This window comes from Podarcis cretensis (genome assembly GCF_951804945.1).
Source record: "Podarcis cretensis genome assembly, chromosome: 1".
In the NCBI taxonomy this organism is placed as follows: Eukaryota; Metazoa; Chordata; class Lepidosauria; order Squamata; family Lacertidae; genus Podarcis; species Podarcis cretensis.
Window position 1 is genome coordinate 4,910,950 of NC_137170.1, and position 72,089 is coordinate 4,983,038.

General features: G+C 47.7%; 1 protein-coding gene across 1 annotated transcript; it reads right to left on the reverse strand.

The window, feature by feature from the left end:
* Positions 1-10,929: 10,929 nt before the first annotated feature.
* LOC307221983 (prostaglandin D2 receptor-like) lies at positions 10,930-44,184 on the reverse strand (the record flags this gene model as incomplete). Its single annotated transcript, XM_079986951.1, has 3 exons — positions 10,930-13,983; positions 37,094-38,236; positions 44,167-44,184. The coding sequence occupies 3 exons, from the start codon at positions 44,182-44,184 to the stop codon at positions 13,750-13,752; spliced, it is 1,395 nt and encodes a 464-aa protein (XP_079843077.1). The 3' UTR covers positions 10,930-13,749.
* Positions 44,185-72,089: the final 27,905 nt, after the last annotated feature.

Genomic DNA, 72,089 nt, shown 5'->3' on the forward strand with positions numbered 1-72,089 from the left:
GCAGCAATGTTCAGCCACCTCTCTGGCTTAAGATTTTATTTGTCATTGTTCCCACAGCTTCTAGAATCTTGCTTGCTTCTTTGTGAAAGCAGAGATCCCGAGGGAGCTGAAATCCATGTAAAAAAAACCAAATACTGCATTCTGCAACATTTCCGTGCTCCTGCCAAATAACAGCAAGCAAAAATTTCATGCCATCAGGCTTTGAAATCTTTCGAGGTGTTGAATGCACAGTTGATTACATTTTTTTCCAAAAACCAGGCAGAAAAACTCCATGCAGGTTAAAATAATTTATTTCACAAACATAATGCATCATGCAGAATGGAGTCACTTGCAACCAGTGCTTTTTTTGCGGGGGGGGGGGGGGGGTGGGATACGCAGGGATACGCACACCCATAAACATTCTGTGAATTTAAGTTTGGCCTCAGTGAAGGGCAGTATTTCAATACGAGTAGGAAAATGAGAGTACCCCTAAACATTTTTTTAAAAGGTAAAAAGCACTGCTTGCAACAAATATTTGAAGTGCCGGCCCATTGGATGCTGAAGCAGATTTCATTACACTGCCTGGCCTTTTAGGTCCTAATCTGCCGTCCATTGCAAAGGGGAGACTGAGAAGGTGACAAAGGGAGCCAATTGGTGCACCTTTTGGGTACGAGATTGAAGGGGACAGAAAGGAGATTTGACAGGCACACACTGTCTTGCAGGAGTCCTGAGAAAACCTAACATACCCTCCAACATCCCGCTCCTCAAGGCAAATAGGGACAACCTAAGGGTGGTGCTGTGGTCTAAACCACTGAGCCTAGGGCTTGCCGATCAGAAGGTCGGCGGTTCAAATCCCCACGATGGGGTGAGCTCCCATTGTTTGGTCCCAGCTAGCAGTTTGAAAGCAGATCAAGTGCAAGTAGATAAATAGGTACCACTCTGGTGGGAAGGTAAACGGCGTTTCCGTGCGCTGCTCTGGTTCGCCAGAAGCGGCTTAGTCATGATGGCCACATGACCCAGAAGCTGTCTGCGGACAAACGCCGGCTTCCTCGGCCTATAGAGATGAGCGCCGCAACCCCAGAGTCGTCTGCGACTGGACCTAACGGTCAGGGGTACCATTACAGTGGTGTCCCGCAAGACGAACGCCTCGCAAGACGGAAAACCCGCTAGACGAAAGGGTTTTCCGTTTTGGAGGCACTTCGCAAAACGAATTTCCCTATGGGCTTGCTTCGCAAGACGAAAATGTCTTGCGAGTTCCTGCGGGTTTTTCTCCCCTTTTCCTAAGCCGCTAAGCCGCTTATCAGTTGATCCGCTGATAAGCCGCTTAACAGCTGATCGCTAAAAGCCGCTAAGCCGCTAATAGCGCTAATCCGCTAAGCCGTCAATGGGCTTGCTTCGCAAGACGAAAAAAACTGCTAGACGAAGAGAATCGCGGAACGGATTCTTTTCGTCTTGCGAGGCACCACTGTACCTTTAAGGAAAAGTGGGACATTCCTGGATCAAATCAGAAACCAGGATGGCTTCTGTAAATCTGGGACTGTCCCTGGAAAATAGGGACACTTGGAGGGGTGGTGCTGTGGTCTAAACCACTGAGCCTCTTGGGCTTGCTGCTCGGAAGGTTGGCGGTTCGAATCCCCGCGACGGAGTGAGCTCCTATTGCTCTGTCCCAGTTCCTTCCCACTTAGCACTTCGAAAGCACACCAGTGCAAGTAGATAAATAGGTACGCTGTGGCGGGAAGGTAAATGGCGTTTCCGTGGGCTCCAGTTTCCGTCACGATGTCCCATTGCACCAGAAGTGGTTTAGTCCTGCTGACCACATGACCAGGAAAGCTGTCTGTGGACAAACACTGGCTCCCTTGGTCTGAAAGCGAGATGAGCGCCGCAACCCTATAGTCGCCTTTGACTGGACTTAACCGTCCAGGGATCCTGTACCTTTTTACTTTATATCTACAGTGGCACCTCGGGTTAAGTACTTAATTCGTTCTGGAGGTCCGTTCTTAACCTGAAACTGTTCTTAACCTGAAGCACCACTTTAGCTAATGGAGCCTCCTGCTGCCACCGCGCCGCCGGAGCCTGATTTCTGTTCTTATCCTGAAGCAAAGTTCTTAACCTGAAGCACTACAGTATTTTTCGCCCTATAGGACAGACTTTCCCCCCTCCAAAAATGAAGGGGAAATGTGTGTGTGTCCTATGGGGCGAATGCAGGCTTTCGCTGAAGCCTGGAGAGCGGGAGGTATCGGTGCGCACCGACCCCTCTCACTCTCCAGGCTTCAGGAAGCTATCTGCAAGCCTTGCGAGCCCGGGGGAGTTCCCGCCAGGCGCGCGAGGCTTGGGGTGGCAGCCTGCATCCCGAAGCACAGGGTCCCCTCCGGAGGACGCCCCTTGCTTCGGGAAGGTGTCCGCAAGCCTCCTGCGCCCGGCGGGAGGTCCCGCCGGGCGCGCGAGGCTTGGGTCGGCAGCCTGTTCTGGTGGCTGGGGTCTCCGCCCCCAGCCCCGCAAGCTCCCAGAGCGATGCCAAAGCTGCACGCAGCTTCGGCATGGCTCTGGGTCCCATTCTGGGGGCTGGGGTCGGGGGAAGCTCGGGCTTGTGGAGAGCTTCCTGTTCTGGGGGCTGGGGTCGGGGGAAGCTCGGGCTTTCCCTGCCCCAGCCCCGTGCCTGGGAAAAATAAATAAATTCCTCCCCCCCCTTTATTCCCCCCCAATTCTAGGTGTGTCCTATGGGCCAGTGCGTCCTATAGGGCGAAAAATACAGTATTTCTGTAACCTGAAGTATATGTAACCTGAAGCATATGTAACCAGAGGTACCATTGTATATCTAACTATGGTTCAAAGGCCTCTAAAGCAATGAACAGCATATTAATACCAAAAAAGCTACAATAAAAATGTAACGAACCTTTCGAAACAATATAAAAGCGCAAGATCAGAAAATACCCACCAATCACACTGGATAGGTGTTTGTAAGCTGCATCCGTGTGCTCCTCATGGACAGAGCATTCCACCTATAACTTGGGAAGTCTGGTTAACTCGCCCCCCCCCTTCAGCTCCAGCCTTTCACCTAGGAACAAGCTGAGCCATGGAGCAAGCCAATCCACACTCAGTTTGAGCCAGTGTGGTGTAGTGGTTAAGAGCGGTAGTCTCGTAATCTGGGGAACCGGGTTCGAGTCTCCGCTCCTCCACCTGCAGCTGCTGGGTGACCTTGGGCCAGTCACACTTCTCTGAAGTCTCTCAGCCCCACTCACCTCACAGAGTGTTTGTTGTGGGGGAGGAAGGGGAAGGAGAATGTTAGCCGCTTTGAGACTCCTTCAGGTAGTGATAAAGCGGGATATCAAATCCAAACTCTTCTTCTTCAGTTCCCCATGGAGAAACCTCAAAGTGTAACTCTTCCTTTGGTGCCACTCGCTGTGGGAATTCCCTCTTCTATGCACCTTTGGACAGTATGGGAATCTTGTAGTGTTGCACTGCTTCATGATGTGCTGGTAGGAGGAAGACTGCAACAGACCCTCTAGTTGTTTAGGATGAGCCCCACTCAACCTGCCCCCAAACCCCCCAGATTGAGGTAGGAATGAGATGGCAGAATGGACCGTTCCACTTTGCCGCAGCAGAGGAATCATTTTTAAATGGGCCCCTTTATTTAAAAGAAAGTAAAATAAAATCAGGGAGGCGGGTGGCGCTGTGGGTTAAACCACAGAGCCTAGGACTTGCCAATCAGAAGGTCGGCAGTTCGAATCCCCGTGATGGGGTGAGCTCCCGTTGCTCAGTCCCTGCTCCTGCCAACCTAGCAGTTTGAAAGCACGTCAAAGTGCAAGTAGATAAATAGGTACCACTCCAGCAGGAAGGTAAACGGCGTTTCTGTGCGCTGCTCTGGTTCGCCAGAAGCGGCTTAGTCCTGCTGGCTACATGACCCGGAAGCTGTACGCTGGCTCTCTCAACCAGTAAAGTGAGATGAACGCCACAACCCCAGAGTCATCCGCGACTGGACCAAATGGTCAGGGGTCCCTTTACCTAAAATGAAATACCCCATCAGGGAGAAGGACTAGCCAATTGATTTATTCTTTGAAGGTCTTTATATACAGAACTGTGAACTTTTTAAAATGAGGGTGCGTAAAATTTGAAGAAAAAAGTATAAAAGCATGCAAAGATACGAACAACGAAAATTCCTCATAAAATGCCTGCAGAAACTAGCAAGTCTTTGTGCCTGAAGCTGACAGAGGTCTTTTCCTTAGCCTGCGGAAACTCTTCACAAATGGCATCCTTTTTACGCTGTCCAAAATGGTCCATTCCACTCTGCCGCCGCCTCCTTCTGCGGTCCCTAGAGGAGGTGGAAGGGAAGCAAAGAGCCACAACCCCCCTTCGTCTGTTGGATGGCATAGTGGCAAATCCAGCTGCCGCCCCTTCCACATCTGAGCCCAGATGTGTCTCCATTGAAGAACATGCCTATAAGGCAGTGGTGGCCAAACTTGGCCCTCCAGCTGTTTTGGGACTACAACTCCCATCATCCCTAGCTAACAGGACCAGTGGTCAGGGATGATGGGAACTGTAGTCCCTAAACAGATGGTGGGCCGAGTTTGGCCACCACTGCTCTAAGGGGACGTCTTCCATGCTACCTTACAAAGACATGAGAGTTTCCCCCCCAGATTCGTGTAAACTTAGGACTTGGCCTTATCCTGAATCAGGCTACTGGTTCATCCAAGTCAGTATTGTCAACACTGACTGGCAGCATCTCTCATGGATTTCAGACGGGGGTCTCTACCTCCAGCCCTGCTTGGAGATGTATCTGGGGATTCAGCCTGCGCCTTCCTCAACATAATAAAGAGATGGGTGCATTATTTCTTGAATAGGACAGGAATGCACCCAAAAGGCTGGATGCTTTTCATGGTATACAAAAGAGCCTAAATGTCAGCTGTTGCCAGATTCTTTGCAAGCACCCCAGTCATTGGCAATCAGACAATCAGAGGCTATTTATTATTATTGTTTATTTCACATAACTTATACACTGCTTGTTTGTAAAATAAAAAAGTGCTTTACAAAAGACATACAATTATCACGAAGGAAAACTGACAATAAGTTAAGACTTTCGAAAAGTTGCAATAACGATAGACTAAAAACATTCAAAGCTCGCATGGACTTTCTAAACATCTGGATAGGTTTGTCTAACAAGGATGTTTTTAGCAGGCACCCAAAAGAGTACGGTGAAGGTGCTCGCCTGATAATCAAGAGGCAGGGAGTTCCAAAGTGTGGACTCTGCCACACTAAAAGACTGAGTTCCTACAAGGGAGGAATGGGTATTACGAGGCACCTGGAACAGGACTAATTCCATCAATCAAAGCACTCACGGGACATGGGTGGCGCTGTGGGTTAAACCACAGAGCCTAGGACTTGCCGATCAGAAAGTCGGAGGTTTGAATCCCCGTGATGGGGTGAACTCCTGTTGCTTGGTCCCTGCTCCTGCCAACCTAGCAGTTCGAAAGCACATCAAAGTGCAAGTAGATAAATAGGTACCGCTCCGGCGGGAAGGTAAACGGCGTTTCTGTGCGCTGCTCTGGTTCGCCAGAAGCGGCTTAGTCCTGCTGGCCACATGACTCGGAAGCTGTACGCCCGCTCCCTCGGCCAGTAAAGTGAGATGAGTGCCGCAACCCCAGAGTCAGTCTTGACTGGACCTAATGGTCAGGGGTCCCTTTACCTTTACCAAAGCACTCAAGTGAGCTCATTAAGGGGTAAGGTTATGAACCTCCTGACTGCTCAGTGGCAATATGTCAGCAAAAGAACATTGTACACCTGCCTCTTCAGATACTTGTACATTATGAAAAGAGATGCACACACACACACACACACACACACACAGATTTCCTGGAGGAGACAGAGACACTTGGCAGAGCTCTCAATGCCACTTGGGTCCTGATTTACAAACAAGCTAGAATTTGGTCCCCAAACCAGCTATCATCAGCGTTCTCTGCCTACTTTTCCCATGGGAGTTTTGGAAAAATCAGAGCTTGGTAAAGAACAGTCCTAACTGCTCCACGGCAAAGTGTCAGCAACAGAATATTGACAGCGGAGGAATGATGGACAGCCTTGCTGGAACAGATTCCTGGTGATCACCCCAGAGCTCACCCAAATACTCAGGTATATGTCCCTAGGAAATCCAGAGGTATACAGTACAGAGTTCCTGCTCATAGCTATTGCAACTAGCAGCCTTTGACAGACACATTTCCCCTGAACTTCTCGTGTGTTTTTTTTTAAAAGCAGTGATTAGTCATTGCAGAAAGAAATCTATCCTTTTGTCTGCAGCAGACGAACAGCCAGGGGGCGCCCCTGACATGTTGAGAGACAGCAAGAAGAAAACCGTGATCTGTGCGGGATGCACGTTCGCAACCCACAACGTCTTTTTTAAATGTGATGCCGTCCATGTTTTTCTTTTTTGTGCATCCATTCCCCCCAGTCCACCAGTCTCACTTTTAAAAATAGAAATAAAAAAATCATGGCGATTGAGCCCATTCTTCAGAAGATGATTTCTGCAATGGACTCGATGATGACCTTTGGGGTCCCTTACAAATCTATGTCAGGGACTGGACCAGGGGTCAGCAAGCTTTTTCAGCAGGGGGCTGGTCCACTGTCCCTCAGACCTTCTGGGGGCCCGGACTATATTTTTTTTTTTGGGGGGGGGGGTAATGAACGAATTCCTATGCCCCACAAATAACCCAGAGATGCATTTGAAATAAAAGCACACATTCTACTCATGTAAAAACACCAGGCAAGCCCCCACAAATAGCCCAGAGATGCACTTTAAATAAAAGGACACATTCTACTCATGTAAAAACACGCTGATTCCTGGATCGTTCGCAGGCCGGATTAAGAAGGCGATTGGGCCGGATCCTGCCCCCGGGCCTTAGTTTGCTTACCCATGGACTGGACTGAGGAGGGATGGTGGGGACCGCCCCCCCTCTTCCTGAACCTTCTTGAGGAGGACAGTGTAGATTTTAGAACACTGGGTTGCAGAAGGTACCGTATTTTTCGCTCTATAGGACGCACCCGACCATAGAACGCACCTTGTTTTAGAGGGGGAGAACAAGAAAAAAAATTCTCCCCCTCTCTGCTCAGCGCGCCTTCAGCGAAGCGGCAGGAGAAATGGAGCCAGTGTGGTGTAGTGGTTAAGAGCGGTAGTCATGTAATCTGGGGAACCGGGTTCGCGTCTCCGCTCCTCCACCTGCAGCTGCTGGGTGACCTTGGGCCAGTCACACTTCTTTGAAGTCTCTCAGCCCCACTCAGCTCACAGAGTGTTTGTTGTGGGGGAGGAAGGGAAAGGAGAATGTTAGCCGCTTTGAGACTCCTTAAAGGGAGTGAAAGGCGGGATATCAAATCCAAACTCTTCTTCTTCTTCTTCTTCATTTCTCCTCCCGCTTCACTGAAGGGGCGCTGCACAGCTCTCCCTCTCTGCTGAAGCCAGGAGAGTCTTGCTCTCCTAGCTTCAGCGAAAGGAAACCGAAGCCTTTGGAGCACAGCGCGAGGTACCACTGCACTCCAAAGGCTTCAGGTGGCTATCCCTGAAGCCTGGAGAGTGAGAGGGGTTGGTGCACACCGACCCCTCTCGCTCTCCAGGCTTCAGCGAAAGCAACGCGAAGCCTCCGGAGTGTGGGGGGAGCTCTCCCTCTGCGCTTCGGAGGCTTCGCATTGCTATCGCTGAAGCCAAGGAGCCTGCATTCGCTCCATAGGACACACACACATTTCCCCTTACTTTTGGGAGGGGAAGAAATGCGTCCTATAGAGCGAAAAATATGGTAATCATTCGGAGGCTGCCGAGGGGAGAAGCTGGGAATTATTGGGAGAGCAGCAGGAAGCAGCAGCAGCTGGGAGAGACAGCTGACAGACGCAGTGTCTTAACAAAGCATTCCTACGCCGCCCTTTCCAGGATCCGGCGTGCATTGAGAGTAGAACAGAAGTGGAGGAATGGCAGATGAAGATGATGGGCTTTATGGAGCTGGCCGACCTGACTGGAAGAATCCGCGAACAGAAAGAGGAGGAGTACCAAGAAGAACGGAAGAAATTTAAGGACTATTTACTTAAATATTCTAAAATAACGTAAGTAGGAAGACAGAAGTGCCTGGCATGCTCTGGTTCATGGGGTCACGAAGAGTCGGACATGACTAAACGACTAAACAACAACAACATAAGTAGAATTACTAGTAAGTACCAAATTGGCCTAGGAGTTGAATATGTTAAATTGTATAACATTATGGAAAGAAGATAATTTGAAAAGAAAGAAAGATGTTAATTGATCAGGTTAATGTTATCTGAAAGTAGTATTGGAAAACTGCTACAATGAGCTATATCGAAACTCAGCTGGGGGATTCAAGGAAGTCATTTAACAATGATAACAAAATTGGGGTTTTAATAGTTAGGATAAATGTCTGTTTGTTTTTTATATTGTAATGTTTTTCTGTTATGTTTGTTATAAATTTGGAAAATTGATAAAAAAATTGAAAAGAAAAGAGAGAGTAGGAGAACAGAAAGTTCAGAAACAGAAAGCTCAGATCAGCCAGAGTAGGGATGACATATAGTAGGCATAGCTGTCAACGTTTCCCTTTTTTTAAGGGAAATTCCCTTATTCCGAATAGGATTCCTCACAAGAAAAGGGAAAAGTTGACAGCTATGATAGCAGGAGCAGGGCTGGATTTAGGTCTGATGAGGCCCTGAGCTACTGACGGTAAGGGGGCCCTTTATATGTCCAGCTGTCCTTTGTCAACAACAAATTGTCCCCGTTTTTTGTGTTGAATATATGCTCTATGGTAATTTATGGACCTCATAGGTATCTCAAGCCATTTGCACATGTTGCCATGTGACCAGGCCATGCAGAATGCAGGCACCCTATATATAGAAAGGAACAAACCAGTGATATTTGAGGGAGCAGGCTAGCAGGCGGGGCCCACGACTTCCATCATAGGAGCCGACACAACACAAAACACTCTTGCTGGATGTAGGTTTTATTTTATTTGTTTTTTATTTTATATTTTGGAAATGTACATCCAGTTTCCCCCCCTTTGATTTTTCTGGGGGGGCCCCTCAAGAAAATGGGGCCCTAAGCTATACAGTGGTACCTCTGGTTACTTACTTAATTCATTACGGAGGTCCGTTCTTAACCTGAAACTGTTTTTAACCTGAAGCACCACTTTAGCTAATGGGGCCTCCTCCTGCTGCTGCGCCGCTGGAGAACAATTTCTGTTCTCATCCTGAAGCAAAGTTCTTAACCTGAAGCACTATTTCTGGGTTAGCGGAGTCTGTAACCTGAAGTGTATGTAACCTGAAGCGTCTGTAACCCGAGGTACCACTGTAGCTTGTTTAGCTTATACATAAATCCGGCACTGAATAGGAGAGACAGAGGGCGTGGGACTTTTCTTGGAGCAACGCCATTACCTGAGAGGTGCCACCATTCCCCACCCCCGAATACTGAATAAAATACCACGGGAAGAACGTCTTGTTTTCCCATTTCTGGCTGACAGCCGTGAGGGAGAGGGATCGGGTTCCCTACAGTTCTGTGAATAAGATGTTTCTCTCGAGTAGCCCTTTTCAAACTCTGCTCCATCTGTTCTCATAGCTTCACTCTCGGATTGTGTCCACAACTCCTGTTAACTCTGCATCGAGGGCATTCCCACGGCTGCTTTGGGAAATGGTGTTCCCGCGGCATTGGCCATGATCCGCATCTATCCTTTCCTTCCTTACAAAATGCTGCACTTTGATGCGTCGTCGTCCCCAAGCCAGCTTTGATCTAAATTGAGAAACTGAACAAGCTAGCTGCGTTTTAAGCTGGTGGAGCAAACGCAGCCCTACTCCAGAGGTGCCTACAGGCATACCTGCAAAGAGGGAATCCGTGCCTTTCCCTCCTGCTCCTGGGTAAACATGGACTTCTCCTGATTTTGCTTTTCAGGTGGCACCTACACACTTTCCCCTTCAAAGCTTGCCCTGACTCAACTCTGAACCTTCCAGCCTTTATGCGTCTGGATGAAAAATCCGGTGCTTGCCTTTCCAACAGTCGTTGGTTCTTGTCTTGTATATTTTAGCCAATTTAGCTGGTGATAAGTACCATCTCGGGATGCAGGTGGCGCTGTGGGTTAAACCACAGAGCCTAGCGCTTGCCGATCAGAAGGTCGGAGGTTCGAATCCCCACGACAGGGTGAGCTCCCGTTGCTCGGTCCCTGCTCCTGTCAACCTAGCAGTTCGAAAGCACCTCAAAGTGCAAGTAGGCGGGAAGGTAAACGGCGTTTCCATGCACTGCTCTGGTTCACCACAAACGGCTTAGTCATGCTGGCCACGTGACCCAGAAGCTGTACGCCGGGTCCCTCGGCCAATAAAGCGAGATGAGCGCCGCAACCCCAGAGTCGGTCACGACTGGACCTAATGGTCAGGGGTCCCTTTACCTTTACCTAAGTACCATCTATACATCATTTTAATAACGTTCTCTTTAAAATCACTGGAAATGTAAAGAAAGGGAAGGTGTCTTCTGCTACATGTTGTGGACTTGTAATGAGTTAAAGGCTTTTTGGGAAACTGTATATAATGAGTTGGGACGCAGGTGGCGCTGTGGGTTAAAGCCTCAGCACCTAGGACTTGCCGATCGAAAGGTCGGCGGTTCGAATCCCTGCGGCGGGGTGCGCTCCCGCTGCTCGGTCCCAGCGCTTGCCAACCTAGCAGTTCGAAAGCACCTCCGGGTGCAAGTAGATAAATAGGGACCGCTTACCAGCGGGAAGGTAAACGGCGTTTCCGTGTGTGGCTCTGGCTCGCCAGAGCAGCGATGTCACGCTGGCCACGTGACCCGGAAGTGTCTCCGGACAGCGCTGGCCCCTGGCCTCTTAAGTGAGATGGGCGCACAACCCCAGAGTCTGTCAAGACTGGCCCGTACGGGCAGGGGTACCTTTACCTTTACCTTTTATATAATGAGTTAAAGAAAATGTTTTAAAATACTTTTGTTAAAAAACCAGAAGCCTTTTTATTGGGTATAGTGGGCGAAGAGATACCAAGGGAAGTTAAAAGATTCTTTATGTATGCAACAACTGCAACAAGAATTCCTTTAGTCCAACGAAAGAAGAGTGGCAGATGAAGATGATGGGCTTTGCAGAACTGGCGAAGCTGATAGGAAAAATCCAAAACCAGCATGATCAAGTATTCCAAAAGGACTGGAGTAAATTTATACGTTATCTGAAAGACTATTGTAAGCAATTAACATCCCTAGTAGGGTTGTCTGAAGACTTGTAATGATAAATTTTCTACCTTTCGATATTAATTTAAATTTTGAGTCGTTTTGTAACGAGTCTCATTAGAATTGGAAAACGTACAAATTGTAACGATGTAAAGGTTAATTTTGAAAGCCATGAGGTGGGAGGGAAGGAAGTCAACAGACTCTAAAGAGCTAGGGTGGTAAAGTGGACAATGATGATGTGAATGTATATTATTAAATGGAAAATAAATCTTTAAAATATAAAAAATCAGGCGCTTGGCAGATGTCTCAGACTAAACATTTGTTTGGCCAGCTAAAGCAAACCAACTGGTCTTCCCAAGGTGAAAAACTGGTCCTGGGAGGGTGTGTGTTTGTGAATGCTAACCAACCAATCAGCAAACACAAAGAGGTTTCTTTGAAGCTTGGCCGGAACGGAACAAGGGGTACCTTCAGGGAGGCTTCACCCCTCAAACGACGCACGGCTGGATGCGCCCCAATATTGCAGAACAACATGACACGGTCGGGAAGTTTTATTTGCAACCATTTCGTCAAGGGCTCCAATCCCTTTGATGGTTTCAGTTGTCCTTTCTCAGTCCTGGCCTGACTGATGCTCACCATTCCGTAGCTTCCCCAGCAATGCTCAGGATTCATAGAATCGGAACTGTAGAATTGGAAGGGGACCCCCCCAGGTCATCTACTCCAACCCCCCACCATGTAAGCTAGTGATTTGCTGGACGAAACCCAACATTGGCTTGAGGACATCTGCACCATTCATGTATAAACCCGGGGGTGTGTGTGTGTCGTATTGAGGAACAGATTCCTGATTTAAACACAGAAAAGAGGATTTAGTTGAGGGCAGATCAACTCCATCGTCCCTCCCCTTCAAGAAAAGGTAAATCAAGTGTATCCTTTTTTTATCCCTAGTCATTTTGTCTGCCTGTTTCTGCCCCTATCCCAGCTCCACAGTCTCCTATATCGAGATGGGAGCAACTAGGAATGTACCGTATTTTTCGCTGCATAAGACGCACTTTTTTCTTCCTAAAAAGTAAGGGGAAATGTCTGTGCGTCTTATGGAGCGAATGTGTGGTCCCTGGAGCCGAATTGCCCAGGTGCAAAAAGCAGATCATGCTTTTTTTTTTTTTTTTTGAAAGAGGGAAGTGGGTGTTGAAACAAAGCCGCTGATCGTTTGCCGATCATGGAGAGAGATAAGGGACGCTAGAGATAAAGGGGGCTGCCTGGGAGGGGGGAGGTAAAGACAGCGAACTTGCAAGGAGAGGAGACAGGAATACTAAAACAAGCAATGAGGAGAGAAATTAGAAGAAAAGGAGGAGCAAAAAACTGCTCCAGCTAAGGAAAAGACACTAAGGCAAACAAGAGGGAAGGGGGTGTTGAAAGGAAGCAGCTGATCAGTAAGCGATCGGAAGGGAGATAAAGGACACTAGTGATAAAGGAGGCTGTCTGGGAGGGGGAGGTAAAAGCCCATGGATCCTCAGGATTTTTGCATTGGGTCACCCCAAATTCACCATCAGATCACATGTCTGTGGCCACAGCATGCACCACAAAAATCATACATCCACTGTTTTGTTCAGAATAATTTTTTCCCCTTGTTTTCCTCCTCTAAAAACTAGGTGCGTCTTATGGAGCGAAGAATACAGTACATACTGTTCCAATAACAGCCGCACATCCGCTCTACAGGGAATGATCAACGTGGTCATTCTGGATTTCTGTCGCCTCGCAGGCCTGTGGGTAGAAATACGAGGGCAATTTGCCCTTTCGAGACAGCAGCACATATCCACGTGGCTATGCAATTCTCCTATCAGGCCAGCCAACTCGCCTGGTCGCCACTGGAGAGCAACCATGGCCTCCAGGCGACCTGGCAGGAAAGTCCTTGCAAGGTGGAAGAGAGCGGACTCCTCCTTCTTTAACTTTTCAGGCCTGCCCACAAGTGGCTGATACTCAGTACGCAAACCGTCTAGTACCTTTGATCAGCTGGGGGTGCAATGTCCGTGTGTCCCCCAAATTTGGTGACTGCTTCTTGGATTTTTCACCTGTCTTAAAAGAACAGAAACCATGAATGATGGTGCGGTCACTACATTAAAAACCTAAGAAGAGCCCTCTGGATTAGGCGAATGGCCCATCTATTCCCGCAAGCGTCTGGTTCTTACATTGGCCAACCAGACGCCCCAATGGGAATCCGATGAGCAGGATTCGAACACAAGACCTTCCTGCGGTTTCCATCAACTGTTATTCAGAAGCATTGCAGTAGAGGCAGAGCCTAGCCATCATGGCTAGTAGCCATTGCCAGACTTCTCTTCCACAAATTTGTCCAGTCTTCTTTCAAAGTCATCCAGGCTGGTGGCCATCGCTTTCTCATGTGGGCATGAGTTCCAGAGGTTAACCATGCATCTTAAGACAGCCCCTTCTTTCTGACCAGGGAAAATGTTTGCTTGCAAGCACTTCGGCCTGTTCCTTGGACTATGGATGATTTACAGGGCCGGGATGGGGGGGGTGGGGGAAGTCCAGTTGTACCCCCTCCAGACCAGCTCCTCAGAGAAGGCAGAAATGCCTCACGGCAGACGATCGGATCCTTTCCGCTCCCAAGTTTCTAGCAGCTGAGAGTCTGTGGCCCTTTTCGAGCTCAGCCTCCTCGAAACCCGGCGGAGGCAACTGCGGAACAGGGACGTCCGGAAAATAATGAAGACCCAGGGGTCCACGATGGAGTTCACGGAGAAGAAGCGCAGGGCGGTGAGGTCTGCCTTCTCGTCGAAATCCGGGGCAAACGCGCCGACGTAAGCGCGGACCTGTGGGAGGGGAGGGAGACAGGTTGAAAAACTCACTTGTGGCAGATTGAGGCGGCTGAGTATTATTGCGATTACTACTTCATAGAATAATAATAATAATAATAATAATAATAATAATAATAATAATAATATTAATAATAATTTATTGTTTATACCCCGCCCAGCTTCCCTAAACAGGGCTGCCTTCAGATGTCTTCTAAAAGTTTGGTAGTTGTTGTTCTCTTTGACATTTGGTGGGAGGGCGTTCCACAGGGTGGGCGCCACCACCGAGAAGGCCCTCTGCCTGGTTCCCTGTAACCTCACTTCCCGCAATGAGGGAACCACCAGAAGGCCCTCAGCGCTGGACCTCAGTGTCCGGGCAGAACGATGGGGGTGAAGACGCTCCTTCAGGTATACAGGACTGAGGCCGTTTAGGGCTTTAAAGGTCAGCACCAACACTTTGAATTGTGCTTGGAAACATACTGGGAGCCAATGTTGGTCTTTCAAGACCGGTGTTATGTGGTCCCGGCGGCCGCTTCCAGTCACCAGTCTAGCTGCCACATTCTGGATTAGTTGTAGTTTCCGGGTCACCTTCAAAGGTAGCCCCACATAGAGCGCATGGCAGTAGTCCAAGCGGGAGATAACCAGAGCATGCACCACTCTGGCGAGACAGTCCACAGGCAAATAGGGTCTCATCCTGCGTACCAGATGGAACTGGTATACAGCTGCCCTGGAGACAGAATTGACCTGTGCCTCCATGGGCAGCTGTGAGTCCAGAATGACTCCCAGGCTGCACACCTGGTCCTTCAGGGGCACAGTTGCCCCATTCAGGACCAGGGAGTCCTCCACACCCGCCCGCCTCCTGTCCCTTAAAAACAGTACTTCTGTCTTGTCAGGATTCAACCTCAATCTGTTAGCCGCCATCCATCCTCCAACAGCCTCCAGACACTCACAGAAGCATAGAATTTCAGAGTTGGAAGGGGCTAGAATCATCTATTCCAACTCTTTGCAATGCAGGAATATGCAGATATCCCAAAAGGGGATCCAACCTGCAACCTTGGCGTTATCAGCAACTGAGCTTTCCTGTTGGTTCGTTTATTACCTGCCCTTCTTCAACATCAGGTCCCAGGACAGATTTACATCAGTTTAAAACTCACTACGTATTGAATGGCAATGACAAACCTAGACAGCATCTTAAAAAGCAGAGACATCACCTTGCCAACAAAGGTCCGTATAGTGAAATCTATGGTTTTCCCAGTAGTGATGTATGGAAGTGAGAGCTGGACCATCAAGAAGGCTGATCGCTGAAGAACTGATGCTTTTGAATTCTGGTGCTGGAGGAGACTCTTGAGAGTCCCATGGACTGCAAGAAGATCCAACCTCTCCATTCTGCAGGAAATCAGCCCTGAGTGCTCACTGGAAGGACAGATCCTGAAGCTGAGGCTCCAAGACTTTGGCCACCTCATGAGAAGAGAAGACTCCCTGGAAAAGACCCTGATGTTGGGAAAGATGGAGGGCACAAGGAGAAGGGGGCGACAGAGGACGAGATGGTTGGATAGTGTTTTCGAGGTTACCAGCATGAGTTTGACCAAACTGCGGGAGGCAGTGGAAGACAGGAGTGCCTGGCGTGCTCTGGTCCAGGGGGTCACAAAGAGTCGGACACGACTAAACGACTAAACAACAACAACAACGACAAGAATAATAATCTATTCCAACCCCTTGCAATGCAGGAATATGCAGATGTCTCAAACGGGGATTCAACCTGCAACCTTGGCATTATCAGCACCACACTCTAACCAACTGAGCTTTCCTGTTGGTTCGTTTATTACCTGCCCTTCTTCAACATCAGGTCCCAGGACAGATTTACATCAATTTAAAATTGGGTACGTATTGAAAAACAGTTCATCTAGAAGACGAACCATGGGGAAAGGGGTGTATCCCGGAAACACCTGTCTTGGCCATCAAAGGCCAGGGAAGAGAGCTACATCTTCAGCAGAGTTTGACCAAACTGTGGGAGGCAGTGGAAGACAGGAGTGCCTGGCGTGCTCTGGTCCAGGGGGTCATGAAGAGTCGGACACGAGCGAGGCAGTGGGGGTGTAGTGGTTAGAGAACATGACCTGGGATACCCGGGTTCGAACCTACCACTCAGCCATGGGTGACCTTGGGCCTGCCGCTGCCTCTCATCCTAACCTACCTCACAGGATTGTTGAGAGGATAAAATGGGAATCCACGACCAGAAAGGAGTTTCAAGAGGACTGGAGGAAATTTAAGGACTATTTGAATAAATATTGTCATATAAAAAATTAGAAATTACTTGAAAGAAAACAAATAGGCCTAGGATGAAGCTACGTTATAATTAAATAAATGGGATTTAGAATGTTAAGAAAAGTTAATAAGATGGACTATAATTGGAAATTGTTTTAGTTTAATAATGATATTGGAAAGCTGTTACTTTTAACTATAAGGAAACTCAGAAGGGAGGGACTTGAGGACGTCAACCAAGATGTTTAAAAGGTTGGATTTGTGAAGAATTAAGTTTGTTGTCACTGTTTATTTGTTTATTGTTCCTTTTTTTCCCTTCTCTTTTTCTGTTTTTGTGTATCATTCTGCTTTTATTATTGTGGAAAATCTAATAAAATTTTATATATATATATATATATATATATATATATATAATTTTATTAGATATATATATATATGAATGAGAGGATAAAATGGGGAGGAGGTGAATTATGCAGGCCACCTTGAGCAAAGTTGGGTCGTGGTGGGGAAGGTAGTATATCATACCGTACAACTTTTGGAGGTTGAAAACCAAGACGCCTGCTTTTTAACAACCACACGGTGTATAAATTTTATGGAATAAATTGGTAATGGATAGCAACATCCCCCTTTGCTTTGGTTTTCGGCCGCCTGCATGTGCAAAGAGCTCCCCCTAGTGGGTAAAGTTGGTGTTTGCTCAGTTCTGTCTCAAAACTGTTTCTTTGAAGGGGCTTCCGTAGAATCAGAGTTGGAAGGGACCCAGGGGTCATCTAGTCCACCTGAAGCATCCATGACAGATGGCCAGCCAACCTCTGCTTAAAAACCTCCAAGGAAGGAGAGTCCACCGCCTCCAGAAGGAGACCGTGAATAAGGAAGTTTTTTTGTTTCGTTTAATGTTTTATTATGTTTTTATAATTTGTCAGAAGCTGCCCAGAGCGGCTGGGGCAAGCCAGTCAGATGGGCAGAGTATTAGTATTTGAAATATACTTGGAGCAGTGGTGAGGCGGAATGGAAGTTCCCCCAGAATGTCTGCTTTATATACATTATTTACACAATGGGTCCCATGTGATTGGCTAATTCCGGGATTCTCCTCTAGGCCAATCAGGTTGTGGATTCATTTCCACCTGGAACTGGATTGGGTGGCTTCTGTGGACCAATCAGACTGCTTCATTCTGAATCTTATTGTTCTAGGACCAATCAGACTGCTGCATTCTTAATCTTATTGTTCTAGGACCAATCAGACTGCTGCATTCTGCATCCTATTGTTCTAGGACCAATCAGACTGCTGCATTCTGCATCCTATTGTTCTAGGACCAATCAGACTGCTGCATTCTGAATCTTATTGTTCTAGGACCAATCAGACTGCTGCATTCTGAATCTTATTGTTCTAGGACCAATCAGACTGCTGCATTCTGCATCCTATTGTTCTAGGACCAATCAGACTGCTGCATTTTGGATCTTATTCAACTCAGTACATAAAAACATTATTATTATTATTATTATTATTATTATTATTATTATTATATTGGACATCCCTGTTTTCATATGCACACTTGCAGTCTAAAGTGCTTCTCAGGTGCTTTTCTGGAACGTGAGAATTGGCTCCAAGTCTCCCTGCGTTTGTTCCAGGAGGGTCGTCCTGCTATATATCTAACTACAGTGGTCCCTTGGTTCTCAAACGCCTTGGTACTCAAACAACTTGGAACCCAAACACTGCAAACCCAGAAGTAAGTGTTTTGGTTTACGAACTTTGTCCGGAAGCCAAATGTGCTCTGTTTTGAGTGTTACACTTCCGATTTGAGTGCCACACTTCCATTTTGAGTGTTAACACTGTTTTTGCTATTTATTTTGGCGGCTCTTTTTCGTTTTGTTTTTGTGACTGTGTGGAACCCAGTTCAGCTACTGATTGACTGATTGTGTGACTGCAGTACATTATTGTTTTCATTTTATGGATCCTTGGTCTTGTTGGATAGCAAAATCCATGTTAAATTGCTGTTTTAGGGGTTGTTTTTTAAAAGTCTGGAACGGATTAATCCGTTCTGCATTGCTTTCTATGAGAAAGCACGCCTTGGTTTTGAAACGGACTTCTGGAACAGATTGAGTTTGAGAACCAAGGTACCACTGTAGTGGGATTTGGAATAAATGTGAAATTAACTGTCACCATTTTCAATTTTGTTGCCTTATTATTTTCCTTACTGGGTTGTGTAAACCACTATTCTGAATAATGTCTTTTGTGGGGGTGGCATTGGGGGTGCATTTGTGGAACTAAGGAGGCAGTGGCTCCGTGGGCGTTCAGCCACCCCTGAACTTGGCCAAGGCTGGACTCTGACGCACCAACCTCAATATTTGCTCTTCTCGAAAATGTCTCCAATAACCTTTTGACATCCTCCAACCTCCTCGCCTTGTAATCCTGGCCTTAAAAGGGCTCAGAATGTCCACGTGAGGCTCTGGTTCTCCGCAGGCATTTAACAGCTTTCCAAAAACAATGTAACTGCAGCAGTCCTGTAAAAACTCCCCCAAACTGCTTTCTGGCTAAGAGGTCTGACGCAAGACAACAAAAAGCTAAAGATGCTTACAGTTATTATTATTATTTTTTCCCAGAAAGAATGAGAAGTTTTATTTGCATCATAAACACAATTTTTTTCTAGCTAGGTCTTCAGTTTTGCCATCAAAATACACTGTGCAGACTCACCTGCACCACTTTTCTGATGTGGATTCTTCTGTTTGCTGTGGGTTTGGGGTCATTTGGTTTTGTTGCATACCGCTTTCTCTTTATTTTCATGCTGATTTCTAAAATGTTATTGCAAGGTTGCTCTAACTACTAAAAATGGCATCATTTCAATAAAAGGCAGTAGTAGCTACTGGGGGTCCTCAGCTGTTACTAGACCCCAGCTCCCATCAGCCTCAGTTAGCACGGCTGGTGTTCAGGGATGATAGGAGTCAGTAGTCCAGCGACAGCTTGAGGGCCTCAGGTTAGCCACCCCTTAAGCTTGCAAGTGAGTGACAAAAGTTGCTTACAGTTAAGGCTCTGCTAATATATACCATTGAAAGCGGGACCATAAAGAAGGCTGATGGCCAAAGAATTGATGCTTTTGAATTCTGGCGCTGGAGGAGACTCTTGAGAGTCCCATGGACTGCAAGGAGATCAAACCTCTCCATTCGGAAGGAAATCAGCCCTGAGTGCTCACTGGAAGGACAGATCCTGAAGCTGAGGCTCCAAGGCTTTGGCCACCTCATGAGAAGAGAAGACTCCCTGGAAAAGGGCACAAGGAGAAGGGGACGACAGAGGACGAGATGGTTGGACAGTGTTTTCGAAGCTACCAGCATGAGTTTGACCAAACTGCGGGAGGCAGTGGAAGACAGGAGGGCCTGGTATGCTCTGGTCCATGGGGTCATGAAGAGTTGGACGTGACTAAACGACTAAACACCAACAACAATATATACAACAATATACAGTGGTGCCTCGCAAGATGAAATTAATCCGTTCTGTGAGGCTCTTCGTATAGCGGTTTTTTCATCTTGCGAAGCAAGCCCATTGACAGCTTAGCGGATTAGCGCTATTAGTGGTTTAGCGGCTTTTAGCAGATCAGCTGATAAGCGGCTTAGGGCCTAGGAAAAGGGGGGGGGGAGGGAAAAAACCCTGCAGGAACTCGCAAGACATTTTCGTCTTGCGAAGCAAGCCCATAGGGAAATTCGTTTTGTGAAGCGCCTCCAAAACGGAAAACCCTTTCGTCTAGTGGGTTTTCCGTCTTGCGAGGCGTTCGTCTTGCAGGGCACCACTGTATACCATCTCTTTGGACAGGCAGATAAGCAGTTAGTCCCTTTTCTGGATCTGTGGTTCCCAAATGCTTTTAGCAGGCACCAGAAAGAGCACAGTGGAGGTGCCTGCCTGATATCATGAGACAGATAGTTCCAAAGTGCACGAAAAGATGGAGTTATTGCAAATGCAGAACGGGTATTGTGCGGCACTGGTAACAGCGCCAGTTCCACAGACCGAAGCAGCCCGACTGGCACATATGAGGTGCAGTGATCTTGCGGGTAAACTGGTCCCAAGTTGCTAAGGACTTTCCTAAAACCTTGAAGTCAGCCCGGCAGAAAATCAGCAACTGGTGCAAACCTCCAAGTACAGGTGTTATCTGTTGGCAAGTCCCGCTCCTGCCAGCAATCGGGTTGCAGCAGCCTACCCTAGCCACAGGGACGCAGGTGGTGCTGTGGGTTAAAGCCTCAGCGCCTAGGACTTGCCGATCGAAAGGTCGGCGGTTCGAATCCCTGCGGCGGGGTGCGCTCCCGCTGCTCGGTCCCAGCGCCTGCCAACCTAGCAGTTCGAAAGCACCTCCGGGTGCAAGTAGATAAATAGGGACCGCTTACCAGCGGGAAGGTAAACGGCGTTTCCGTGTGCGGCTCTGGCTCGCCAGAGCAGCGATGTCACGCTGGCCATGTGACCCGGAAGTGTCTCCGGACAGCGCTGGCCCCATGCCTCTTAAGTGAGATGGGCGCACAACCCCAGAGTCTGTCAAGACTGGCCCGTACGGGCAGGGGTACCTTTACCTTTTACCCTAGCCACAGCTTCTGGGTCAAGCACAAGGGAAGCCCCACCTAGTTCACAGTTTTGTGATTCTGTTTTTATTTATTTTATTAAATTTGTATACAACCCTCCATCTGAAGATCTCAGGGCCTATCTGGTGCCTTATGGTGCCTGAAACATCCCTTATTTTAGTACCCACAACTGTTACAGTGGCACCTTGGTTCTCAAACTTAATCCGTTCTGGAAGTCTGTTCCAAAACCAAAGCATTCCAAAACCAAGGGGCACTTTCCCATAGAAAGTAATGCAAAACGGTTTCATCCGTTCCAAACTTTTAAAAACAACCCCTAAAACAGCAATTTAACATGGATTTTGCTATCCAACAAGACCAAGGATCGATAAAATGAAAGCAATAATGTACTGCAGTCACACAACCAGTCAATCAGTTGCCTAAAAGTGCAAGTAGATAAATAGGTACCACTCCAGCGGGAAGGTAAACGGCGTTTCCGTGCGCTGCTCTGGTTCGCCAGAAGCGGCTCAGTCATGCTGGCCACATGACCCGGTAGCTGTACCCCGGCTCCCTTGGCCAATAAAGCGAGATGAGCGCCGCAACCCCAGAGTCGGCCATGACTGGACTTAACGGTCAGGGGTCCCTTTACCTTTTTACAGAAGCAGAAGAAAAGGAGGTTCAGGAAATGTTTTAAGGATTGGGAAATTAAGGAAATTCTTCCCCAACACTGGGGGAGAAAATGGCACAGGAGAAAAGTGTGATGAATGAATCAGCATATTAGAGAATCTACTGAGTAAATGAGAATGGGAAAGGGTCTCTGCTCTTCAAAAGAGACATGGATAAAAGGTAGAAAAAACAAACTTATATGTGCGAGATAAGACAATGTTTCAGATGCTCATGGAATTTAGTACATATGAGAGAAAGTCGGAGCTTTGTATCCATTACTGAGCTACCTCTGGAAACACCATTTGGGAAATAGTATCGAGCGCAAGGACTTTTTGTATCTATATGAATGTCTGAGAACCAAGGTACAGTGGTGTCCCGCAAGACGAACGCCTCGCAAGACGGAAAACCCGCTAGACGAAAGGGTTTTCCATTTTGGAGGCGCTTCGCAAAACAAATTTCCCTATGGGCTTGCTTCGCAAGACGAAAATGTCTTGCGAGTTCCTGCGGGTTTTTTTTCCTTTTTCCCTCCCCTTTTCCTTTTTTTTTTTATAATAATTTTTATTCGTTTTTCAAACAGATAACAAAAGCAACACAAAACAACACAATTTCCAACTCATCGTTTCATACCCTTCTTTCTTTTGACTTCCCCATACCTCCCCATCCCTGCATCCTTGTTTAATGGTTCTTTAGCAACCCTTAGGTCCATTATCTTAATTCCCTTTCATAAAAGTTCCTTTAGTTTTTTTGATTACTGCTGCAATTTCTTTACCTCTTACCCCCTGACATCTTAACATTCATCAATTTTACAATTGTTCTTAAGATATATTTTAAATTTCTTCCAGTCCTCTTCCACTGTCTCTTTCCCTCCCCTTTTCCTAAGCCCTAAGGCGCTTATCAGCTGATCCGCTAAAAGCCGTTAAACCGCTAATAGCGCTAATCCGCCAAGCCGTCAATGGGCTTGCTTCGCAAGACGAAAAAACCGCTAGACGAAGAGCCTCACGGAACGGATTAATTTCGTCTTGCGAGGCAGCACTGTACCACTGTATTTAGTTGGGTGGAGGAAGGTGGGGCAAGGGGTGGCTGGCAGGGAAATGATTCCCTGTGTCTTGGCTTGGCTCTCCATCACAGTGCACAGCCTGGCGATTCAGCTGTGGTTCCTGCTTTGCAGGGGGTTGGACTAGATGACCCCTGGGTGTCCCTGGAGCTCTATGAAATTAACAAAATTGGTTCACTTGATCCAAGGATACCAGTTTTTCCAAGTCTCATGGTCATTTATACCTCCAGAGCCCCCTGCCTCTTAGCACCCCGCAGGGAATCCCAACACCCCCTCAGCATAGCTGTCAACCTTCCCTCCACCCCCCCCCTCAGACCTCATTGTCTGAAACATGGTTTGAGCTGAGGAGAGGGCTCTTGTGTTCGAATTCTGCTCGCTGGTTTCCCACAGGCAGCTGTGTCCAGGGCGGCTGTCTACCAGTTCCATCTGGTACGCAGGCTGAGACCCTATCTGCCCGCGGACTGTCTGGCCAGAGTGGTGCATGCTCTGGTTATCTCTCGCTTGGACTACTGCAATGCGCTCTACGTGGGGCTACCTTTGAAGGTGACCCGGAAACAACAACTAATCCAGAATGCGGCAGCTAGACTGGTGACTGGGAGCGGCCGCCGAGACCACATAACACCGGTCTTGAAAGACCTACATTGGCTCCCAGTACATTTCCAGGCACAATTCAAAGTGTTGGTGCTGACCTTGAAAGCCCTAAACAGCCTCGGTCCAGTATACCTGAAGGAGCGTCTCCACCCCCATCATTCAGCCCAGACACTGAGGTCCAGCGCTGAGGGCCTTCTGGCGGTTCCCTCACTGTGAGAAGCCAAATTACAGGGAACCAGGCAGAGGGCCTTCTCAGTAGTGGCACCCGCCCTGTGGAACGCCCTCCCTTCAGATGTGAAGGAAATAAGCAGCTATCCTATGCATAGCTGTCAACCTTCCCTTTTTTTGCGGGAAATTCCCTTATTCCAGTGCTGTTTCCCGCTGCTTCCCGCTGCTATCCCGGATTGTTAGATATCCCGTAGACTGTCCCTGGGACAGGTGAGGCTGCTGATCCCTTATTTTTGAGGCTGCTGATCCCTTATTTTCAAATCTGAAAGTTGACAGCTGTGCCCCTCAGGGCACTCAGCAATCTGGTAGCCACATTTAGAACTCATTGTACAGTGGTGCCTTGGTTCTCAAACGCTGAAAACCCGGAAGTAAATGTTTCAAACGTTTTTTGGAAGCCCAAATGCAGCTGTTGGCTATTGTTTCCGGGGCACTTGCACCAACCAGAAGCTGCACCTTGGTTTTTGAACATTTCGGAAGTCAAAGGGACTTCCAGAACGGATGAAGTTTGGCGCTTTGCTTTTTGCTATTTATTTTGTGTTTTTGTTTTTGAGGCTTTCTCGGTTAATATGTTTTTGTGACTTTGTGGAACCCAGTTCAGCTACTGATTGATTGCAGTGTGACTGCAGAAATGGATACAAGCCCCCCATCCAAACAATGATTGTTATCAGTGCAGGTAAGGGGGGGAAATATTTTTAATTTTTATCATCTAGAATACTGTCTTATTTATTTTATAGTACGTTGATTATTGCTTTCATTTTATGGGTCAATGGTCTTGTTAGATGGTAACATCCATGTTAAATTGCTCTTTTAGGGGTTGTTTTTAAAAGTCTGGAACGGATTAATCCATTTTGCATTATTTCCTATGGGAAAGCACGCTTTGGTTTTGGAACACTTTGATTTGGAGCGGACTTCCGGAATGGATTAAATTTGAGAAAATACCACAGTATTTTCCAAGGACTCTTGTTCTCTCCTCCCAGTGATGTTTCTCCAGGAGGACACAAGTTTCTTGCATTGATTTCCACAAGTTATATACTGTTTATTTATTTAGTAAATTTGAATCCCCTCCTTTGTCTCAATGAAGGCCAGGGCGGCAGACAACATGCAGTGAAACATCTCCAAAACAATTCCATTGCAGATGCCGTTCTCGGAAAGATCTCAGCTTCAAAGGCTGGTTGTAATTCAAGATAATAATCAGTTAAAACTGTTTTAAAAAACAACAGCCAGACACTGCAGAGCCACTGCGGTTAGATTGCTGGGCTAGGACCTTGGAGACGAGGGTTAAATACTAACTAGGTGAGCCTGGGAGGTCAATCGGTTGCTCTTAGCCTAGCCTACCTCTCAGGCTTGTTGTGAGGATAAAGTGGGGAGAAGGGTAGTATGTATGCCACCTTGAGTTCTTAAGAGGAAAGAAGGTGAGATAATTATTATTATTATTATTTATTTATATCCCGCCCTCCCCAGCCAAAGCCGGGCTCAGAGCGGCTAACAAGAGTAAAATAATACAACATTCTAAAATCATTTCATTATAAAATCAGTTCAAATCAAATTAATGGCAACCATTGGGCTAGAGTTCTGTGAGGATTGCCGAAGGAGGGGGTCAGACTGTGTGCCCTGGTCAATGGCCTGGAGGAACAGCTCTGTCTTGCAGAAAGATGTCAAGTACCGCAGGGCCCTAGTCTCTTGGGACAGAACGTTCCACCAAGTTGGGGCCAGTACTGAAAATGCCCTGGCCATAGTTGAGAACAATCTAACCACCTCACAACTTGGGACCTCCAAGATGTTTTTGTCTGAAGACCGTAAGGTCCTCCGTGGGACATACCAGGAGAGGCGGTCCCGTAGGTACAAGGGTCCTAGGCCGTATAGGGTTTTAAAGGTTAAAACCAGCACCTTAAACCTGATCCTGTACTCCACCAGGAGCCAGTGCAGCGGGTATAGCACCGGGTGAATGGGATCCCGCAGCGAGGACCCCGTAAGGAGTCTCGCCGTGGCATTCTGCTCCCGCTGGAGTTTCTGGGTCAGTCTCAAGGGCAGCCCCACGTAGAGCGAGTTACAATAATCCAGTCTGGAGGTGACTGCCGTGTGGATCACAGTGGCTAGGTCAGGGCAAGAGAGGTAAGGAGCTAACTGCTTAGCTTGGTGGAGATGAAAAAATGCCGCCTTTGTTATATATACAGTGGTACCTCTGGTTGCGAACGGGATCCATTCTGGAGGCCCATTCGCAACATGCACGGGTTGCAATTCGCCGCTTCTGCGCATGCGCCTGACGTCATTTTGCACATCTGTGCATGCGCGATCAGCGAAACCCGGAAGTAACCCTTTCCGGTACTTCTGGGTCACTGCAGGACGTAACCTGAAAGAACGTAACATGAAGCGGACGTAACATGAGGTATGACTGTAAATGTACTACAGTGGTACCTCGGGTTACAGACGCTTCAGGTTACAGACTCCGCTAACGCAGAAATAGTACCTCGGGTTAAGACCTTTACATTAGATGAGAAGACCTTTACATTAGATGAGAACAGAAATCGTGCGGCGGCAGTGAGAGGCAAAATTAGCTAAAGTGGTAAAGGTAAAGGTAAAGGTACCCCTGCCCGTACGGGCCAGTCTTGACAGACTCTGGGGTTGTGCGCCCATCTCACTTAAGAGGCCAGGGGCCAGCGCTGTCCGGAGACACTTCCGGGTCACGTGGCCAGTGTGACATCGCTGCTCTGGCGAGCCAGAGGCGCACACGGAAACGCCGTTTACCTTCCCGCTGGTAAGCGGTCCCTATTTATCTACTTGCACCCGGAGGTGCTTTCGAACTGCTAGGTTGGCAGGCGCTGGGACCGAGCAGCGGGAGCGCACCCCGCCGCAGGGATTCGAACCGCCGACCTTTCGATCGGCAAGCCCTAGGTGCTGAGGCTTTAACCCACAGCGCCACCTGCGTCCCTTAAAGTGGTACCTCAGGTTAAATCAAAAAATCAACTAGAATTAAACAAAGACTTAACGAGAAGCCGGCTACAAAACCCATTTCACTGAACTAATCAGTTTCCTCAGAAGGAAATAAAGAAACGATAAGATTTTAAGTGATATCAAACAAGCTCAAGAGCAGGGCTGAAAACGCTTCCTCGAGTTTACAAAGAAGGTATGAAAGGATAGCCCTATTCTCTTAAATAGCCCTATTCTCTTAAATTCTTGTTATTCTATAGTCAATTACTTTTTGTTTCAGGGATTTTCACGATAATTTCTTTTGTTTTGTGTAAATCCTCCTTCAAACCTAGCTGCTGGTGGATCGGGGCCACTGGGGACCACCGACAGGGACTCCCTTGATCAAGCATCCCTTGAGACATCCTGGTCCCAAGTTGGGAAGGGCCTTGCCAAGTGACCCAAGAGCCTTGAACCTTGCCCAGGAGAAGACAGGAAGGGACAGCTTCAGAATGGGGTCAGCGGCTCAAAAATAGCCGTTCTCACTCTAGAGACTGGCCTGCATTTGACAATCTGCCAGATGAATCTGATCTGGCACCAAATCCGGCCAAGCCTGAAGAGTTTTACGCCGGTTGGCAAACATCCGTTTCTCGTGTTAACAGGGTTCCTGCTGTTCCTGGGCCACTGTACTCTCAACGTTCAGTTCTGAAAAGACACTTCAGCTAACATTGACTTCCTTCTTCTGTCTCCTTGAGAAAATGTTCTTTTTTCAGGGAGGGGGAGGGGGGAACAGGCTGGCAGACCAGATGGTTCTCACCCCTAACCCTGCTCTGGTGGCCAAATGTGAAATATGGGCAGAGAAATCTAAATTTAAGATGGGTATTTACAAGCTGGAGGAGACTCTTGAGAGTCCCATGGACTGCAAGAAGATCCAACCGATCCATTCTGAAGGAAATCAGCCCTGAGTGCTCACTGGAAGGACAGATCCTGAAGCTGAGGCTCCAAGACTTTGGCCACCTCATGAGAAGAGAAGACTCCCTGGAAAAGACCCTGATGTTGGGAAAGATGGAGGGCACAAGGAGAAGGGGACGACAGAGGACGAGATGGTGGGACAGTGTTCTCGAAGCTACCAGCATGAGTTTGCCCAAACTGCGGGAGGCAGTGGAAGGCAGGAGTGCCTGGTGTGCTCTGGTCCAGGGGGTCATGAAGAGGCGGGCACGACTAAACGACTAAACATAATTCAGAGAAGGGCAACCAAGATGACCCAGGGCCTGGAAACAACACCTTATGAAGAATGGTTGAGGAAGTTGGGGAAGCTTGGAAAAGAGGAGACTGGGAGGTGATAGGATAGCGATCTTCTCTTATGGCCTGTCACATGGAGGATGGAGAAAGCTTGTTTTCTCCTGCTCCGGAGGGGTGGACTCAAATCAGTGGATTCACGTTACAAGAAAAGGAGATTCTGACTTAACATCAGTACTACTACTACTGATAATTTTTTTATACCCTGTCCATCTGGCTGGGTTTCCCCAGCCACTCTGGGCGACTCCCAACAGAATACAGCAGTACCTCGGTTGTCGAACGTAATCTGTTCCGGAAGACTGTTCGACTTCCGAAACGTTAGACAACTGAGCCACAATGGGCTGCTGGCAATTTAATTGGAGAAAATTGAGAAACACGCCTTGGAAGCCGTCCGACTTGCGAGGCGTGTTCGAAAATGGAAGCAATTACTTCTGGGTTTTTGGCATTCGAAAACAGAAATGTTCTGCTTCCGAGACACTGGAAAACCGAGGTTCCACTGTATTAAAAACACGACAAAACATCAGTCATTAAAAGCTTCCCTAAACGGGGCTGCCCTCAGATGTCTTCTAAAAGTCAAAGAGTTGTTTATTTCCTTGACATCTAATGGGAGGGCGTTCCACAGGCCGGGCGCCACCACCGAGAAGGCCCTCTGCCTGGTTCCCTGTTTTATGGCGGAACAGATTCAGAAAGTGCTGGCATTGGAGCCAGCCGTGCACCCCACCCTCAGAACTAATAATAATAATAATAATAATAATAATAATAATAATAATAATTTATTATTTATACCCCGCCCATCTGGCTGGGCCTCCCCAGCCACTCTGGGCGGCTTCCATAGAAAGCAAAAATACAATAAAATATCACACGTTAAAAACTTCCCTGAACAGGGCTGCCTTAAGATGTCTTCTGAATGTCAGGTAGTTGTTAATCGCTTTGACATCTGCTGGAAGGGCGTTCCACAGGGCGGGCGCCACTACCGAGAAGGCCCTCTGCCTGGTTCCCTGTAGCTTTACTTCTCGCAGTGAGGGAACCGCCAGAAGGCCCTCGGCGCTAGACCTCAGCGTCCGGGCAGAATGATGGGGGTGGAGACGCTCCTTCAGGTATACTGGACCGAGGCCGTTTAGGGCTTTAAAGGTCAGCACCAACACTTTGAATTGTGCTCGGAAACGTACTACTGGATTCTGCGGCTCTGGGCCTGTTGGATCAGGAGATCCCTGTTGGATCAGGTGAATGGCCCTTTTGTTCCACCATCCTGTTCTCACAGGGGCCAACCAGATGGTTGTGGAAAACCAGCAAGCAGAGAGTTCTTTTCCTTCCTGTGCTTTCCAAAAACTGGTACCCAGAACGACTGCTGCTTCCAGCTGTGGTGGTCAGAGCCCAGCCATTGTGGCTGGTAGCCTTTGCTATACAGTGGTACCTCGCAAGACGAAATTAATTCGTTCTGCGAGTTATTTCGTCTTGCGAATTTTTCATCTTGCGAAGCACGGATTTTGGAAAAGCTTCAAAAATACCAAAGTCTTCAAAAACCTCAAAAAAGGCTACTACACCGTGTGCTATGAGTTGCTCCTCGAAGTCAAGTCGCAACTGCACCCCCTGAATGCATCCTGGGTATTAACGGTTTTAAGAAAAAGGAAACAAACTTGCAAGACGTTTCCGTCTTGCGAAGCAAGCCCATAGGGAAATTCGTATTGCGAAGCAACTCAAAAAATGAAAAACTCTTTTGTCTTGTGAGCTTTTCGTCTTACGAGGCATTCGTCTTGCGAGGTACCACTGTACATTTAACCCTGCTCAGGAAGCGTGTGGCCAGGTGACTTCTTTGCTCTGCTAACTTTTGATGGGTAACACCAATGTCTCTGCAGATCTCCCTTCTCAGAGTTGTTTAATTTTAAATAGACCCGGGACACCACACAATTAAAATGCTCTTAGATCACTTGAAACAGCCGTGGCTTTCCCCAAAGAATCCTGGGAGCTGTAGTTTGTTAAGCTGTTAAAGGTAAAGGTAAAGGTACCCCTGCCCGTACGGGCCAGTCTTGACAGACTCTGGGGTTGTGCGCCCATCTCACTTAAGAGGCCAGGGGCCAGCGCTGTCCGGAGACACTTCCGGGTCACGTGGCCAGCGTGACATCGCTGCTCTGACGAGCCAGAGCCGCACACGGAAACGCCGTTTACCTTCCCGCTGGTAAGCGGTCCCTATTTATCTACTTGCACCCGGAGGTGCTTTCGAACTGCTAGGTTGGCAGGCGCTGGGACCGAGCAGTGGGAGTGCACCCCGCCGCAGGGATTCGAACCGCCGACCTTTCGATCGGCAAGCCCTAGGCGCTGAGGCTTTAACCCACAGTGCCACCTGCGTCCCCTTGTTAAGCTGTTAGGACGCCCTTTTTCCCCTCCCAGAACTACAGTTCCCAGGGAAGAGGGATTGACTGTCAAACAGAGGACTGTCTTCTGTAAAGTGAAGGGGTTCAATCTCCCCAGGATAAATATGGGCCTAATTTGCAGGTCTATGGGGAGGACTCCTGTGATAATGTACACCAAAGGCTCTGAATGCTGAAAGCACTGTAATAAATGTGGACCATTACAGCTATTACTACTATTATTGCTCCAAGCCAATGGCTTCAAGTTATAAGAAAATGGAAATTATGACCAGGGCCGGATTTAGGTTTGATGAGGCCCTAAGCTACTGAAGGTCATGGGGCCCTTTACATGTCCAGCTGTCCTTTGTCAACAACAAATTGCCGCTGTTTTTTGTGTTGAATATATTCGTATAGTTAAAGCTATGGTTTTCCCAGTAGTGATGTATGGAAGTGAGAGCTGGACCATCAAGAAGGCTGATCGCCAAAGAATGCATGCTTTTGAATTATGGTGCTGGAGGAGAGTCTTGAGAGTCCCATGGACTGCAAGAAGATCCAACCGATCCATTCTGAAGGAAATCAGCCCTGAGTGCTCACTGGAAGGACAGATCCTGAAGCTGAGGCTCCAGTACTTTGGCCACCTCATGAGAAGAGAAGACTCCCTGGAAAAGACCCTGATGTTGGGAAAGATGGAGGGCACAAGGAGAAGGGGACGACAGAGGACAAGATGGTAGGACAGTGTGCTCGAAGCTACCAGCATGAGTTTGACCAAACTGCGGGAGGCAGTGGACGACAGGAGTGCTTGGCGGGCTCTGGTCCATGAGGTCACAAAGAGTCGGACACAATTAAACGACTAAACAACAACAACAAGAATGATAATCTATTCCAACCCCTTGCAATGCAGGAATATGCAGATGTCTCAAACGGGGATTCAACCTGCAACATTGGCATTATCAGCACCACACTCTAACCAACTGAGCTTTCCTGTTGGTTCGTTTATTACCTGCCCTTCTTCAACATCAGGTCCCAGGACAGATTTACATCAATTTAAAATTGGGTACGTATTGAAAAACGTTCATCTAGAAGACGAACCACGGGGAAAGGGGTGTATCCCGGACACGAGCCGGACATGACTAAGTGACTAAACAACAACAACAACAACAACATATGCTATAAGGTAATTTATGGACCTAATACAGTAGTGATCTAACCAGTGATATTTGAGGGAGCAGGCTAGCAGGCAGGGCCCATGACCTACATCACAGGAGCCTACACAACACAAAACACTGTTGCTGTATGTAGGTTTTATTTTGTGTTTTTATCTTATATTTTGGAAATGTACATCCAGTTTTTTTTCTTTCAATTTTTTGGGGAGCCCCAAGAGAGTGGGGCCCTAAGCTAGAGCTTGTTTAGGGACCCCAGACCATTAGGTCCAGTCGTGGCTGACTCCGGGGTTGCGGCGCTCATCTCGCTTTATTGGCTGAGGGAGCCGGCGTACAGCTTCCAGGTCATGTGGCCAGCAGGACTAAGCCGCTTCTGGCAAACCAGAGCGATGCACGGAAACGCTGTTTACCTTCCCGCCAGAGTGGTACCTATTTATCTACTTGCACTTTGATGTGCTTTCGAACTGCTAGGTTGGCAGGAGCAGGGACCGAGCAACGGGAGCTCACCCCGTCATTGCGGGGATTTGAACAGCCGACCTTCTGATCGGCAAACCCTAGGCTCTAGCTTATAAGTAAATCCGGCACTGATTCTGACTAAACATCACGAATAACTTTCTGACAGTAAGAGCTGTTCGACAGTGGAACAGTCTCCCTCTGGAAGTTTGTGGGCTTTCCTTCTTTGGAGGCTTTTAAGCAGAGGTTGAATGGCCATCTGTCAGGGATGCTTCAGTTGAGATGATCTTTGGTCATGAATGATCTTGTTGAGATTACTGCATTGCAGGGGGGCTGGACTGGATGACCCTCAGGGGTCCCTTCCAACTCTATGATTTTATGATTCTATGCTCGTTTGCTCAGCCTTGGCTCTCATGGCTAGATGTGCCAGCCTCAAAGCCCATTAACCACACATGGCAAGACTACACAACTAGATTGCCATCTGGCTTTCCTAACTGAGGCCTCATCCTGCCCGCAAAGTGCACCAGGCAAGGGCCACAGGTAAGCCACTGCTGTCTTCACGCTGCTTTGCTTTGTGGGTCCTGCACATCATCTCTGCTGCAAACGGGATATTGGAGTTGATGGTCTCTTTTGTCAGACTCAGCAGGGATGCCTTGATGACCAGAGATCTGTCTTAATCTTCTTTGCTCTGTTCCAGACATGCTGTGCGCCTTGGCTAAAAAATGGATGCTGTTGGCCGGCAGTGCGAAACATTCTCCGGACTGTGTGCAAGTAACCAAAGCAAGTTCTCAAATGCATCAACATTAGTCAGTGTTCCCTCGCCGTCCCGTTCCAGAAATCAATTAGTTAGCAGCTTTTGACTCGCAGCAAGCTGCAAAGAATCCGATAAATCTGAGCCTTGTCATTATGGGTGCTCCGAAAACACGGCCAGAATGTTTTGCAGCTTAACCAAGAGAGAAGAGCAGCGAGCCTTTTCTGTTACCCAGAACTGCTTCCCACGTCCAAACACCCTAGAGGGCAGCTGTTCTTTCCATCCCCGCCGTTGTGCTAATCTCACGAGAGGTGCGATGTGATGATTCTCAAGAAAACCAGTGCAGGGTTCAGAGCCCTTAGCCACAACAGCGAGGGCGCAGTCAATGTCTGCTGTGATGTAGGTTGGAGTGTGACTTACGGGACAATGGCTATGGGGCTTGGGCGATAAATGCCTCTGTTCTCTGGTGGGGCAGCGGGGGGAAGTTACAGCGACCTGATCAAATTCTCCTTTAGTCTCAGTCACTGCTGCAAGAGAACACGAGTCATTTCAGAAAGCTAGGGAGAAAGGAAGGGCAGGTGGATCTGAGACCGGGAGAGGAGCCTCCATTTTGCACTGTTTCAAAATCTGGCGGCTTTTGCCCCACGCTGGGCAAAAGATTCCTGCACTGCCGGGGGCTGGATTAGATGACCCTCGTGGTCCCTTCCAACTCTACAATTCTACAAAATCTTTACAAATGACAGAGAGGGCTGTGTTAGTTTCTGTAGAAAGTAGCTTACTGCAAGGGGTGAATTTGGCATTTCTTGTGTCCCCCTCTCTCAGTTTCAGCTCTGCTCACTACCGGCATGTGGTCCCCATTTTCTTGCCCAGAAGCGAATGCAGCCCTCAGCCTGGGAAAAGACCCCTGCCCCTTAGTTATGCATGCATGTGACTTACTCCCTAGCGTGTCCACTCCTGCAGCCTCCATTTCAAATTTCCGCTTTGTAATTTGATTGTAAACTGAGCTCAAACTGCACACACTACAAAGCATAAAGCGATACTTTTAGCATTTTCTCTCCCCCCCCCCTAATTAGGTGAATAGCTATTTAAAAGCCTAGAGTATCTTATATATGCCCTGTTTTTCTAAAGCCCTTAAACCCAACAACATCTGCCACAGGGAAAGCTGCAAAACTTCAGGTTGGGAGACTGCTGCTGGGATGCGAAAAACAACATAACCAGGCGTCCTTTTGAATGCACATGCATGATGATTTGTGCTCACGATGCTATCAGGGAGGTCACACGTGATCACGATTTCAACGCCGGTTGCACCTGCCAAAGCTTTGGGGCTGATCACGCTGCTTCATTCCCAGTCGGTGCGTATCTTCCTGCTGAAATCCTGTAATTTTTTTTATACCATAAATCATAGAATCATAGAGTTGGAAGAGACCACAAGGGCCATCGAGTCCAACCCCCTGCCAAGCAGAAACACCATCAGAGCACTCCTGACATATGGTTGTCAAGCCTCTGCTTAAAGACCTCCAAAGAAGGAGACTCCACCACACTCCTTGGCAGCAAATTCCACTGTCAAACAGCTCTTACTGTCAGGAAGTTCTTCCTAATGTTTAGGTGGAATCTTCTTTCTTGTAGTTTGGATCCATTGCTCCGTGTCCGCTTCTCTGGAGCAGCAGAAAACAACCTTTCTCCCTCCTCTATGTGACATCCTTTTATATATTTGAACATGGCTATCATATCACCCCTTAACCTCCTCTTCTCCAGGCTAAACATGCCCAGCTCCCTTAGCCGTTCCTCATAATGTTCTGTTTCATTTTCTTTGCTTTTTTTGGATGCACTGTGGCCCTCCTAGACAGCAATAACGGGGCATGATTTGGGGAGGAGACACGGAGCAAACCAAAGCGAGATAAATCCTCCGCTAACGAACTATTCTTGTGTCAAGAACATGCTGCAGAAAACACCCTCAACCGCCGGGCCATTATCTCTAACCAATTTGTTCTAGAGATGGATTGCAACGTGGATGGAAAACAGACGCCAAACTGTCACCCCCAAAAGTGAAAGCAAGCATATGTCACGGATATTTTGGCCAGGCCAATGAGAATGTTAGAAAGGGGAATCCAACCCATCTTGTGTGAAGTCCCCCTCTTTCAGAATTCTGCCTCCAGGGAGCAGCCGGCGTAAGATCTCTGCCTGCTGTGATTCTCCCCCCCCCCTTTCCTAAAACAATTCCAGCCTGTGTTAATAGCTGCTAGATCATTTATCACCGCAGTCCTGCTATGGCCCAGGCTCTGTTTTCTGTTAAATTAAACAATCTGCGAGGGCTTCAGCAGAAGGGACAGGAAGGTGCGCAGTTATCAAAGAGATGCAAAAGGGAGATTAGAGCTAAAACTGTTCAGGGAAGGATGAAACATGGAAAAGACACGTTTGCTAGCAGAAGTCGCCGGCCCTCTTCTAGTCAGGTGTGCAGATCATCAAGTGCCCTCCAGATCTTTTTTTTTAAAAAAATTTATTTATAAAGTTTTCAAATATAACAATAAAGGAAAAACATTCCATTCAAAATATACATCTAATTCTAATCTTTCCACTTTCAGACTTCCTTCAGTCTATCTGGAAATTTTTCATGTTATTACAATTATTCACATTTCTTCCATCTGTGTTGTTGTTGTTTTTTAACCAAATTAATCTTAACAATTATTATAAAACAATTATCACAGAGCTTCTTGAAAACCTACAAACGTTAATTGACCTTCACATATATTTTTAATATACTCTGTAAATTTATTCCAGTCTTCGGTAAATCTTTGGTCTCGCTAGTTCCGGGAACCGGCCCTCCATATCTTTTTGGGACTACAACTCCCATCATCCCTAGCTAACAGGAACAGTGGGCAGGGATGATGGGAATTGTAGTCCCCAAAAGCATCTGGAGGGCTGAGTTTGCCTGTGCCTGGTGTATGGCACCTGTGCCCCTGCAGGTAAGACTAAAAGGGTGGAACCTCCACTCTGGTTGGCAGTCTACCAGGTGCAGGGAACCACAACTGGGGTGTTCCGCTCAAGTTCAGCTTGTGGGTTTCCAACAGGAATCTGGTTGGCCACTGGGAGAACAGAATTCTGGACCAGATGGGCCTTTGGCCTCATCCTGCAGGCTCTTCGGGTGTCCTTAATATTAAAGTGTGCTAATTTATTATTACTGTTGTTCATTTTATTAAATTTCTTGAGCACCTTTCTAACAAAAACTCAAGGTGTCCCACAAAGAATATATGAGAAGTAAAGTAAAAAATGACAATATAATGGTGGTAACAGTAATATCGCTACAAACAGCAAAATCCACATCAGTCCACCAAAAATAAAAATAAAAGCCCAATTCACCACTCATGATTGTCAGTGCTGCCTTCACTGGGGTAGATCTTCGGACCCAGACAGCTCAGCTGGTTGAGGGTTCAAGCCTCACGCTGGGTGAAAGATTCCTGCATTCCATGGGGTTGGACTAGATGACCCTTGGAACTCAGTTCCGGCACCTCTCAGATGGGCACCATTGCCATTCTAAGAGAACAAGGTGAGTTCCGGCATCTCTTTTCCTAGAAAAAATAGCACTGAGACGATTCTGTGTCTCCCGACCTAATTTCACACAGTCCTCAGTTTAGTTTTTAAATCTATCTACCTGCAAGAAACACGGGTGGCGCAGGGGACGTGGGTGGCACTGTGGCTTACACCACAGAGCCTAGGACTTGCAGATCAGAAGGTCGGAGGTTTGAATCCCCACAACGGGGTGATTGTGGGGGTGAGCTCCCGTTGCTCGGTCCCTGCTCCTGCCAACCTAGCAGTTTGAAAGCACGTCAAAGTGCAAGTAGATAAATAGGAACCGCTCCGGCGGGAAGGTAAACGGCGTTTCCGTGCACTGCTCTGGTTCGCCAGAAGCGGCTTAGTCATGCCGGCCACATGACCCGGAAGCTGTATGCCGGCTCCCTCGGCCAATAAAGCGAGATGAGCGCTGCAACCCCAGAGTCGGCCACAACTGGACCTAATGGTCAGGGGTCCCTTTACCTTTATCTTTACCTGCAAGTGTGACCACGGCAGTGTTCTGGCAGAAAGTGTTTGCAAAAGGGGGTGGACCATCTCTCTTATGTCTCAGGCCCCACAAGATGCTGGGTTCAGCCTGGCCCACGGCTGGCTGGCACAAGGAGACCCTCTGGTCTTCCTCTCGCCCCAAGTCTTTCTCAGCTCCACCTGCGGATGCCTGGGGTGCCTTTGAGAGGCACATGGCAATGTGGTACTTGAGATACCTACTCCATGCTCTCTAGGCATCTAGACATACACAGGCCCAGCAAGGACCAAAATGCTGGAGGCAGGGGCGCCAACGTGAATAACATACTGTGGTAGCCCAGGTAAGCCCTGCCCCACATAATGCATCACATAATGTGGTGCGCACACACCATTTGAATGCCCGTCAACTTTGGGGGCCCCTGGCCTCTTGAAATATATTATTTGGGAGGGGGCAAGGCCCCCTCAGTCACTCAGAGTTGGCTCCTATGGCTGGAGGCTCCCTGGAGAGGCCCTGTGGAATGCACTCCCATCGGATGTCAAAGAGATAAACAACTATATGACATTTAGAAGACATCTGAAGGCAGCCCTGTTTAGGGAAGTTTTGAATGACTGATGTTTTAATGTATTTTTAATCTTTTGTTGGAAGCCGCCCAGAGTGGCTGGGGAAATGCAGCCAGATGGACAGGGTTGAAGAATTATTATTATTATTATTATTATTATTATTATTATTATTATTATTACTCCCTCTGGGCGCACAGAGCGCGTCTTCCGAGGGCGTTTCCCTCGACGGCCAGGGCCTCTCCAAGGCGCACAGGTCTCCTGTCCCGTCCCGTCCCCCCGTAGCGTTACTTACGATCATGGGCAGGGAGCAGATGGTGAAGAGGGTGGTCATGAGAGCCAGCAAGACCAGCTGGCCCAGCTCCTCGGTGCGGCCGGCGCCGGGAGGCGCTGTCGACGGGGCGCCGGTGCCACCGCCGCTCCCGTGCGCTCCGGCCGGCTGGCTCCTTCTCGGGGGCTGCCGGCGCGCCATGCGGTAGAGGCTGCGCATGCTGACCAGGTTGCAGAGCCCGATGGCGAGTCCCTGCGCGCCCAGGAGACTGGCGTAGAGCACCGAGTAGGCCCGCCCGCCGCCGGCCATGCGGATGAAGCACCAGGTGCCCGGGCAGTACTGCACGATGGCACCGAAGCCCAGCAGCGGCAGGGCGCAGAAGAGGGCGCACAGCGCGCCCGCCGCGACGGTTAGCAGTGCGCCCAGGCGCCGGCTGGTGTGGCGTTGGTAGAAGTAGGGGTGTCCCAGCGACAGACAGCACTCCAGGGCCATGGCTAGCAGCAGCATGGTGGGCGCCAGGCCGAAGAAAGCCATCAGGAAGGCGAACAGCTGGCACAGGCTCCCGGGGCTCGCGTCTCCAGCGCCGGCGGCTGCGTCTTCCCCGACGGCAGTTGCTGGCGGCGGCCAGAGCTCGCTGAGGCTGCGGTTGCGCGCATAGGCGGCCAGGACGATGGGGCTGAGCAGGCACTTGCCCAGCAGGTCGGTGGCGGCCAAGGCGCTGACCAGGAGGTAGAAGGCGGACGCCCTTGGGCGCCCCCAGCCGCCGGCGCGCTGCAGCCGCGCGCGGAGCTGGTGCTGCCACAAAATCCCCAGCGCCAGCACGTTGCCCACCAGGCCGGCCGCGAAGAGGAGCGAGCCCGGCAGCGCCGACTGGCCGCCCTCCAGGTGCCGGTTGGCGCGGCAGCGGTAAGCGCCGCCGCCGTCCATGGTGCCGGCGGCGGGCGAGAGCGTGCGCCTCGACGGGGCGGGCAGGGCGGGACGCGTGTGGGGCGGCGCGGCCGGACGAGCCGTGCCTAAGAAGGGGTGCGGGGCGGGGAGGGTGGGCAGGAGGGTGGACGGCCTCCCGCAGACGGGGCGGGGGCTAAGAGAAGGAAGCGCTGGCCTCGCCGGGAGGGCGGAGAAGGGGCCGTTTGTTCCCACGGGGAGCCGGGAAGGAATCGCCGCTGTCTGTGGGAAGAGGGCGGGCGGGAGCAAGCGAGAGGGATGGAGTCCTTTTCTAGTTCTTTTTCATCTTTGTTGGAAGCCGCCCAGAGTGGCTAGGGAAACCCAGCCAGATGGGCGGGCTACAAATAATAAATTATTATTATTATTATTATTATTATTATTATTATTATTAATGACAGCAGGCGGCAAAGGGTCGAGGAAAGGAGAGGGGCTGGGGCTTAGGGTTGCCTGGCAAGGCACCTCCTCTGCCCCAGAAACCCTCACCTGCAGCGCCCAGTAAGGTAATAGGTTGGGTACAGTGGTCCTGCCGAAAGGTTGCCGTCGACAAGGGCGCACTGCACATGCCCAGAGGCACTCTGCCCGTCCTCACTTGCCTCACCGCCACTTCCGTCCGGATTTGCAGCAGTAACTCGGAAAAAGGGATCCACTTCAGGGTGTTTGGGGCAGGGATTTCGCCAGTCAAAGGCGCAGAGGATGGCAGTGCGGCAGGACACCTGCTTTGCGTGCAGAAGGTCCCGGGTTCAGTCCCTGGCTGGCAGCATCTCAAGGTAAGGCCCTGTCCAAAATCCCGGAGAGCCGCTGCCATTCAGAGCACGTAAGGCGCAGCTAGATAAGGGTCTGACTCAGAATAAGGCAGCTTCCTGGTATGAATTGCCCTCAGGTGACCAGATAGGGAGGCTTTGCAAAAACTGGTTCTTTGGGGGGGAAGGGTCATAGGTGACCGGGAGAGTATCTGCTTTGAATGCAGGAAGTCCAAAGTTCACTCTCAGGCCTCTCCAGGTAGGATTGAAGGAACTTGCCCCTCAGGAAGGTCAGCCCATTGGAAGATGAACCAATAATAATAATAATAATAATAATAATAATAATAATTTATTTATACCCCGCCCATCTGGCTGGGTTTCCCCAGCCGCTCTGGGCGGCTTCCAACAAAACACTAAAATACAATAACCTATTAAACATTAAAAGCTTCCCTAAACAGGGTTGCCTTCAGATGTCTGCTAAAAGTTTGGTAGTTATTTTTCTCTTCGACATCTGGTGGGAGGGCAAGGACGGGTGCCACTACTGAGAAGGCCCTCTGCCTGGTTCCCTATAACCTTGCTTCTCGCAGGGAGGGAACCGCCGGAAGGCCCTCGGAGCTGGACCTCAGTGTCCGGGCAGAATGATGGGGGTGGAGACGCTCCTTCAGGTCTACTGGACCGAGGCCTTTTAGGGCTTTAAAGGTCAGCACCAACACTTTGAATTGTGCTTGGAAACATCCTGGGAGCCAATGTAGGTCTTTCAGGACTGGTGTTATGTGGTCCCGGCAGCCGCTCCCAGTCACCAGTCTGGCTGCTGCATTTTGGATTAGTTGCAGTTCCCGGGTCACCTTCAAATGTAGCCCCACGTAGAGCGCATTGCAAGACCAGTGAACTTGCAGGTTTTGTTGGCCTTCTAAGCCCTCAACCCCAGTGCTGGATTTATGTATAAGCTAAAGCTATAGCCAAAAAATTTAAAGAAAAAAAAACCCTGGATGTACATTTCCAAACTATAAGATAAAATAAAACCTACATACAGCATCAGTGTTTTGTGTTGTGTATGACGCAGGTGGCGCTGAGGGACGCGGGTGATGCTAGGGACACGGGTGGCGCTGTGGGTTAAACCACAGAGCCTAGAACTTGCTGATCAGAAGGTCGGCGGTTCGAATCCCCGTGACAGGGTGAGCTCCCGTTGCTCGGTCCCTGCTCCTGCCGACCTAGCACTTCGAAAGTACGTCAAAGTGCAAGTAGATAAATAGGTACCGCTCCGGCGGGAAGGTAAACGGCATTTCTGTGCGCTGCTCTGGTTCGCCAGAAGCGGCTTAGTCATGCTGGCCACATGACCCGGAAGCTGTACACCGGCTCCTTCGGCCAATAAAGCGAGATGAGCGCCGCAACCCCAGAGTCGTCCGCGACTGGACCTAACAGTCAGGGGTTCCTTTACCTATGGACCTATTAGGTCCATCAATTACCATATAGCCTATATTCAACACAAAAAACATTGACAATTTGTTGTTGATAAAGGACAGCTGGACATATAAAGGGCCCCATTACCTTCAGTAGCTTAGGGCCTCATCAAACCTAAATCCGGCCCTGCTCAACCGTCTTCCTCTAGTTGCTGTAATATCACTCATGATTATGATGATGAAATAATAACGATCATCACCAGTGCTTTTTCCTGGGGGTACACAGGGGTACGCATACCCCTAAACATTTTGTGAAGCTAAGTCTGGCCTCATTGAGGGGCAGTATTTCAATATGAGTAGGAAAATGAGAGTACCCCTAAACATTTTTAAAAAGAAAACAAAAGCACTTTTAATAATAATATGCCACCCATCTGACTGGGTTCCCTCAGCCACTCTGGGCGGCTTCCAACAAATTAAAACAATAGGACATCAAACATTAAAAACTTCAATAGGGCAAACATAAGGTTCTGCACTTAGGAAGAAGCAGATGCACACATATAGGATGGGGGGCAGCAGTACATGTGAAAAGGATCTAAGGGTCTTGGTGGACCACAAGCTGAACATGAGTCCACAGTGCATTGCAGCAGCAAAAACAAAGCTCATGCTATTCTAGGCTGCATCAACAGAAGTCTAGAGTCCAGGTCAAGGGAAGTAATAGTGCCACTCTGTTCTGCCTTGGTCAGACCACACCTGGAATACTGTGTCCAATTAATAATAATAATAACAATATTTTTTTATTTATATCCCGCCCTCCCCAGCCGAAGCCGGGCTCAGGGCGGCTAACAACAATCAAAATAAAATAATACAACATTCTAAAATCATGTCATTATAAAATTAATTCAAATCAAATTGATGGCAACCATTGGGCTAGAGTTCTGTGAAGAATTACCAAAGGAGGGGTCAGGCTGTGCCCTGGCCAAAGGCTTGGTGGAACAGCTCTGTCAAGGTGTTTTTGTCTGAAGACCGTAAGGTCCTCCGTGGGACATATCAGGAGAGGCGGTCCCGTAGGTACGAGGGTCCTAAGCCATATAGGGCTTTAAAGGTTTAAACCAGCACCTTAAACCTGATCCTGTACTCCACCAGGAGCCAGTACAGCTGGTATAGCACCGGGTGAATGTGATCTCGCAGTGAGGACCCCGTAAGGAGTCTCACTGCAGCATTCTGCACCTGCTGGAGTTTCTGGGTCAGTCTCAAGGGCAGCCTGACGTAGAGCGAGTTACAATAATCCAGTCTGGAGGTGACCGTCGCGTGGATCATGTGGCGAGGTCAGGGCGAGAGAGGTAAGTAAGAGATGCCTATTGGTAAGTAACGAAGTGGCGTTAGATAGATTTGAACCAACAGGTGTCTTTTATTTTCCATCCCTTGTAATTCTGGGTATCACAGTTTAAGAAGGATGTCGACAAGCTGGAACATGTGCAGAGGAGGGCAACCAAGGTGATCAAGGGTCTGGAAACCAAGCCTGATGAGGAACGGTTGAAGAAGCTGGGTTTGTTTAGCCTGGGAAAGGAGACTGAAAGGAGATAGAATAGCTAACTACACTTATCTCAGAGGCTGTCAGATGGAAGATGGAGCAATCTTGTTTTCTTTTGCTCCAGAATGTACAAGAAAGGAGATTCCAAAACTAAACATCAGAATGAACCTTCTGACTGTAAGAGCTGTTCAACAGTGGAATGGACTCCCTTGGAAGCTGGTTGACACTCCAGCATTGGAGGCCGGTTGAGTAGCCACCTGCTAGGGATTCTTCAGTTGTGATTCCTGCTTGGCAGGGGGTTGGACTAGATGACCCTCAGGGTCCCTTCCAACTCTACCATTCTACGATTCTTTGAAATCTCTGAAGTTTGAAGCAGTGGTCATCCAGGTTTCAGGAAGCCCACCGCCATATCTGTCCTGTCCACTGGAAGGAATGTTGATTTAAGAATAGAGGAAGCTGCCTTTTATCACATTATCACATGAGCACTGCTCCACAGCATTTGATATTTTCATTCACATATATTCATTCGAAATAAGATGGGTTTATGAAACAAATCTATATTCTCCCAACACACTGACAAAGATCTACGAAACAGCAGTCAATATCTAGAATCTCTGTTCAGTAAAGGTAAAGGGACCCCTGACCATTAGGTCCAGTCGTGACCGACTCTGGGGTTGCGGCGCTCATCTTTACTGGCCGAGGAAGCCTGTGTACAGCTTCCGGGTCATGTGGCCAGCACGACTAAGCCGCTTCTGGCGAACCAGAGCTGTTTACCTTCCCGCTGGAGTGGTACCTATTGATCTACTTGCACTTTGACGTGCTTTTGGACTGCTAGGTTGGCAGGAGCAGGGACCGAGCAACGGGAGCTCACCCCGTCGTGGGGATTCAAACCGCTGACCTTCTGATCGGCAAGTCCTAGGCTCTGTGGTTTCACCCACAGTGCCACCTGCATCCCTCCTCTGTCCAGTGTTGAACATTATATTTGCTGAATACATTAATAATAATAATAATAATAATAATAATAATAATAATAATTTATTTATACCCTGCCCATCTGGCTGAGTTTCCCCAGCCACTCTGGGCGGCTTCCAATCAAATGTTAAAAACAATACAAAGCTTCACAGCTTATCTTTCATCATACAAAGTTTGGTATCTCTTCATTTAAAGACTTTCAGAGACTTTGAGTCTAAGATTCCTTTTACTGAATCAGAACATCAGTCCACCCAACTCAGTATTGTCTGTACTGGCTGCCAGCAGCTTCCAGACAGAGTCTAGCCTCTCCCAACCCTTGCTGGAGATGCTGGGGACTGAATCTGAGACCTTTTGTTTGGTAGGCAGATGTTTTAACCCCTGAGCTAGCTCTCTCCCCTGTCACACACTAAAAGAAAGGGATCATGGCTGGTTACTTGTGAGCTGGAAGGAGATAGTGCCCTCAACACTTCGTGACCAGAGAACCATAATATTTGCTTCTGTCCATCCATCAAGTTTGTTTTTTTCCGCAGAGCTGGGAGCTCAGATGGAAAACAAAGATTACTGGCTTCAACAGGGACAGGCTTTGTAGACACTTCGTGACTATAGGAAAGTGCAGGAAAATCTGAGCCTTGCTTGCGGAAGCATTGAAAATCGGTTCCCCGAGTGACATTTTTGGGTGACAAGGATATTCTGGCTGTGACCCTGCAGTACTGTGTGTGGTTTGGGAGCTGCACGGTCAGGGGAAAAACAATGCTGTCCAGGGTTGTAAAGACTGCGGAGAGAATAATTGGGTGCACTCTTCCCACCGTGGATCAAATCTACATTTGCAGGTGCCATAAGAAAGCTGCAGAGATAGCGCAGGATAGTGCGCACCCCGGAAATGATCTCTTTCAGCTTCTGCCTTCTGGAAGAAGGTACAGGGTTATAAAGACTAGGACTAGCCACCTGAGAAACAGTTTCTATCCAAATGTGATTTTGGTTTTAAATGCAGTGATGCAGTGTGATGTGGGTGGCGCTGTGGGTTAAAACACAGAGTCTAAGACTTGCCGATCAGAAGGTTGGCGGTTCAAATCCCCGCAACAGGGTGAGCTCCTGTTGCTTGGTCCCTGCTCCTCCCAACCTAGCAGTTCGAAAACACGTCTAAGTGCAAGTAGATAAATAGGGAAGGTAAACGGCATTTCCATACACTGCTCTGGTTCGCCAGAAGCGGCTTAGTCCTGCTGGCCACATGACCCGGAAGCTGTACGCCGGCTCCTTCGGCCAATAAAGTGAGATGAGCGCCACAACCCCAGAGTCAGCCATGACTGGACCTAATGGTCAGGGGTCCCTTTACCTTTAAGGTAGTCTCTGTGGGAGTATATTGTACCATATTTAATTATGGGGTATCAGAGTTTTTAGGGGGCTAAATAGCTGGGATAGCAGGCTTGTTGGTTTCGAATGTTTGATGTAGATTTTTTCAGTTTCGTCGTTCTGTATGGGAGAATGACAATAAAGATTACCGTATCGTACTGCCTCCTCCTCGATCATTTTGGCAGTCCTTTTCTGAACTTTTTCCAACTCAACAATAAAATAAACCCGAAAGCGACTCGCCTATCAATCTTCGGTGTGGGATAAGCATAGACTCCACAAATCCTAAGTATGCAGGGAAATGAGATAATAATAATTAGGTGTCGGTGCAAATTTCCCTGCTCCCAGATGCTTTAGCTGAGATTTCTACATTGCAGGGGGTGGACTAAATGACTCGTAGGGTTCCTTCCATCTCTACTAATCTGTGATTCTATGAAGGAGCCCCTTCTTCCATGCAGACCTGCCTCTGTGTTAAGATCTGTGGAGTTGACCTTCCTACTGGGGCTTCCACCATATAGCAAATAATAGTACCCCAGGGGAAGGCCTTCTTGTTGGTGGCTCCCAAGTTTTTGTAATCCCCCCTCTAAGTTACTGTGGAAGGCTGCTTTTAATTACTGTCCTGCTGCTTGCTGAGATTGTGAAAAATACTTTTATGTGTCTTATCTTCAGAGCTGTATTTTTAAACTGCAGATATTTTAAATGAAATAAATATAAGCATAATGTTTACGTCCCCTGTATATTGCAACGGCAGAAAAAAAAGGCCAAAACAAAAATAACACAATATTGGGTTATATTACCTATAAAAGGCAGATTAAAAGGTTCAAATGACTTTTTTAAAAAAAATGACAGAGGCATGGTGAAATGACATTTTATTCGGGAGAATTTGCCTCATTTTGCAATAAGAAACATAAAACCACATACCGGTAGGTCAGGAATGGTTGTAAACTGGGCATCGTTGCAACGAATCCATTATTGAAATCTAGGAAAGGAATAGATTTCACTAAGTCTTAGATATTGGATGTCCTGGTTAGTCTCACTTATCCCTATATGATCTGTGAGCCAAGTTCCACAGCCGTTTGAGGAGCTGTTAGCTAAGCACTGATTGACATTTTTATTTATTTGAGGGATGTTTATATGGCCTTTCAACCGCAGTTTTCAGGGCACTTGACAGATGAAATGATTTTTGAAACATCAAGGCCCAAAACAAAACAAAACTTCAAAAGCAGCATTAAGAGTGACTGATGGAGCCTTTTAAAAGCTAGAGAGAAGAATACAGTATGAAAAAAGATCTTTGTCCAGTGTGGAAAAGAGAATCGTGCAAATGTGTCAGGGCCCTTTCACACTTAATTTTATGGTGCATTCATCATGATCTGTGCTCATGATCCTGCTTCCTGCAAAGATTTTGAAGAGAAGAAGAGTTTGGATTTGATATCCTGCTTTATCACTACCCGAAGGAGTCTTAAAGCGGCTAACATTCTCCTTTCCCTTCCTCCCCCACAACAAACACTCTGTGAGGTGAGTGGGGCTGAGAGACTTCAGAGAAGTGTGACTGGCCCAAGGTCACCCAGCAGCTGCATGTGGAGGAGCAGGGAAGCGAACCCGGTTCACCAGATTACGAGTCCACCACTCTTAACCACTACACCACACTGGTTCATATTGCTTATACAGTGGTATTTCGGGTTACATACGCTTCAGGTTACAGACTCCACTAACCCAGAAATAGTACCTAGGGTTAAGAACTTTGCTTCAGGATGAGAACAGAAATCGTGCTCCGGCTGCATGGCAGCAGCAGGAGGCCCCATTAGCTAAAGTGGTGCTTCAGGTTAAGAACAGTTTCAAGTTAAGAACAGACCTCCGGAACAAATTAAGTACGTAACCAGAGGTACCACTGTAATTCTGAATCTCTGCCTGTTCATAGCTTCCTGCTGAAATCCTGTGAATTTTTATACCCTAGATGTTCTGGGTTGGGCTTTCATGTCCTGTTTTTTCATGCTATAATAATAATAATAATAATAATAATAATAATAATAGTTTTAATAGTAATAGTAATAATAATAATAATAATAATAATAATAATAATAATAATAATTTATTTATACCCTGCCAATCTGGCTGGGTTTCCCCAGCCACTCTGGGCAGCTCCCAATTGAATATTAAAAACACAATAAAGCATTAAACATCAAAAACTTCCCTAAACAGGGCTGCCTTCAGATGTCTTCTAGATGTCAGATAGTTGCTTATTTCCTTGATATCTGATGCAAGGGCATTCCACAGGGCAGGTGCCACCACTGAGAAGGCCCTCTGCCTGGTTCCGTGTAACCTCACTTCTTGCAGGGAGGGAACCGCCAGAAGACCCTCGGAGCTGGACCTCAATCTGTGAGCTGGACAATGGGGGTGCAGACGCTTCTTCAGGTATCCTGGGCCAAGGCCATTTAGGGCTTTCAAGGTCAGCACCAACACTTTGAATTCTGCTTGGAAACGTACTGGGAGCTATGGGGCAAGAGTGCCTCTCCAGATATCAGCAATGCAGAAACACTGGGAAAGCATTCCAGAACAACTAACAAAGTAGAATGATGTCTGGACGATCCAGTATAAATCCACCGCTGTTACTGTGTTAATGACATGTTGCAGAATACACCCATCAACAATAACCCCCAACTAGTATCAAGAGTCCCTCAGTCCTTGCACAATCATTTACAGTGGACACTGTAAATCCGTGCGGGATGCACGTTCGCAACCCACAGCGTGCGCAACCCGCATCTGCGCACATGCGGGTTGCGATTCGGAGCTTCTGTGCATGCGCAAAGTGCTATTTAGCGCTTCTGCGCATGTGCAACCTCCTCAACCCGGAAGTAACCCATTCCGGTACTTCCGGGTTTCGGCGGTACACAACCTGAAAAAACACAACCTGAAGCGGCTGTAACCCGAGGTATGACTGTATTGGGATAATTGTGGATTGGATCGAGTAAGTGACAGGTTTGTGGATTAATTTCTGAATTATTTACTTGCAAGAAACCTGGTTAAACAGATAATCCTTTGGGATTTTACCATCTTCTCTAGGCTTAATTCAAGAGATCAGTACTGGAGGAAAATCCCGGTCTCTAATAATAATAATAATAATAATAATAATAATAATTTATCATTTATACCCTGCCCATCTGGCTGGGCCTCCCCAGCCACTCTGGGCGGCTTCCATAGAAACCAAAAATACAGTAAAATATCACACGTTAAAAACTTCCCTGAACAGGGCTGCCTTAAGATGTCTTCTGAATGTCAGGTAGTTGTTTATCGCTTTGACAACTGCTGGAAGGGCGTTCCACAGGGCGGGCGCCACTACCGAGAAGGCCCTCTGCCTGGTTCCCTGTAGCTTTGCTTCTCGCAATGAGGGAACCGCCAGAAGGCCCTCGGCGCTGGACCTCAGCGTCCGGGCAGAATGATGGGGGTGGAGACGCTCCTTCAGGTATACTGGACCGAGGCCGTTTAGGGCTTTGAAGGTCAGCACCAACACTTTGAATTGTGCTCAGAAACGTACCGGGAGCCAATGTAGGTCTTTCAGGACCGGTGTTATATGGTCTCAGCGGCCGCCCCCAGTCACCAGTCTAGCTGCCGCATTCTGCATTAGTTGTAGTTTCCGGGTCACCTTCAAAGGTAGCCCCACGTAGAGCGCATTGCAGTAGTCCAAGCGGGAGATAACCAGAGCATGCACCACTCTGGCGAGACAGTCCGCAGGCAGACAGGGTCTCAGCCTACGTACCAGATGGAGCTGGTAAACAGCTGCCCTGGATACAGATTTGACCTGTGCCTCCATGGACAGCTGTGAGTCCAAAATGACTCCCAGGCTGCGCACCTGGTCCTTCAGGGGCACAGTTACCCCATTCAGGACCAGGGAGTCCCCCACACCCGCCCGCCTCCTGTCCCCCAAAAACAGTACTTCTGTCTTATCAGGATTCAACCTCAATCTGTTAGCCGCCATCCATCCTCCAACCGCCTCCAGACACTCACACAGGACCTTCACCGCCTTCACTGGTTCTGATTTAAAAGAGAGGTAGAGCTGGGTATCATCCGCATACTGATGAACACCCAGCCCAAACCTCCTGATGATCTCTCCCAGTGGCTGCATGTAAATGTTGAAAAGCATGGGGGAGAGGACAGAACCCTGAGGCAGCCCACAAGTGAGAGCCCAGGGGTCTGAACACTCATCCCCCACCACCACTCTCTGAACACGGCCCAGGATGAAGGAGTGGAACCACTGTATGACAGTGCCCCCAGCTCCCAGCCCCTCAAGACGGTCCAGAAGGATGTTATGGTCGATGGTATCAAACGCCGCTGAGAGATCCAGCAGAACTAGGAAACAGCTCTCACCTTTGTCCCTAGCCCGCTGGAGATCATCAACCAGTGTGACCAAGGCAGTTTCAGTCCCGTGATGAGGCCTGAATCCCGACTGGAAGGGATCCAAATGGTCCGCTTCTTCCAGGCGTGCCTGGAGTTGTTTGGCAACCCCTCGCTCAAGTGGCCATCCATCTAGCCTGAGCGATCCAGGCACGGAACTTCAGCCAAGTTTCTGAATCCACAAGGATAGTTTCTGTCTGCCAGGAAGATTGAAAAAGTCCTGGTGTCAATTTCCACCAGCAGAAACCATCTTCCCCTGCCCACAAGGGTGTTTGCCATGTCCCTAAATCCTGGAAAGATGTTGCAATGGTTACCTGGCATGTGCTCTGGTTGGCTGAAAAGTTCCAGCTGTCACTCTCACCAACATGGGTGGGCTGTCGGCTGGCAGTTTTTTGTCCTCACTAAAGATAAGACAACCAGCAACTATCTGTGCTGTGTTGCTCCAGAGGAGACCAGATAATAATAATAAATAATAATAATAATAATAATAATAATAATAATAATAATAATAATTTTTTTTTATTTATATCCCGCCCTCCCCAGCCGAAGCCGGGCTCAGGGCGGCTAACAACAATAAAATAAAATAATACAACATTCTAAAATCATGTCATTATAAAATTAATTCAAATCAAATTGATGGCAACCATTGGGCTAGAGTTCTGTGAAGAATTACCAAAGGAGGGGTCAGGCTGTGCCCTGGCCAAAGGCTTGGTGGAACAGCTCTGTCAAGGTGTTTTTGTCTGAAGACCGTAAGGTCCTCCGTGGGACATATCAGGAGAGGCGGTCCCGTAGGTACGAGGGTCCTAAGCCATATAGGGCTTTAAAGGTTTAAACCAGCACCTTAAACCTGATCCTGTACTCCACCAGGAGCCAGTACAGCTGGTATAGCACCGGGTGAGTGTGATCTCGCAGTGAGGACCCCATAAGGAGTCTCGCTGCAGCATTCTGCACCCGCTAGAGTTTCTGGGTCAGTCTCAAGGGCAGCCCGATGTACAGCGAGTTAAAATAATCCAGTCTGGAGGTGACCGTCGCGTGGATCACGTGGTGAGGTCAGGGCGAGAGAAGTAAGTAAGAGATGCCTATTGGTAAGTAACGAAGTGGCGTTAGATAGATTTGAACCAACAGGTGTCTTTTATTTTCCATCCCTTGCTTTGTCTATCTGCCTCCCCTCTTCCTTTTTCTTCTCATATACATTAAAAATGGAAGGCTGTCGTCACACAGCCTGCACTGAAGGATTTGAAAGGCCGGATCATAATCCCAGACTTACGATTTTAACATTTTTATATATGATTTTTTGGAACTGTTGTTGTGAGCTGATTTGATATTTTACTTAATGAGTGAGCTGCATAGAAACATGGCTATGAATAATAATACTAATTGTTGTTGCTGTTTAGTCGTGTCCGACTCTTCGTGACCCCATGGACCAGAGCACTCCAGGCACTCCTGTCTTCCACTGCCTCCCGCAGTTTGGTCAAACTCATGCTGGTAGCTTCGAGAACCCTGTCCCACCATCTCGTCCTCTGTCATCCCCTTCTCCTTGTGCCCTCCTTCTTTCCCAACATCAGAGTCTTTTCCAGGGAGTCTTCTCTTCTCATGAGGTGGCCAAAGTATCGGAGCCTAAGCTTCACAATCTGTCCTTCCAGTGAGCACTGGTGGGTTATTCAATCCTAAATGCCAGCAATTAAATTAAATACAATCATGCATTATGGTATAAATGCCTGGACAGAGAATTGCAATACCCCTGGGGACAAGCAAATGGCTACTTAATGATACGTAAATACCGTAAATAGCCATATCCATTATGGAAGCGACCATTGCAACAGAGTCGGGAGCACCAAAAAAAAAAAGTGTTCTTTTTGCAAACTACCAGGCCAGGCTGAGCTTGCCCCAACTTGACTAAACGTTAACCAAAACAGAACGAGTCTGAGCAACAAATCAACAGCACGATCAAATGAAGGGCTGGTTCAGTACAACAAACCCCATTCCTAAATCAAGACATAACATCAAACTATAACATAACAACAGTATATATCATCACGGAAATTACATGGGGGAGATTTTGCAGAATGGATTTCAGGGACCAATACATCCTCAATAGTTTTGATTCTATAGAGACCCTAGATTAGAGAGTTTTTTATTTAATTTTACCTGGGCTCAACTTGTTCACAACGCATTCCCTATTCCGGAAAGAGTCTACTCCAAATCCTATTATCCCAGATGAGTATGCTGCCAAGTTGTCAGAATTTAGAAGGCTCTCTGTGAGTTACTGTGGTTTTCAGCTCAGGCCCAAACAGTCATAAATACTTCTGCTTTTCGTTCTGCATAAGCAACAGTTTGTATTGGCAGCAAAGCGACAACGTGCACCTAAGATTTGTGGGGGTGTCAAAAACAGTGCAGTTGATAACAGCTCCACTGACAGTATCCATGGCCAGTCAACACTCCAACTGACCAAAGATTTAGCACTTTTAAGTAACTACCATGGGCTGGTTTGATTTTTGCCAAAAATTCATACTGCTCTACAACAGTGGATCCCAAAGTGTGTGGCAACTGGGATTGTGGTATAACTGGGAGGGGGGCTAAGAGGCAAGGGGGAAGCAGGAGGTTGCTAGTGGACTTTGAAACAGTGGTATCGCTGGATCAAGTCTCTCAGTTTTAACGAATTAACCAAACTAAATAGTTTTTTACTGGATTTTGAATAAATGTGCAATTAATTGTTACTGTTTAAATTTCATTGTGTTATTATCTAGTGTAGCGTCCCAGTCAAGGGACGTCATAGTCCCACTCTATTCTGGAATACTGTGTCCAGTCCTGTGTGCCACAATTTAAGAAGAAGAAGAAGAGGAAGAAGAGTTTGGATTTGATATTCCGCTTTATCACTACCCTAAGGAGTCTCAAAGCAGCTAACATTCTCCTTTCCCTTCCTCCCCCACAATAAACACTCTGTGAGGTGAGTGGGGCTGAGAAACTTCAAGGAAGTGTGACTGGCCCAAGGTCACCCAGCAGCTGCAGGTGGAGGAGCGGGGAAGCGAACCCGGTTCACCAGATTATGAGTCCACCGCTCTTAACCACTACACCACACTGGCTCTTCATATGCCTTCATAGCTTGAAGAGGCTCTAGATTCAATTCCCAAGATCTCTAGGTAGGTCTGAGAAAGCCCTAGCTGAAACCCTAGAGAACTTGCAACAATACCAACCCAGATGGTCCATTTGCCCAATACGAAGCCACGAAGAGCCTTGCCACTGGATCAGACCAAAGCCCCATCTAGCCCAACATCCTTTCATTCTCACTGTGGCCGGTCAGGTACCTATGAGAAGTCCACAAACAGGACCTGAGCACCAAAGCACTCTCCCCATTTTCAATTCCCAGCTACTGATCTTCAGAAGCATTTACTGACCCCATGTTCTCTCTGCTGAAATGCGAGAGGCTCCATCAATATCAACATTGTGCCAGCTCTAGAAGACACTCCTGTTTGGGCAAATGATCTCCAGGCTTCAACTTCCTGCTTTAATTATTGTTATGATCGTTATGCTACTTTAGAAGGCTTGTTTATTATACCTTTTAATTATGGACGTTTTCATGTTCTGTTGAAATGGTTTTTGCCACGTTTTGCTATGTATTTTTTATTATGGAAGCTGTTGTGGGAAACTACCTCGGTATTTGTTACGGAAAAATCTAGGTGCGAGGCTGCTCAGTCACCCAGCTCGTCGGGCAGAGCCCGCTGGTCCCTGCAGAATAAAAGAAGGAGTCCAGCCACCAACCGGAGCAAATAGCTGTAGACCAAAGTTTATTGCGCAACAGGTTCAAAGAGGAATTTTGAACCCTGAGGATGGGGTGACAAGGACTTTTAAAACTTTCCCACCATATCCCAGAATACAGTTCGTACAGCATCATTGCTACATCACTGACATGTCACAAAAGGGGAGGGGTAGACAGGGGTTGGGACGCAGGTGGCGCTGTGGGTTAAAGCCTCAGCGCCTAGGGCTTGCCGATCGAAAGGTCGGCGGTTCGAATCCCTGCGGCGGGGTGCGCTCCCGCTGCTCGGTCCCAGCGCCTGCCAACCTAGCAGTTCGAAAGCACCTCCGGGTGCAAGTAGATAAATAGGGACCGCTTACCAGCGGGAAGGTAAACGGCGTTTCCGTGTGCGGCTCTGGCTTGCCAGAGCAGCGATGTCACGCTGGCCACGTGACCCGGAAGTGTCTCCGGACAGCGCTGGCCCCTGGCCTCTTAAGTGAGATGGGCGCACAACCCCAGAGTCTGTCAAGACTGGCCCGTACGGGCAGGGGTACCTTTACCTTTACCTTTAGACAGGGGTTACACTCGGTTTACCCTGGCAAACATGTCCAGACTTGTCCTTGGTACAAGATTAACATAAGCAGACATGGCAGGGCAAGACCCAGGTATAAGATTAGCATAGGCAAACACCTCTGGAGTCCCACCACCCAAAGTACAATAGAACTTCCTTTGCATATCTGGACCCCTTGGCAAGTCTGGTGATGGGATTAGGCTTCCCTCGGCAAACAATCAGCTCAGCAATTGTCACCTCCGGGCACTTCCTGGGGTAGGAGGCCTATATACATGTCCTCGCGCTTGGGGAGGTAGCAGGGGAAAGAGTCATTTTACCAAGGGCAAAATAGTGTTGAAATGGAGAAAACTGGGAAAGGAGTTGATTTTATATGATTGTTAAAGCTAGGTAACTCCCCCCCCCGATGGAGGGCACAAGGAGAAGGGGACGACAGAGGATGAGATGGTTGGATAGTGTTCTCAAAGCTACAAACATGAGTCTGACCAAACTGCGGGAGGCAGTGAAAGACAGGAGTGCCTGGCGTGCTCTGGTCCATGGGGTCACGAGGAGTTGGACACGACTAAACGACTAAACAACAACAACTTCCCCGAGATGTCAAGTCGAAAGGATACATTTATGCATAATATTTGTAACATTTAACAACTTTAAAGATGTGGGCCCCCCCCATAATTTCCGTAACAATATTTATACAGTGGTGCCTCGCAAGACGGAATTAATTCGTTCCGCGAGTTGCTTCGTCTTGCGATTTTTTCGTCTTGCGGAGCGCGGACTCCCCGGGTATTAACGGCTTTAAGAGAAAGGAAGCAAACCCACAAGACGTTTTCATCTTGCGAAGCAAGCCCATAGGGAAATTCGTCTTGCGAAGCACCTCGAAAAACGGAAAACGCTTTCGTCTAGCGAGTTTTTCGTCTTGCGAGGCATTCGTCTTGCGGGGCACCACTGTACTCAAAATAAAATGTGTTGTATAAATTATTTTACTACTACTATTACTAGTAGTACTAGTAATACTAGTAGTAGCACCATTAATACCAGTAGCAACAGCAATAACAACAACTAGGAGCCACTGCTAACTACTGGTGAGAAACTTCATGACTCTCAATCTCCATTCTTATGGGTTTTTAAATGTTCAAATTGGACTTGTATTGAAGAGACATTTACACAAAGCACTCCTTCAAAGAGAAGATTGGCCATAAGTTTAGCAAGCAGATCTGAAAAGATGGCTTCCATGTTAGGAACCGCTAAGAGATGGTGAGGCATCTGATCAAGGCCTGTATTTTAAAATGAGCTTAAAGATATATTTGCAAATGTTTGTATGTTTCATGCCAGGCAGAAAAGCAGCTGGCTAAGTACTTTGGCAGTTGTTTATCCTCCTGAATAGGGCCCCCCTGATTTATAGCAGTAGCAGGAGACAAGTTTCTCAAAGTTGTAAAAGGGAAATACAGGCTGGGAGCAAAGGTTACACTGACCCTACATATTACAGAATACAATCAAGCTGCAAAAACACTAATTAAGAGTTGGTAAATAGTAAGATTTATTGTTTAACAGAAAATAATACCACGAGCCATTTGTTTTAGCCATTTGTTTTGGAATGCAGGGGCAACAGGGGCAAAAGGTGATCTGGTAATTAAGGTGCCTTGTCGAGGCAAATGTAAGATATATGGCTACTTGTCTGCCATTTATGGATAGAAGGAAATATAGCTCTTTGTCTCCCATAAAAGGTAATAGGAAATGGGTGTATCTTTTAGATTGGTTCTAGCAAACAGCCAATAGGAATTTCAACCAGGCTGATTGGACAGAGGCAGCCAAAGGAGGAGCAAGGGGGCTGGGTTGAGGAAATATAAGTGCTGGCCATCAGGGCTGGAGGGCATGCAGAGCTTTGGTAACCATATACCACTGTGCCTACCATTTATTTGTCTGACAAATAAATTATTTTAATTTCTCTATTGCAGTGTTGAATATTTCATTCAAGCTAAGCGTTAACCACAAGCAGGGTGCTACAATGGCGCAAACAATCAAAACTGCCATGTTGCAACTGAGCCCTGAGATTCCCCAATCTTGGCTTAGCGCCACATGCAAATCCGGCTCGGCAGCTTAACTATATTTACTGCCAACAAGCCACCGTCCGAAGCCATGATTTGTTGCTGGCTTACCAACCATTTGTTTGTATTAATCGTGGCTTGGTGTTATTTGTGAACACAGCACCCATGCTTTGTTTGGCTACCCCACCCGAGACATGTGACAATCCGCGATGGCAAGTGGAGCTGGAGAGCAAAAGAAAACCTTTGGAGAAAAAGATTCATGTAGGTAGTTGTGTTGGTATGACACAGTCGAAATAAATAAATTGTCCAGTAGCACCTTAAAGGTAAAGGGACCCCTGAGCATTAGATCGCGTTGCGGCCAACTCTGGGGTTTTCTTTTCTTCCCTGGGAGAAAAAAATATGGGAAGAAAATATGGGTTTTTCTTCCCTGGGAGAAAAAATATGGGTTTCAACACCAGATTGCAGCCACCACTGCTAGAGTTGGCAAAAAGGGGGAGAAAATAAACAAAACCTTGGAATAAGAACTACATAAAATTGCGCATCGCATGTTCTTTGGCTCACAGTTAGGACTGGGGTCCAGGCATTCCTGGAACTATGATCCAGGAAACATTTTAGGAAGCCTATGTTCTTCCAACTTAGCCAGTTTGGAAGAATGGGAGGGAAGGAGATGTAACAGCAAAGGCAGACGGACAGAAATCCCCGCTTTGGCTCAGAGATTTGCATCGGAAACTCCTGGCTGCCTACCTGAAAGGGTCCTTAATGAAGTCATTTCGCAGCACCTGAAATGGTCAGCATCATGTAGTTAACAGAAGAACATAAGAGTTTGCGGGATCAGGCCAATGGCCCATCTAGTCCAGCATCATGTTGTCACAGTGGCCAAACTGGTAAACTCAGAAGCAGGATTTGAGCAGAAGAGGACTCTTCCTGTGCTTCCAGGGTACAGAGTTACTCAGTGTGAACCTCAGAGCTGGATTTAGGTTTGATGAGGCCCTAAGCAACTGAAGGTAATGGGGCCCTTTATACGTCCAGCTGTCCTTTGTCAACAACATGGGTAGGCAAACTAAGGCCCGGGGGCCAGATCCGGCCCAATCGCCTTCTAAATCCAGCCCGCAGGCAGGCCGGGAATCAGCGTCTTTTTACATGAGTAGAATGTGTGCTTTTATTTCAAAGGCATCTCTGGGTTATTTGTGGGGCCTGCCTGGTGTTTTTACATGAGTAGAATGTGTTCCTTTATTTAAAATGCATATCTGGGTTATTTGTGGGGCATAGGAATTTGTTCATTTCCCCCAAAAAAATATTGTCTGGCCCCCCCACATGGTCTGAGGGACAGTGGACTGGCCCCCTGCTGAAAAAGTTTGCTGACCCCTGGTCAACAACAAATTGTCGCTGTTTTTCGTGTTGAATATATGCTCTATGGTCATTTATGGACCTAATAGGTATCTAAAGCCATTTGCACATGTTGCCATGCAACCAGTCCATGCACCCTTTATATAAAGGAAAAGGGACCCCTGACCATTAGGTCCAATCGTGGACGACTCTGGGGTTGCGGCGCTCATCTCGCTTTATTGGCCGAGGGAGCCAGAGTACAGCTTCCAGGTCATGTGGTCAGCATGACTAAGCCGCTTCTGGCGAACCAGAGCAGCGCACGGAAACGCCGTTTACCTTCCCGCCGGAGCGGTACCTGTTTATCTATTCGCACTTTGACGTGCTTTCAAAATGCTAGGTTGGCAGGAGCAGGGACCGAGCAACGGGAGCCCACCCTGTTGCAGGGATTCGAACAGCTGACCTTCTGATCGGCAAGTCCTAGGCTCTGTGGTTTAGACCACAGCGCCGAGCAAACCAGGTTTTTTTACCTTTAAATTTTTTTGGGCCCCCCAAGAGAGTGGGGCCCTAAACTAGAGCTTGATTAGCTTATATGTAAATCCGGCACTGCAGATTAGAATCAGGCAGATGTTGGAATCCCAGAACGATTGCAGAGCACCCCTGTTCCGTTCTGCCCACCGCTTTGCTACGTCACTGGACAGCCCTCAAGTGACGAATGCCTGTGTGGATGGCTGAGGTTGTGGTCTTGCAGGCAATGACCTCGAGCAAGGGCTTTAAAGGGGTCGTTCCCGCGTTCCCCCCATTCCTTCCCAAGCCATGAGGCTGGCAGAACGTTGTGGGGGAAAGATCCTCAGGACTACAGTTCAGAAGGAGGCCTCAGATGTGTACAATGTTTGTTTCAGAAGATAAGCAGCTGAAATGCCCAGAAGATAGGGATTTTGCAAGCGGGGCAGGGAAATGCCTCTTTCATTGTCTTCTCTGTTCTTCTTCCACCAGACGTTGACCCTTTGTCCCACTGGCCTGGCTTTTTCGGAGGAGACCGGGCCGAAGGGTTTAGCTTTCTTTCGGCATCTGTTTTCTCCACTGGAAGAATTTGTTTGAATGCTTCGCCGCAACAAGATCTAGAAATTTCACATCCTTTCCCGTCCTGGAACTTGTGTACGTGTCTCGAAGACTCTAGTGTTCATCTTGCAGGAAAAGAAAAACAGAGTTTGCCCAAAGGGGGTCTGCGTCTGCAGGATTTTACCCTTAGATGGGAACGCAGCTCAAACATTTTGAAGGCTATGAATGCTGGGTGTTGAGAAATGAGATCTGGGTTCAAATGCTGCGGCAGGGGGGAATACCTTGCCTAAGAGGAGGGCAAGACTATCCATGGATATTAGCCAAGAAGGCTATAATGTTCTCCCCGGGATGCCTTTAAATTACTGTTTTTAACTAGTTTGTTTTTATTATTCTGTATTTTATGACTGATGTTATAAAACGTGCGACTGTGAAGCCTGCAGAGGCAGGCAGAGGGAGGGAGGATAATGAATGTGCTCACACCTTGCTTGCCTAGCTAATAATAATAATAATAATAATAATAATAATAATAATTTAATATTTATACCCCGCCCATCTAGCTGAATTTCCCCAGCCACTCTGGGCGGCTCCCAATCAAGTGTTAAAAACTGTACAGTGTTAAATATTAAGAACTTCCCTGAACAGGGCTGCTTTCAGATGTCTTTTAAAGATAGGATAGCTGCTTATTTCCTTCACATCTGAAGGGAGGACATTCCACAGGGTGGGCGCCACTACCGAGAAGGCCCTCTGTCTGGTTCCCTGTAACCTCACTTCTCACAGGGAGGGAACCGCCAGAAGGCCCTCAGCGCTGGACCTCAGCGTCTGGGCAAAACGATGGAGGTGGAGATGCTCCTTCAGGTATACTGGACCGAGGCCGTTTAGAGCTTTCAAGGTCAACACTAACACTTTGAATTGTGCTCGGAAACGTACTGGGAGCCAATGCAGATCTCTCAGATATATTGCTTGATATATTGAGGTGGTTGCTTTCCCATGCCTGCACATGTTGCAGATTCCAGCTGTGCTACACTTTGGGAATGCACAATCCCAGAGCTCAGATGCCACAAGCCACGTTTTTAAGAACCTAGGGCATCCTTCTAACTCAGTGCTTTAAAACAAAGGTCTTTAACCATCAAGGTTGTTGCTGCCTTGTTGTATTCCGGCTAAGGTTTACCAGCCCAAAAGGCTTCATTCATTTGTTTGTTTATTCATTCATTCCATTTATGTCCATGCCCTCCAAGGAACTCAAGCTGGTGCAAATGGTTCTCAATTCCCCACTTTTCCTTAAAGGTAAAGGTTAAGGGACCCCTGACCATTAGGTCCAGTCGTGGCCGACTCTGGGGTTGCGGCGCTCATCTCTCTTTATTGGCTGAGGGAGCCGGCGTACAGCTTCCGGGTCATGTGGCCAGCAGGACTAAGCTGTGTCTGGCCAACCAGAGCAGCACACGGAAACGCCGTTTACCTTCCCACTAGAGTGGTACCTATTTATCTACTCGCACTTTGATGTGCTTTCGAACTGCTAGGTTGGCAGGAGAAGGGACCGAGCAACGGGAGCTCACCCCATCACGGGGATTCGAACCGCTGACCTTCTGATTGGCAAGTCCTAGGCTCTGTGGTTTAACCCACAGCGCCACCCGCGTCCCCCACTTTTCCTTAGAACATCCCTATTTAGGGAAGCTTTTAATGTTACTGTATTTTAATATTTTGTTGGAAGCTGCCCAGAGTGACTGGGGAAGCCCAGCCAGATGGGCGGGGTATTAATTATTATTATTATTATTATTATTATTATTATTATTATTATTCACTGGAGAAATGTTGGCGGGTATGGAGTTATCTGACCCCCAAGCCAAGGAGATAAGTAACTATATAAGCTTTAGAAGACATCGGAAGACAGACCAGCATATGGAAGGTTCTTTTTAAAATGTTTATTGTTTTATTTTGTTTTTATATACAGTGGTATCTCGGGTTACAAACGCTTCAGGGTACAGATGCTTCAGGTTACAGAGTACGCTAACCCAGAAAAAGTACCTTGGGTTAAGAACTTTGTTTCAGGATGAGAAGAGAAATCACGAGGTGGCAGCGGGAGGCCCCATTAGCTAAAGTGGTACCTCAGGTTAAGAACACTTTCAGGTTAAGAACAGACCTCCAGAAGGAATTAAGTTCATAACCTGAGGTACCACTGTATGTTGAAAGCCGCTCAGAGTGTCTGGGGCAACCCAGTCAGATGGGCGGGGTATACTACTACTACTACTACTACTACTAATAATAATAATAATAATGGAATAGGGCACCCCTATTTTCATCAGAGAAATGTTGGAGGGTTTGCACCACAAACACAATAAAACAACAAAATAATAGCATAATATAATTCAGAACAGCCATAGTTAATTGCACACTTATTCAAAATCTACTTGAAACTGTGTTGTTTAATTAAGCCAACAAAATTGAGGAATTTGATCCAGCGATACTAGTTTTCCAAAGACTTCTAATCGTTTGCGCCTCAAGGAACCCCCTTGGTGCCCTTTCTTCTTATCACCCCTCATGTAATCCGATCAGCCACTCTGGGAACCACTGAGCTAAATAATGTTCAAATGTGTCCAAAACCAAAGTCTGATTTTTATTTTAAAAAGCAATACATCACACAGGATGGAGAAACCAAGAAGCAGCCGAGTGGGGAAGACAAGAGCGGTATATTTAGATTGCTGGAAATTGTGATATGTCCAGACTTACATCACATGCAACATAGCCAATCCATAAAGACATCATGAGATGCTTGCGAGGTCAAATCAACCTTCCTCTGTCCCCGTGTCTTGCTCCGACAGTGGCCTGTTCCAAATGTACCAGAGGAAGCGAACAAATGCATCCAGTTCTAGCAGAGTAATCCCATCCCCGATAATTGCTTCCAGCTTCTGATACTCGGAGGTTTATAGCCATGCCCTGTAAGATGATGGATTCAGAGCTTATTCCGATTCCCTTGGAATGTCAGAGCCGAGCTCTGGAACATGCAGAGGAACAAGAAATATGTTCAGCTTTGGAACGGGCCCAGAGCTTTGTGAAATAAACATACATTACAGAAAGCAAAAAAAAAAAGGATGAGTCTCCATGCGCCAGGAGAACTGGGGCTGCAACGCACATGGGATGTGCTTCTTCAGCTGCCCACCATCAACTCAGGAGAAACAGTTGTGTGAACAAACTACAAGGCTAGATTAGAACTCATCACAGCCCAGGGAAGCTGAAGGTTGGGATATTCACAGCAGATAAAAGAAAGTACTTCACTCCGTGTAGATGAGCTGTGGAACTCTCTGCCACGGGAGGCGGTAATGGCCACCAACTTGGATGGCTTTAAAAGGGGATTGGACTAATTCAGGGCTAGGGTGGCTCTGTTCTGCCTCCATAATGGAAGGCAGCAATGTTCTGAATACCAGCTGCCAGAAACCGCAGGAGGCGAGAGTTGCTGTTGTGCTCAAATCTGACGATACGATACGATATGATACGATATGATACAATACGACAGGGAAGCTGTTATGTACTGAGAACAATAGGATCCAAAATGCAGCAGCCTGATTGGTCCTAGAACAATAGGATTCAGAATGCAGCAGTCTGATTGGTCCTAGAACAATGCAGCAGTATGATTGGTCTGCAGGAGCCACCCAATCCAGCTCCAGGTGGAAGTGAATCCACAACCTGATTGGCCTACAGGAGAATCCCGGAATTAGCCAATCACATGCAGCCCATTGTGTAAATAATGTATATAAAGCAGAAATTGTGGGGGAACTTTCATTCCTCCTCACCACTATGAGCTGAATAAAGAGCATGAAATTCACACTCAACTCCAAGTATATTTCAGAAGCTTTTAATGTTTGATGTATTACGGTATTTTAATATTTTATTGGAAGCCGCCCAGAGTGGCTGGGGAAGCCCAGCCAGATGGGCGGGGTATAAATAATAAATTATTATTAATTTATTATTATCATTATCTTTAATAATAATAATAATAAAAAATTTTATTTATATCCCGCCCTCCCCAGCCGAAGCTGGGCTCAGGGCGGCTAAATTTTTATTATTTTTTTTATTATCTTTATTGTCATTGTCCCATACTGAATAACAAAATTGAAAAAAATCTACATCAGACCTTCAAAACCCAACAAGCCTGCTACCCCAGCTATCCCAGCCTGGTTAACCCCCTAAAAACTCTGATACCCCATAATTAAATACAGCATACTCCCATAGAGACTACCTTGTTGTTGTTGTTTAGTCATTTAGTCGTGTCCGACTCTTCGTGACCCCATGGACCAGAGAACGCCAGGCACTCCTGTCCTCCACTGCCCCCCGCAGCTTGGTCAGACTCGAAAACACTATCCAACCATCTCGTCCTCTGTCGCCCCCTTCTCCTTGTGCCCTCCATCTTTCCCAACATCAGGGTCTTCTCCAGGGAGTCTTCTCTTCTCATGAGGTGGCCAAAGTACTGGAGCCTCAGCTTCACAATCTGTCCTTCCAGTGAGCACTCAGGGCTGATTTCCTTCAGAATGGATCAGTTGGATCTTCTTGCAGTCCATGGGACTCTCAAGAGTCTCCTCCAGCACCATAATTCAAAAGCATCAATTCAACCTAATAGGTATCTAAGCATCAATCAATCAATCAATCAATCAATGCTTTTAATGCGATTGATTGATGCATAGATACCTATTAGGTCCCTAAATTACCATATATAGCATATATTTTGTTAAGTTGTACGTTGACATAGCAGACGACACAGCGATTTCTCCAAAGCAGCTCTTTATTTTGTAAGCTGGAATAGAACTGACTGCAAACAGCTCAGCCGGCCTGCTTTTATAGGCAGCCGGCTTTCAACATTGTAGCAACAACAACCCAGGGTTTCCCGCCTAAAATAACTGACGTGGACCTGAGTGAAAACTATCTACAGTATCCCCCTGCTGGCCCAGGGTGAGAACTTCAGTACATAACACCCCTCCCCACCGAGATAAGGCGTTAGTTACAATCGTAATGGTTTCCTTATATACAGCACTACGCGTAATGGTTCAATTAGGCACAAAAGCATATCGGTTACATTTCCCATACTTAGACCAACAGTGATACATGTCCAACAACATAGTCCTTTAAATAAGTTGGGCGCTTGGAAACTCTGCCAGACCGCCGGGGACTGGTAGCCAAGTCTGGGGGGCCACACAATTCTTGCTGAGGCTGTGGTGCGACCCTAGGTGGTGTTGAAACCAAATCCCCTGGATCCGCTGCTGTGGGTGGAGCCTCCGCAAGTGGAGTGATCTGAGTCTGTGGTAAGTCTGGCAGACCCTCTGAAGCGGCTTGGTTCGGCTCCACGCTGGCAGTTTGCGAGGGAGGTGTAGGTGGAGCCTCGCCATCTGTAAGTGTCTCTTCCGGAGCCACGAGCGCAGTTGGGGGCACCACGGTAGTGTCCAAGTCCCCAACCCTGCGCCTAAGCTGGTCTACGTGCCGGCGCCACAAGCGTCTGTCTTCGAGTGCCACCTGGTACGAGCGAGGTCCAGTGACTCCCACTACTGGCTGGCACCCAAGGAATGTCCCCCACATAGTTCCGGGCAAAGACCTGGTTTCCTGGAATAAATGACCGTGGCGCATTGGCACAGCCTGGGGGTTCGGCCACGGCAAAGTCCGGGTGCAGCCGGTCGAGCGGTGACCTGAGGCGGCGGCCCATGAGCAGTTCAGCAGGACTCCGCCCTGTGGCCGCATGAGGGGTGATGTGTTGCACGAACAAGTATTCGGCGACCCACTCGTGCCAGTCTCCCCGGTCCAGGCGCGCCAGTGCCTCTTTTGCCGAGCGCACCATTCTCTCCGCTTGCCCGTTGCTGGATGGATGAAAGGGTGCCGTTAGGGCATGGCGGATGCCCAGTCCCAAAAGATACTGCTCAAAAGTGCCTGCCGTGAACTGCGGTCCGTTGTCGGAGACAAGGACATCAGGACACCCATGCGTCGCAAACAGGCCTCGCAGCACCCGGATGATGGCCTCGGTAGTGGTGGAGGGCATCAGGGTGACCTCCAGCCATTTGGAATAGGCGTCCAGCACTACCATAAAGGTCCGGCCGTGAAAGGGGCCAGCCAGATCGATGTGCACCCTCGACCAGGGTGTCTTTGGCATCTCCCGGGTGTGTCCCTTAGCTGCCGGTGGTGCAGGCCTCGACTCTTGGCACGCTTGACAGGCGGACACCCAGGCAGTGATGGCATCGTCCATGTTAGGCCACCAGACGTAACATCGAGCCAACGCCTTCATTTTGACAATTCCTAGGTGGCCAACGTGCAGAGCCTCCAGGACGCGCTGACGGAGTCCCTGGGGAATCACGACGCGGTCTCCCCACAGCAGACAGCCACGATGAGCCAAGAGTTACCAGCACACTGTCCGATGAAAGGAGAGACTTGACCGCGTTGAAGGCCGCGTCTCCCGATGACCCCAGGACCAAGGTGTCTTTGTGCTGAGGAGTCGGTGAAGAGGCTCAGCCACCGTGGCTTTGTGGGGTAGGAACATGTTATAAAAGTTCAGCAGCCCCAGGAACGCCTGCAACTCCGTCTTGTTCTTTGGGATGGGGGCCTGCTGGATAGCGCGGATCTTGGATGTGGTCGGGTGAAGGCCGGAGGTGTCGATAAGATAGCCCAGGAACTCTACCTGTGGAACGGCGATCTGGCACTTCTCCCTCTTTACCTTGAGCCCGGCCTCTTGGAACCTGGTCAGCACGGCACGGAGGCGCTCGAACAGCTGCTGGTGTGAGTCTGCGGACACCAAGACGTCATCAAAATATGGTACCACGCCTGGAAGCCCTTGCAGAAGACGCTCCATAAGGCTTTGGAAGATGCCAGGAGCCACACTCACCCCGAACTGCAACCGGCGGCAACGGAATGCCCCTCGGTGGGTGACGATCGTCTGGGCTTCAGCAGTGGCATCATCGACGGGCAGTTGTTGATAGGCTTGGGCAAGGTCCAGCTTAGCGAAGACCTTACCCTCACCCAGGGAATGCAGCAGGTGTTGGACAACAGGAACCGGATAAGCGTGCTGCTGAAGTGCCTTGTTGATCGTGCACTTGTAGTCAGCGCAGATTCTCACCGACCCGTCTGGCTTAACAGGCGCGATGATGGGGGTTTCCCACTTGGCGTGGTCAACTGGCTCCAAAACTCCTTGGGCGATCAGCTTGTCCAGTTGTTCGTCCACCTTAGCCTTGAGAGCAAAGGGAACCCGGCGTGGCTTTAGCTTGATGGGGGCGACTTGTGGATCAAGGCTAAAGGAGATGGGCGTACCAGTATATTGCCCCAAAGTGCCGTCAAAAACCTCGGCAAAGTCTTTGACCAGACCCTCAGTCTCTGCGTTAGAGATGCAGTTGATGCCGGTGATTTCCAGGCCAAGGGCATCAAACCAGTCTAGCCCTAGGAGGCTTGGCCGCTGACCTTCGACCACCACCAACCGGAGCAGGCCCGAAAAATCCTTGAAGGCGATCCGGAACCGGCCAACGCCTACCACGGGAATGTCGTTTCCCTGGTAGTCTCTCAGGTGTACGCGGTGAGAGTCGAGTTGCCTTTTAGACACTCTGGGTACCCGTCTTTTGATGGTGCTCCAAGACACGATGGACAGGGCAGACCCGGTGTCGATCTCCATGTCACATGGAGCTCCTTCAATGAGCACCGTGACGTTCAGCTTGCGTCGCGTAGGCGAGTCGGTTTGGCCAATCGTGGTTCCAGACGGGCAGCGGTAGTTGGTGAGAGCGAAACAGCTTTCCTTGGCAGACTGGAGTGAAGACTTGGACTTGCGAGTCGGTGAAGGGGGGGTGTCAGTCGGAGCCGATCGGCAGACCTTAGCGATGTGGCCCCTTCTGGAACACTTCCGACAGATGGCGTCTCTGAATCGACACTTGGCACGGGAATGGTTGCCTCCGCAGCCGGCACATTCCGGTTGGCCCTTGGACTTCTGTTGGAACTTCCTGCGCTCCCGCTTTGTCAGGTGCACGTCATCGTCTTCACTGGAGGATGCCTCATCACTGCTGGCCTCTTCGTGATGCACTGGAACTGGCTTCCTAGCAAGACGCGGGCTGCTGGACTTGCGGATCTTCTGGGCGGAGCGTTCAGCAGCTTCTGAGGCTACAGCCTCCTCAATGGCTTTCTGTAGCGTGAGGTCTGGCTTGGCGAGGAGACGCCGTTGCAGATGGATGTCCCGGACCCCGCAGACGATTCAATCCATCAGGGCATCGTCTAACTCTCGGAACTCACAGTGCATTGCAGCCTGTCGCCGGGTGTTGTTATAGTTGTTGATTGACTCCCCCTCTGCCTGGTTCCGGTGGTAAAACGCATGGCGGGCAGCAATCTTGGATGGCTTTGGCGCGTAGTGGTTGCGGAGCTTCTCTTGGATCGTGTTCCATGGTGTTGCCTGGACTGCTTCAGGCGCAACCAATGCTCGGGCTGTCTCAAACACCTCAGGCCCACAGAGGCTGAGGAATAGGCCCCGCTTCCGTTCCTTTGATACTGCTGTCAGCTCGTTGGCTTGGAGGTAGCAGTCGAACCGAGCGAGGTAGGAGTCCCATGATTCAGAGGCTGGCGCAAACGGCGGTAGAGGCACAAGTGAAGCCATGATTCCGATGCCGGCGTGAAGGGCGATGGATGGAACACCGTGCTCTAGCCAGAACAGTCAGCTTTGAATTGGTTCTGTCCAGTGATTTCGCTCAGTGATTTCGCTCTGTGATTCAGCTCAGTTCAGAGGCTGGCCGCATCTGGCTGTGCTCTGATGTCCATCAATCCCATCCTCGTCGCCAGTGTTAAGTTGTGGGTTGACATAGCAGACAACACAGCGATTTCTCCAAAGCAGCTCTTTATTTTGTAAACTGGAACAGAACTGACTAGCAAACAGCTCAGCCGGCCTGCTTTTATAGGCAGCCGGCTTTCAACATTGTAGCAACAACAACCCAGGGTTTCCCGCCTAAAATAACTGACGTGGACCTGAGTGAAAACTATCTACAGTATCCCCCTGCTGGCCCAGGGTGAGAACTTCAGTACATAACATACTCAACACAAAAAACAGCGACAATTTGTTGTTGACAAATGACAGCTGGACATATAAAGGGCCCCATTACCTTCAGTAGCTTAGGGCCTCATCAAACCTAAATCCGGCTCTGCCAATCTGACAGAATTCTGTCGCGAAATCCATGTTTTGGAATCAGAAGCTGGTGGGTGACAGGATTCTGGGCACATCCCCTTTAAGGGGAAAAACAAACAAACAGCAGAATGAAAAGATTCCATGGGAGGAATTAAAACATTGTGCGATGTTGATCATTCAGTCAGAACAAACATTCCAGCACACCAGAGAAAATAACCCCTTTTCTTTTCTCCCCTCCATGCTGTTCTGGGGGTTATCCTGCTTCAAGAAAAAATACAGGTATAAAATAATTCCTGGATGCCAAGATGCAAGTACTCTTTGGTGAGAGAACCGCAGCAGAGATTTAAAATCACAAAACATCCATCAAAGTAGAGCGTGGAGATATAGTCTGTTGGACCTTTAAAATATGCACTTGTGGGTTCCAAAACTTCCCTCTCTCCCCTGCATGACTCCCTCTTCCCTTGACTACAATTTAACTAATATGCTCTCAATCTACTTTCAAATCACTGCAAGCTCATTGGATCTTCCGTGGGATGGGTCTGTGTGTCAATCATCCTGGCCTACCTTACAGGTTTCTGGGGAGGACTGTTGAGATTATGTTTGTGGAGCACTTTGAAGATGCAAAAAGTGGGAAAAGGTGCTGTATAAATGCTAGACAGCATGTTAAAAAGCAGAGACATCACCTTGCCAGCAAAGGTCCATATAGTTAAAGCTCTGGTTTTCCCAGTCGTGATGTATGGAAGTGAGAGCTGGACCATAAAGAAGGCTGATCGCAGAAGAATGGATGCTTTTGAATTCTGGTGCTGGAGGAGACTCTGGAGAGTCCCATGGACTGAAAGAAGATCAAACCTCTCCATTCTGAAGGAAATCAGCCCTGAGTGCTCACTGGAAGGACAGATCCTGAAGCTGAGGCTCCAAGACTTTGGCCACCTCATGAGAAGAGAAGACTCCCTGGAAAAGACCCTGATGTTGGGAGGGCACAAGGAGAAGGGGACGACAGAGGACGAGATGGTGGGACAGTGTTCTCGAAGCTACCAGCATGAGTTTGACCAAACTGCGGGAGGCAGTGGAAGACGGGAGTGCCTGGCGTGCTCTGGTCCAGGGGGTCATGAAGAGTAGGACACGACTAAACAACTAAACAACAACAACAACAAATAAATAAATAAATAAATAAATGCTATAACGTTACATCATTGTTATTTAACGTTATACTGTTATGTTGGTACATATTGCCGTATTATTTTTATGTGATTGGACTTGGACCAAATGATGCCCAGGATCCCCTCCAGACATATGATTCAATACAGTGGTACCTTGGTTTTCGAACGTAATCCATTCCGGAAGACCGTTCGACTTCCAAAATGTTTGAAAACTGAGGCGCAAAGGGCGGTCTGCAAATTTGAGAAAATTGAGGAACACTCAGCAGAAGCCGTTCGACTTCCGAGGGGCGTTCGAAAACGGAAGCATTTACTTCTGGGTTTTCGGCCTTAGAAAACCAAAACTTTTGACTTCCAAGATGGTTGAAAATCACTGTACTGTAGTTGTAAAATCGGTGCCTGTAGAAAAGGATGGTCTATGAAAATGCCAAACCAGTTCCTTTCCCAAAATGAATAGCACCAGACAGGTGTGTCCAGTGTTCCATTTATTACGTAAATACCTTGCCATGGAAATTAAATAGCCGGGGGCACCACTAGTAGTAGGTGATAACTATTAGGGCAAAAGTGGGCATGTCTTGACTCCCCTTTCCTTGGCTGTAGGTAATGTCACCCAGACACCTCACCTTCTGAGTCCATTCCACTGCCAAACAGCTCTTACTGTCTGAAAATTCTTCCTAATATTTAGTTGGAATGTTATTTCTTGTAACTTGAATCCTTTGGTTCAGGCCCTCCCCTCTGGAGCAGCAGAAGCTATTATAATAATAAATAATAATTTATTATTTGTACCCTGCCCATTTGGCTGGGTTTCCCCAGCCACTCTGGGCGGCTTCCATAAAAACCAAAAATACACTAAAATATCACAGATTAAAAACTTCCCTGAACAGGGCTGCCTTAAGATGTCTTCTGAATGTCAGGTAGTTATTTATCGCTTTGACATCTGATGGGAGGGCGTTCCACAGGGCGGGCGCCACTACCGAGAAGGCCCTCTGCCTGGTTCCCTGTAGCTTTGCTTATCGCAATGAGGGAACCGCCAGAAGGCCCTCGACGCTGGACCTTAGCGTCCGGGCAGAACGATGGGGATGGAGCTAGTTCCATCTTCCACGTGACAACGCTTCGGATATTTGAAGATGACTGTCCTATTTCTTCTCTGCCTCATCTTTTCCAAGCTAAACATCCCCAGATCCCTCAACTGTTCCTCATATGGCTTGGTTGCCAGACCCTTGATCATCTTGGTCGCCCTCCTCTGCATACCTTCCAGCTTCTCAATATCCTTCTTAAACTGGGGTACCCAGAACCGGACACAGGTCTGACCAAAGCAGAAAACAGCAATACCACATATCACATCTTGAAGATGAGACTGTGCATAACAACACAGCGTCGAATTCACAGGAGACTCTCAATTGCCGGCTCCTCCTCCCCCTGGGTTTTCCTCCAGCTCCCGGCTCTGCTTTCCCACTGAGTGAACGTCCTAAAAATGGTGTTTTTACGAGGAACACAAGCACAGAGAACAAATGTTCTAGGACGGATTCTTTGTTCCGTCCCAAGCAATGCACAGGACACGCCGAATGCTGCTTAATCACCTCTCTTAAACTTGGCAGATCGTGAGCCATCAAATGCTACAGATCATTTGAAAGGGAAGAAAAATCAAATAAACCGGTGTGGAATTGATTTAGGGGCACCGAAAGATTAAAGGCAGCCATAAAGTGGAATGATTTCACGAGCCGTTATGCTTTTTCTTGTTCCCTGCTAAGTGTGTGGGTTGTGACTTGTGGCAGCGTCCAAGCAGCAGGTTCTTCGATGGCGAGAGTTGTTTGATGGTAAAACAGAAGACCTCAAAAGTGGAGTCGCCTTCCTTGGATGATTTTAAACAGTGGTTGGATGGCCATATGCCAGCGATTCTTTAGCTGTGATTCCTGCACTGCAGGGGGTTGGACTAGATGATTTCTAGGGGTCCCAACGGTACAATTCCTATGATTCTACAACCCCCCCATACATATGGCCCAGGCTTGCACCCCAGGGAGGTTACTTTGGTGCTGTTAACACCACGGCTGGACTTCACACCTGGAGGCGAACGTCTCCAAGATTATATGCCTGTTTTCAGGCACAATTCAAAGTTCTGGTTGTGACCTATAAAGCTCTACACAGCATTATAGGTCCAAACTATCCGAAATACAACCATAAAGAAGGCTGATTGCCGAAGAATTGATGCTTTTGAATTCTGGTGCTGGAGGAGAGACTCTTGAGAGTCCCATGGACTGCAAGAAGATCAAACCTCTCCATTCTGAAGGAAATATTTTGTTGGAAGCCACCCAGGGTGGCTGGGGAAACCCAGCCAGATGGGCTGGGGTATGTATGTATGTATGTATGTATGTATGTAAATAAATAAATAAATAAATATTATCATCATCAGTGCTTTTTTCTGGGGACTACTCGAGGTACTGCTGGCACCTCACCCCAAGTGTTTTTTTTTTAAAAAATAATATTTTATTAAAGTTTTCTTGGTTTACAAAGGTATGCGCAATGTCTCTTTTTTCAAGTTACATTTTCCATAGGTCAGTTTCATTTGTTGAGACATTAGGGTTACATTAGGAAGAAAAATGGGGAGAAGAGGTGGAGGGGGCCATGGTGGCTGGGGGTGGGGTCAGGAGGCGATATTTCTATTTTGCTTAATGTATGTGTGATGTTTTTGTGTCAGAGTAGTTTGTGCAGGTTCTCTTTGCTATTCGCTTGTGTTCCATTGATGGTGGTGAGAGAGGTTGGGGCTGGCTATGGGTGAGGTTGTTCGTTTGTGATTGGCTGTGTTGAACTTTGTTTTCATGTGTGAGTGGGTGTTTTTGAGTAAGGCTAGCCATATTGATTCGTATGCTGTCGGTGGATTCTTGTCGTTGTCTTGTTCTACCCCCAAGTAAAAGGTACGGCACTTACCTTAACAACATTGTGGTGAGTACTGGCATCATTTTTCTTTTTTTTCTTTTTTTAAAAAATATTTTATTTAGGATTTTCTTGTTTTACAGAAGTGTAATGCCTCGTATCTTTTTTTTCCCATGTAACATTTTTACAAATCCGTTTCATTTGTTGAGGCATTAGGGGGAGAAGAAAAAAAAAAGGAAAAAGGAAAAAGAAAGGGGGTGGAGGGAGGGAAGATGGATGGGGGTGGGGTCGGGTGGCAATGTTTCTATTATGCTTAATGTATGTAGAGTTTGGTGTCAGCGTTGTTTGTGTTGTTCACTTGTGTTCCTTTGGTGATGAGAGAGGCTGGGGTTACCAGGTGGCAGGATTTAAGTTGAACAAACAAAAAACTAAAGTTCTGGAAAAAAAATTAACAAATGTTGAAAGAGAGAGATTCCAAAATGAAACTGGGTTAATGGTGGCAAAGAAAGTAAAATATTTGGGGATTAACATGACATCTAAAAATGTGAACTTATTTAAAGACAACTATGACAAATGCTGGACAGAGGTAAAGAAAGACCTAGAAATATGGTCGAATTTGAAGCTTTCCTTGTTAGGCCCGAATTGCAGTGATTAAAATGAATGTATTGCCTAGAATGTTATTTTTGTTTCAGACATTACAAATCGTGGATAAACTGGATTGTTTCAAGAAGTGGCAGAAAGATATATCTAAATTTATCTGGCAGGGCAAAAAGCCCAGAATAAAATTTAAGATACTGATGTAAAAGAAAGAGGGGGGTTTGCCCTGCCGGATTTGAGACTGTACTATGAGTCGGCAGCTTTCTGCTAGTTGAAAGACTGGCTAGAGACAGGGATGCGGAACCCTGCCTCCAAAGACTGGCTACTTCTTGAGAATGCAGACATTCTGGATTTGGAAGGATTTGACAATAGGTTTGGTTGGCATGCATATTTATGGTACGACAAGGTTAAAGTTCATAAGGGTTTTAAAAACCATATTGTTAGGAAAGCATTATATAATGTTTGGATTCGGTACAAGGATTTGTTGGAAAATAAAACTCCTAGGTGGTTATCACCTATGGAGGCTAAGGAGGTGAAGAAACTCAATATGGAATCCAAATGGCCAAAATACTCTGAAATTTTAGAACAAGAAAGCGGTGAATTTAAACTACAGAGCTTTGAGAAATTAAAGCCCAAGGTGCGAGATTGGCTTCATTATTACCAAATAATGGAAACTTTTAAACAAGACAGGAAAATTGGCTTCCAGGTGGAGAAATCGAAATTGGAAACAGAATTGCTAGAACCCAATACTAAGAATGTATCAAGAATGTACAATTTGTTGCTGAAGTGGAATACAATAGATGAGACAGTTAAATCAGCTATGATTAAATGGGCACAGGACGTTGGACATGACATTATGTTTGCTGACTGGGAACAGTTATGGACCACCGGTATTAAATTCACGGCATGTAATGCCCTAAAAGAAAATATTATGAAAATGATTTACAGGTGGTACATGACCCCAGTTAAGCTTGTGAAGATTTATCATCTGCCCAATAATAAATGTTGGAAATGTAATGAAACTGAAGGTACCTTCTTTCACCTTTGGTGGACCTGCCCAAAGATTAAAGCCTTCTGGGAAATGATTTATAATGAAATTAAGAAGGTACTTAAATGTACTTTTCACAAGAAACCAGAGGCATTTCTCTTGGGCATGGTCGGCCAATTGGTGTCAAGGAAGGATAGGACTTTTTTTATGTACGCCACTACAGCAGCAAGGATCCTTCTA